At 39.9% G+C, this 72,089-nt stretch overlaps 1 protein-coding gene across 1 annotated transcript; it reads right to left on the reverse strand.

Annotated features, from left to right (window-relative positions):
• Positions 1-20,434: 20,434 nt before the first annotated feature.
• On the reverse strand, positions 20,435-55,705 carry LOC133052200 (histone H2B type F-M-like). Its single transcript, XM_061136968.1, has 4 exons — positions 55,544-55,705; positions 54,688-54,827; positions 20,856-20,948; positions 20,435-20,819 (listed from the first exon to the last, which is right to left on the reverse strand). The coding sequence occupies exons 1-4, from the start codon at positions 55,703-55,705 to the stop codon at positions 20,435-20,437; spliced, it is 780 nt and encodes a 259-aa protein (XP_060992951.1).
• Between the last annotated feature and the right edge of the window lie 16,384 nt (positions 55,706-72,089).

Below are 72,089 nucleotides of genomic sequence, written 5' to 3' on the forward strand. Positions count from 1 at the left end.
ATCCACTAGACAGATTCTGTGTCTATGGACTATATCAAAAGTCTTGAGAGCTCCCACAAAAGAATACACACTAGTTCTGAGAGCTAATGAAGAAGACCCCAAATCTGCCCACCAGCTGTTCAAGCTGCAGATTCAATCCACATGATCCACTAGACAGATTCTGTGTCTATGGACTATATTAAAAGTCTTGAGAGCTCCCACAAAAGAATACACACTAGTTCTGATAGCTGTGGACATTGGAGACAAGAACACAGAGGATTCTGTGGCTAAGGAAGAAGACCCCAAATCTGCCCACCAGCTGTTCAAGCTGCAGATTCAATCCACATGATCCACTAGACTGATTCTGTGTCTATGGACTATATCAAAAGTCTTGAGAGCTCCCACAAAAGAATACACACTAGTTCTGATAGCTGTGGACATTGGAGGCAAGAACACAGAGGATTAGGACCAGATTAGAATCTTAGCTGCCTCCACAGCAGGTCCAGAGATCAGCACAGTGTGTTAGAGGGGTTTCTAGGGAGGTGAGGTGAACTGTGACTCCCAGCAAGGGAAAGGACTCTGACAGCAGTGACTCAAGTAAAACATTTATTATTCCTATGTTTTGACTTGTTCTGTAGATTCTTTTGGATTTTTTCCTTTTTTCACCTTTTCCCTCCCTCTGTTGTAGTTGTCAGTTTTATTGCCACCATGAAGTTTAATTAGGTTTTTGAACTTTTTTCTTTTTTTTCCCTCAGTCACACTTTTTATTGTTTCTTTTAAAGCATACTATTATAAGAGATTTTAAAAAATATAAACTACTCAGGAATAAAACTAACAAAAAGTATGCAAGACCTTTATGCAAGAAACAAAACCTTAATCAAAGACATCTAAAAAATAATTATACCATGTTAATAAGTTAGAAAATTCTACATTGTAAAAATGCTGATTCTTACCAAATTATCTATATAAGAGCAACGGACTCTCAATAAAAAGACCACAGAATTTTTGTGGCACTTGGAAAGTTCTAAGATGCATATGGAAGTACAAAAGTCCCAAGAATAGCCTATATTAAGAACTTATGTTCACTGAGACATAGAAAGAGGAAAAACATATGATAAAACTAGAGGAGGAGAAGAAAGAACTGTCATATACCATCATATATAAAGAGTATCTATGAAGCAATAAGCAAAAAGACAATGCTTCCACAATACTCTGACCATATCTCAACTGCTGCATTTACTACACTACATGTAGATTATCTGTGTACATGTGTATCTCATCTAATAAACTATAACCCATTCAATTCTGTATCCTGACCCATGAGAGTCTCAATAAGCATTTGTAAAATTAATCAAAAAATAGTTGAGAAGAAATTTAAGACTGCTTGTACTTAAACCAACTGCCAGTGCATGTGTCTGTCTTGAAAGCCCAAAACCCATCTCTTTACCACCTTTTTGTCTTGAAATACAAGAAAATTTTGTTCACTAAAAGCTAAGACTGTGTGGTGGTGATTTAGTCACGAAGTTGTATCCACCTCTTGTGACCCCATGGACTGCAGACTGCCAGGCTCCTCTGTCCATGGGATTCTCCAGGCAAGAATACTGGAGTGGGTTGCCATTTCCTTCACCTTTATTGTTGTTATAACCTCCGTCTCTAGGTTGGGCTTTTACAGTTCTAGGGAGATTTCCATTTTTTTTTCCTTTTCTCTTTTTTAAAATTTTTAAACCTATTATTATTTTTCTACATGTATTAATTTGTTTGTTTTTCCTACTGTTCTTTTCCCCTTGCAGTTAATCTTTTATATATATATATAATACATATATATATGTAAATCTTCTTTATCTACCTCTATTTAACTTTGCATATCTATCTTTCTTTTCTTTCTTTCCTTTCCTCTCAACATATTTGTTAGTTTTATTTTCAATGCTTTATTCCCCAATTGACACCTTGCTTTAGTTTTGTTGCCCAGTTTGTGCTTTAGTAAGTTTTGTTCTGGTAGACATAGTTTTTGGTTCCCGTTGTTCGCCAGTTCTACCTGTAGTACTTTATTTTTGTTGGACTATTTTGATTTTGCTTATGGGTATATATGTATATTCAGTAACACCTTTTACTGTTGTTTTTAAACCTCTGCCTCTCCTTTGGGCTTTTGCAGTTCTGAGGATATTTCCTTTTTTTCCTTTTTCCTTTCTTCTTCCAATTTTTTACTTTTCTCTTTTTTATAATTTTAATTTTTAATTTTTTAAACCTATCATATTTTTTACATTTATTCCTTTGTTTGTTTTTCCTACTGCTCTTTTCCCCTTGCAGTTACTCTTTAATGTATATAAATCTTCTCCATCTACCTCTTTAACTTTGCATATCTATTCTTTCTTTCTTTTCTTTCTTTCCTTTCCTCTCAACATATTTGCTAGTTTTGTTTTCATTGTTTTATTCCCAACTTGGCATCTTGTTTGTTTTTTCCCAGTTTGTGCTTTTGTTAATTTTGTTCTTAACTGGTAAATATAATTTTTTTATTTCCTTTGTTTGCCAGGTCAATCTATTGTACTTTATTTTTGTTGGACTGCTTTGACTTTGCTCATGGGTATATATGTATATGTGTATATTGCATTATTTTTATTATCATTTGCCTGATTTTGTAACTGCCATTTGTCTGGGGTTCATTTTTAGTTTCTATTTTTTTTTTTTGCATTTGTTTTAATCTCACTTAAAGCCATAACAAACCACTTGTGGAATCTTCGTTCTTGACCAGAGATCAAGCGCCAAGCCTTTGGAGTGGGAGCACTGATTCCAAGACCCTAGACTACCAGAGAACTAACCATTTGGAGTATCAAATTGTGAGAACTCACACGAAGGAAACCACTGGAATACAAGACCTGGCATCACCCAACCACCAGTAGCACCCTGTGCAGGACACCTCATCTAAACAACAAATAAAACAAAAATACCAACCCAAACATCAGCAGACAGGATTACCACCTCACTCAGCCTTGCCCATCAGAGGAAAAACAAACAAACAAAAACTCAGCACAAATCTCACCCTCTATGAAGCTTACACAAACCACTGGACCAACCTTAGGAGGGCAGAAACCACAAAAAAGAAAGAATTCAACCATGAAGCCTGGGAAAAGGAAACCCCAAACACAATAAGTTAAAGAAAATGAAAAGGCAGAGAAATACTAGACAAATGAAGGAACAAACTAGAAACACATAAGTCCAAACAAATGAAGAGGAAATAGGTAAACTACCTGAAAAACAATTCAGAATAATGATAGCAAAGATGGTCAAAAACCTTGAAAACAAAATGGAGAAAATGCAAGAATCAGTTAACAAAGATCTAGAAGAATTAAAGAATATACATACAGAGACAAATAACACAATTACCGAAATTAAAAATTCTCTGGAAGGAATCAATAGCAGAATATCAGAAGCAGAAGAACAACTCAGTGAGCTGGAAGATAAAATGGTGGAGATAACTTCTGAAGAGCAGAATAAAGTAAAAAGAATAAAAAGAACTGAGGATAGTCTCAGAGACATCTGTGACCATATCAAATGCATCGACATTCAAATTATAGGGGCCCCAGAAGAAGAAGAGAAAAAGAAAGGGTATGAGAAAATTTTTGAAGAGATTATAGTTGAAAATTTCCCAACATAGAAAAGGAAATAGCCAATCAAGTTCGAGAGGCACAAAGAGTCCCATACAGGATAAATCCAAGGAGAAACACGCCAAGACACACACTCATCAAACTAACAAGACTAAACACAAAGAAAGAATATTAAAAGCAGCAAGGGAGAAGCAACAAGTAACATACAAGGGAAACCCCAAAAGCTTAATAGCTGATCTTTTAGCAGAACTCCACAGGCCAGAAGGGAATGGCAGGATATATTTAAAGTGCTGAATGGGACAAATCTACAACCAAGATTACTGTACCCAGCAAGGATCACATTCAAAATTGATGGAGAAATAAAAAACTTTTCAGACAAGCAAGAGTTAAGAGAATGCAGTACCACCAAACAAGCTTTACAACAAATGTTAAAGGGACTTATATAGTCAAGAAATACAAGGGAAGAAAAAAGATCTAAAAAATCAACCCCAAACAATTAAGAAAATGGCAATAGGAACATATATATCAATAATTAATTTAAATGTAAATGGATTAAATGGTCCAGCCAAAAGACACAGACTGGCTGAAAGGATACAAAAATAAGACCCACATATATGCTGTCTATGAGAAACCCACTTCAGACCTCAAGACACATATAGACTGAAAGTGAGAGGATGGAGAAAAATATTCTATGCAAATAGGAAGCAAAAGAAAGCTGGAATAGCAATCCTCATATCAGAAAAAGATAGATCTTAAAGAAGACTACAAGAAGATAAGGAAAGGCACTGCATAATGATCATGGGATCAATCCAAGAGGAAGACATAACAACTGTAAATATCTATGCACCCTACATAGGAGTACCTCAATACATAAGACAAACAGTAACAGACATAAAAGGAGAAACTGACAGTAACACAATAATAGTAGGAGACTTTAACACCCCACTCACACCAATGGACAGATCATCAAAGGAGAAAATTAATAAGGAAACACAAGTCTTATATGATACATTAGAGGAGATGGATCTTATTGATATCTTCAGGACATTCCATCCAAATGCAGAAGAATACGTCATTCTTCTCAAGTGCACATGGACCATTCTCCAGGAGAGACCGCATCTTGGAACACAAATCAAAACTCAGTAAATTTAAGAAAATTGAAATATTATCAAGTATCTTCTCTGACCACAACACTATGAGACTAGATATCAATTGCAAGAAAAAAACTGTAAGAAACACAAACACATGGAGATTAAACAATGTGTTTCTAAATAATCAACAGGTTACTGAAGAAATCAAAAGGGAAATAGACACATACACACAGATAAACTCAAAATGGATTTAAAGACCTAAATATAAGACCAGAAACTATAAAACTCTTAGAGGAAACATAGGCAGGACACTCAATGACGTAAATCAAAGCAAGATCCTCTATGACCCACCTCCTAGCGTAATGGAAATAAGAACAAATGGGACCTGATCAAACTTAAAAGCTTTTGCATAGCAAAGGAAACAATAAGCAAGGTGGAAAAACAACCCCCAGAATGGGAGAAAATAATAGCAAATGAAACAACTGACAAAGGATTAATTTCCAAAATATACAAGCAGCACATACAACTCAATGCCAGAAAAACAAATAACCCAATCAAAAAGTGGGGAAAAGACCTAAACAGACATTTTTCCAAAGAAGACATACAGATGGCTAACAAACACATCAAAAGATACTCAAGATCATTCATTATCAGAGAAATGCAAATCAAAACCAAAGTGAGATATCATCTCACACCAGTCAGAATGGCCATCATTAAAAAGTCTACAAACAATAAATGCTGGAGAGGGTGTGGAGAAAATGGAATGCTCTTGCATTGTTGGTGGGAATGTAAATTGATACAGCTACAATGGAAGACGGTATGGAGATTCCTTAAAACACTAGGAATAAACTACCATATGACCCAGCAATCCCACTTCTAGTATACACCCTGAGGAAACCAAAATTGAAAAAGACACGTGCATTCCATTGTTCATTGCAGCACTACTTACAATAGCTAGAACATGGAAGCAACCTAGACGTCCATAGACAGATGAATGGATAAAGAAGTGGTACATATACACCACGGAATATTACTCAGCCATAAAAAGGAACGCCTTTGAGTCAGTTCTGGTGAGGTGGATGAACCTAGAATCTATTATATAGAGTGAAGTGAGTCAGAAAGAGAAAGATAAATATCATATTCTAACTCTCATATAGGGAATCTAGAAAAATGGTACTGAAGAATTTATTTACAGGGCAGCAATGGAGAAACAGTCTATTCTAGAGAATAGACTTATGGACATGGGGAGAGGGGAGGAGAGGGTGAGATGTATGGAAAGAGTAACATAGAGACTTATACTGCCATATGTAAAATACATAGGCAATGGGAATTTGCTGTATGGCTCAGGAAACTCAAACAGGGGCTCTGTATCAACCTAGAGGGGTGAGATGGGGAAGGAAGTGGGACAGGGGTTCAAAAGGGAGGGGATATATGTATACCTATGGCTGATTCATGTTGAGGTTTGACAGGAAACAACAAAATTCTGTAAAGCAATTATCCTTCAATAAAATAATTAAAAGAAAAAAATTTATACAGATGTATCTAATCAGTTATTTTTTAACAGAGAATCTTTTTATCTTTAAAACAATAACTTTCATGACCTGCAACTTTATGTCCATTAGAGAGTGTCCAGGGAAGGCATTTCAAACATCTATCTCCACTGGTACAGCCAGTGGGGGACTGGCAGCCATGAGCCACAGCTGTTGACTCAAAGTGTGGTTGAGTGACCAGAGCTCAAGAGATAATAGCCTTTCTATGAAAATCAGGCTGGAGGTTAAAGGAGAAGGAACTGTGGTATTTGGCCAGTTCTTTTTTGGTTCTTTATTAATATTTAATCATGGAGATTTAAGGACATGAATCCAGAGCAGATCATGTCTTCAGGCCCTTACCAAAATTTAGAGGAGAATTATCAGCAATATAAAACCTACAGTATCTCCTTTTACCTCAAGATGTTTGAATGGCCAGGTTCGTGTTAAAGTTCACGGCTTTTCTTGTCCATTCCTTTTTCTTTGTGGTCCAGAAAGATTTTTATTTAAATTTCATTTGTGTAAATTTCCTATATATGGAGTGATGAATTTTAAAGGTGTTGCTAATTTTCTATTAGTTTCCTTGATAAACAAGTTTCTAGCTTATGACATCTGTTGAGAGAGAACAGTCTGTGGGATTTCAATCCTTTACAATTTATTATGATTTTCTTTGAAGCTCACTATTACATCCTATTGTGAAATATTTCATTTGAATATTTAAAATAAGCTGTAAATAACCTTTTTGACTAGGGTGATGAAACGTGTGGAGGATATCTGTTATGCAAACAATGAGATAAAAGCGATATAAACTACAAAATTCAAAAATTTCAGTGCTCATTCTTCACAGCCAGTGTTCTTACCTGGAGAATCCGAGGGACAGGAGAGCCTGGTGGGCTGCCGTGTATGGGGTCGCACAGAGTTGGACATGACTGAAGTGACTTAGCAGCAGCAGCATTCTTCACAGAGATCAAAGACTGATTATTATACCTCAGACAGAGCACCACCTCCTGAAGAGTAAGATGGGGGCAAGATTTGATTCCAGAGAGAGTTAATAGATATTGCAAGTATGAATGGGGCCAGTATCACCTTCAGACCTCTCTTTGAGATCAATAGTAAAATAATTTAGGCAATAAGCCCCCTCAAGAAGTTCACTTATTATTATTATTCTGTAATGTTGAAAATTAAAACTAAGGATTTTGAAGGGGAAAAAAAGAGCTTACTATGCAAGCTACATTAAAATCAACCATGAAATCCAGTGCATACCTTACTGTTGCCACAATTAGAAATTGGTATATCCACTGGGAAAAAAAAATTCAGAAGTGGAAACTCTGTGCAGGTCCAGGTGCCTTCTCTGAGAAACAAGTGTGAACCATTTGAAAAGAGTGGCTTCAGAAAATGCCTTATTGTCTATGTTGCTAATAGTTGCTGCTTCAAAACGTCAGTTTTTCTTCCTATGAGTCAGAAATACAAAGGTATTGCCAAGCTGGATTTAGAAAAGGAAGAGAAACAAGAGGTCAAATTGCCAACATCTGCTGGATCATCAAAAAAGCAAGAGAGGTCCAGAAAAACATCTACTTTTGCTTTATTGACTATGCCAAAGCCTTTGACTGTGTGGATCACAGCAGACTGGAGAATTCTTCAAGAGATGGGAATAACAGAACCCCTTGCCTGCCTCCTGAGAAATCTGTATGCAGGTGAAGAAGCAATAGATAGAAATGGACATGGAACAACAGACTGGTTTCAAATAGGGAAAGGAATACATCAAGGCTGTGCATTGTCACCCTGTTTATTTAACTTATATGCAGAGTACATCATGTGCAATGCTGGACTAGATGAAGCACAAGCAGGAATTAAGACTTCCAGGAGAAATATCAATAACCTCAGATATGCAGATGACACCACCCTTATGGCAGAAAGGGAAGAGGAACTAAAGAGCCTCTTGATGAAAGAGAAAGAGGAGAGTGAAAAGGTTGGCTTGAAACTCAACATTCAGAAAATGAAGATCATGGCATCTGGTCCCATCACTTCATGGCAAATAGATGGGGAAACAGTGGAAACAGTGGAAGACTTTATTTTGGGAGGGTTCCAAAATCACTGCAGATTGTGACTGCAGCCATGAGATTAAAAGATGCTTACTCCTTGGAAGGAAAGTTATGACCAACCTAGACAGTATAATAAAAAGCAGAGACATTGTTTTGCCAACAAAGCTCTGTCTAGTCCAGGCTATGGTTTTTCCAGTAGTCATGTATGGATGTGAGAGTCACACTTTAAAGAAAGCTGAGTGCCGAAAATTGATGCTTTTGAACTGTGGTGTTGGAGAAGACTCTTGAGAGTCCCTTCCACAGGGAGGAGATCCAGCGAGTCCATCCTAATGGAAATCAGTCCTGAACATTCATTGGAAGAAGAGATGCTGAAGCTGAAATTCCAATACTTTTGCCACCTGTTGCGAAGAACTGACTCATCTGAAAAAGACCCTGATACTGGGGAATATTGAAGGTGGGAGGAGAAGGGGACAAAAGAGGATGAGATGGTTGGATGGCTTCACCGACTCAATGGCCATGAGTTTGAGTAAGCTCCGGGAGTTGGTGATGGACAGGAAGGCCTGGTGTGCTGCAGTCCTTGGGGTTGCTCAGCCTTCTTTATAGTCCAAATCTCACATCCATATATGACTACTGGAAAAACCATAGCTTTGACTAGACAGACCTTTGTTGGTAAAGTAACGTCTCTGCTTTTTAATACTCTGTCCAGCTCAGTCATAGCTTTTCTTCCAAGGAACAAGCATCTTTTAATTTCATGGTTGCAGTCACCGTCTGCAGTGATTTTGGAGCCCCCCCCCACCAAGAAAACGCTCTCACTGTTCCCATTGTTTCCCCATCTATTTGCTGTGAAGTGATGGGACTGGATGCCATGATCATCATTTTCTGAATTTTGAGTTTTAAACCAACTTTTTCACTCTCCTCTTTCACTTTCATCAAGAGACTCTTTAGTTCCTCTTCACTTTCTACCATAAGGGTGGTATCATCTGCATATCTGAGGTCATCGATATTTCTCCCAGCAATCCTGATTCCAGCTTGTGCTTCATCCACACCAGCGTTTATCATGATGTACTCTGCATGCAAGTTATATAAGCATGGTGACAACATACATCCTTGACATACTCCTTTCCCTATTTGAAACCAGTCTGTTGTTCCATGTCCAGTTCTAACTGTTGTTTCTTGACCTGCATACATATCTCTCAAGGGGAAGGTCAGGTGGTCTGGTATTCCCATCTCTTTCAGAATTTTCTACAGTTTATTGTGATCCACAGTGGAAGGCTTTGGCATGGTCCATAAAGCAGAAATAGATGTTTTTTCTGGAACTCTCTTGCTTTTTTGATGACCCAACAGATGTTGGTCATTTGATCTTTGGTTCCTCTGCCTTTTCTAAATCCAACTTGAGCATCTGGAAGTTCACGGTCCATGTACTGCTGAAGCTTGGATTGGAGAATTTTGAGCATTACTTTACAAGCGTGAAATGAGTGCAATTGTGTGGTAGTTTGAGCATTCTTTGACATTGCTTTTCTTTGGGATTGGAATGAAAATTGACCTTTTCCAGTCCTGTGGCCACTGGTGAGTTTTCCAAATTTATTGCCATATTGAGTGCAGCACTTTCACAGCATCATCTTTAAGGATTTGAAATAGCTCAATTGGAACTCCATCATCTCCATTAGTTTTGTTCATAGTGATGTTTCCCAAGGCCCACTTGAGTTCACATTCCAGGATGTCTGGCTCTAGGTGAGTGATCATGACATCGTGATTACCTAGGTCATGAAGATCCTTTTTGTATAGTTCTTCTGTGTATTCTTGCCTCCTCTTCTTAATATCTTCTGCTTCTGTTAGGTTTATACCATTTTTGCCCTTTACTGTGTCCATCTTTGCATGAAATGTTCCCTTGGTATCTCTAATTTTCTTGAAGAGATCGCTAGTCTTTCCCACTCTATTGCTTTCCTCTGTTTCTTTGGACTGATCACTAAGGAAGGCTTTCTTAACTCACCTTGATATTCCTTGGAACTCTACATTCAAATGGGTATATCTTTCCTTGTCTGCTTTGCCTTTCACTTCTCCTCTTTTCAAAGCTATTTGTAAGGCCTCCTCAGACAGCCATTTTGCTTTTTTACATTTCTTTTTCTTGGGGGTGGTCTTTTTTTAAAATTTTTTTTTTATTTTATTAGTTGGAGGCTAATTACTTCACAACATTTCAGTGGCTTTTGTCATACATTGATATGAATCAGCCATAGAGTTACACGCATACCCCATCCCGATCCCCCCTCCCACCTCCCTCTCCACCCGATTCCTCTGGGTTTTCCCAGTGCACCAGGCCTGAGCACTTGTCTCATGCATCCCACCTGGGCTGGTGATCTCTTTCACCATAGATAATATACATGCTGTTCTTTTGAAACATCCCACCCTCATCTTCTCCCACAGAGTTCAAAAGTTCTAAATTCCATATATATGTGTTAGTATGCTATAATGTTCTTTATCTTTATGGCTTACTTCACTCTGTATAATGGGCTCCAGTTTCATCCATCTCATTAGAACTGATTCAAATGAATTCTTTTTAACTGCTGAGTAATATTCCATTATGTATATGTACCACAGCTTCCTTATCCATTCATTTGCTGATGGGCATCTAGGTTGCTTCCATGTCCTGGCTATTATAAACAGTGCTGTGATGAACATTGGGGTGCACGTGTCTCTTTCAGATCTGGTTTCCTCAGTGTGTATGCCCAGAAGTGGGATTGCTGGGTCATAAGGCAGTTCTATTTCCAGTTTTTTAAGAAATCTCCACACTGTTTTCCATAGCAGCTGTACTAGTTTGCATTCCCACCAACAGTGTAAGAGGGTTCCCTTTTCTCCACACCCTCTCCAGCATTTATTGCTTGCAGACTTTTGGATAGCAGCCATTCTGACTGGCGTGTAATCGTACCACATGGTGGTTTTGATTTGGATTTCTCTGATAATGAGTGATGTTGAGCATCTTTTCATGTGTTTGTCAGCCATCTGTATGTCTTCTTTGGAGAAATGTCTTCTTTGGAGAAATGTCTGCTTAGTTCTTTGGCCCATTTTTTGATTGGGTCATTTATTTTTCTGGAATTGAGCTGCAGGAGTTGCTTGTATATTTTTGAGATTAATCCTTTGTCTGTTGCTTCATTTGCTATTATTTTCTCCCAATCTGAGGGCTGTCTTTTCACCTTACTTATAGTTTCCTTTGTAGTGCAAAAGCTTTTAAGTTTCATTAGGTCCCATTAGGAGGTGGGTCATAGAGGATCTTGCTGTGATTTATGTCGGAGAGTGTTTTGCCTATGTTCTCCTCTAGGAGTTTTATAGTTTCTGGTCTTACATTTAGATCTTTAATCCATTTTGAGTTTATTTTTGTGTATGGTGTTAGAAAGTGTTCTAGTTTCATTCTTTTACAAGTGGTTGACCAATTTTCCCAGCACCACTTGTTAAAGAGGTTGTCTTTTTTCCATTGTATATCCTTGCCTCCTTTGTCAAAGATAAGGTGTCCATAGGTTCGTGGATTTATCTCTGGGCTTTCTATTCTGTTCCATTGATCTATATTTCTGTCTTTGTGCCAGTACCATACTGTCCTGATGACTGTGGCTTTGTAGTAGAGCCTGAAGTCAGGCAGGTTGATTCCTCCAGCTCCATTCTTCTTTCTCAAGATTGCTTTGGCTATTCCAGGTTTTTTGTATTTCCATACACATTGTGAAATTATTTGTTCTAGTTCTGTGAAAAATACCATTGGTAGCTTGATAGGGATTTCATTGAATCTATAGATTGCTTTGCATAGAATAACCATTTTGACAATATTGATTCTTCCAATCCATGAACACAGTATATTTCTCCATCTGTTTGTGCCCTCTTTGATTTCTTTCATCAGTGTTTTATAGTTTTCTATGTATAGGACTTTTGTTTCTTTAGGTAGATATACTCCTAAGTATTTTATTCTTTTTGTTGCAATGGTGAATGGTATTGTTTCCTTAATTTCTCTTCCTGTTTTTTCATTGTTAGTGTATAGGAATGCAAGGGATTTCTGTGTGTTAATTTTATATCCTGCAACTTTATTATATTCATTGATTAGCTCTAGAAATTTTCTGGAAGAGTCTTTAGGGTTTTCTATGCAGAGGATCATGTCATCTGCAAACAGCGAGAGTTTCACTTCTTCTTTTCCTATCTGGATTCCATTTATTTCTTTTTCTGCTCTGATTGCTGTGGCCAAAATTTCCAACACTATGTTGAATAGTAGTGGTGAGAGTGGGCACCCTTTTCTTGTCCCTGATTTCAGGGGAAATGCTTCCAATTTTTCACCATTGAGGGTGATGCTTGCTGTGGGTTTGTCATATATAGCTTTTATTATGTTGAGGTATGTTCCTTCTATAACTGCTTTCTGGAGAGTTTTAATCATAAATGAGTGTTGAATTTTGTCAAAGGCTTTCTCTGCATCTATTGAGATAATCATATGGTTTTTATCTTTCAATTTGTTAATGTGGTGTATTACATTGATTGATTTGCAGATATTAAAGAATCCTTGCATTCCTGGGATAAAGCCCACTTGGTCATGGTGTATGATTTTTTTAATATGTTGTTGGATTCTGTTTGCTAGAATTTTGTTAAGGATTTTTGCATCTATGTTCATCAGTGATATTGGCCTGTAGTTTTCTTTTCTGTGTTATCTTTGTCTGGTTTTGGAATTAGGGTGATGGTGGCCTCATTGAATGAGTTTGGAAGTTTACCTTCATCTGCAATTTTCTGGAAGAGTTTGAGTAAGATAGGTGTTAGCTCTTCTCTAAATTTTTGGTAGAATTCAGCTGTGAAGCCATCTGGTCCTGGGCTTTTGTTTGCTGGAAGATTTCTGATTACAGTGTCGATTTCCTTGCTTGTGATGGGTCTGTTAAGATCTTCTATTTCTTCCTGGTTCAGTTTTGGAAAGTTGTACTTTTCTAAGAATTTGTCCATTTCATGCAAGTTGTCCATTTTATTGGCATAGAGCTGCTGGTAGTAGTCTCTTATGATCCTTTGTATTTCAGTGTTGTCTGTTGTGATCTCTCCATTTTCATTTCTAATTTTGTTAATTTGGTTCTTCTCTCTTTGTTTCTTAATGAGTCTTGCTAATGGTTTGTCATTTTTGTTTATTTTTTCAAAAAACCAGCTTTTAGCTTTGTTGATTTTTGCTATGGTCTCTTTAGTTTCTTTTGCATTTATTTCTGCCCTAATTTTTAAGATTTCTTTCCTTCTGCTAACCCTGAGGTTCTTCATTTCTTCCTTCTCTAATTGCTTTAGGTGTAGAGTTAGGTTATTTATTTGGCTTTTTTCTTGTTTCTTGATGTAAGCCTGTATTGCTATGAACCTTCCCCTTAGCACTGCTTTTACAGTGTCTCATAGGTTTTGGGTTGTTGTGTTTTCATTTTCATGCATTTCTATACATATTTTGATTTATTTTTTTTATTTCTTCTATGATTTTTTGGTTATTCAGAAGCGTGTTATTTAGCCTCCATATGTTTGAATTTTTAACAATTTTTTCCCTGTAACTGAGATCTAATATTACTGCACTGTGGTCAGAAAAGATGACTGGAATGATTTCAATTTTTTTGAATTTTCCAAGACCAGATTTATGGCCCAGGACGTGATCTATTCTGGAGAAAGTTCCGTGTGCACTTGAGAAAAAGGTGAAGTTGATTGTTTTGGGGTGAAATGTCCTATAGATATCAATTAGGTCTAGCTGGTCCATTGCGTCATTTGGGGATGGTCTTGATCCCTGTCTCCTGTACAGTGTCACAAACCCCTGTCCATAGTTCTTCAGGCACTTTGTCTATCAGATCTAATCCCTTGAATCTATTTGTCATTCCACCGTATAATTGTAAGAGATTTTATTTAGGTCATACCTGAATAATCTGATGGTTTTCCCTACTTTGTTCAATTTAAGTCTTAATTTGGCAATAAAGAGTTCATGATCTGAGCCACAGTCAGCTCCCAATCTTGTTTTTGCAGACTGTATAGCGCTTCTCCATCTTCGGCTGCAAAGAATATAATTAATCTGATTTTGGTGTTGACCATCTGGTGATTTCCATGTGTAGAGTCTTCTCTTGTGTTGTTGGAAGACGGGGTTTGCTATAACCAGTGCAGTCCCTTGCCTTTGCCCTGCTTCATGCTGTACTTCAAGGACAAATTTACCTGTTACTCCAGGTATCTCTTGACTTCCTACTATTGCTTTTCAGTACCCTATAATGAAAAGGACAACTTTTTGGGGTATTAGTTCTAGAAGGTCTTGTAGGTCTTCATAGAACCATTCAACTTCAGCTTCTTCAGCATTACTGGTCAGGACATAGACTTGGATTACTCTGATATTTAATGGTTGCCTTGGAAACAAACAGAGGTCATTCTGCATCCAAGTACTGCATTTCAGACTCTTTTGTTGACTATGATGGCTGCTCCATTTCTTCTAGTGGATTCTTGCCCACAGTAGTAGATATAATGGTCATCTGAGTTAAATTCAACCATTCCAGACCACTTTAGTTCGCTGATTCCTAAAATGTTGACATTCACACTTGCCATCTCATGTTTGACCACTTCCAATTTGCCTTGTTTCATGGACCTAACATTCCAGGTTCCTGTGCCATATTGCTCTTTACAACATCGGACTTTCCTTCCATCACCAGTCACATCCACAACTGGGTGTTGTTTTTGCTTTGGCTCCATCTCTTCATTCTTTCTGGAGTTATTTCTCCACTGATCTCCAGTAGCATATTGGGCACCTATGCAACTGAGAAGTTCATCTTTCAGTGCCCTATGTTTTTGCCTTTTCATAGTGTTCATGGGGTTCTCAAGGCAAGAATACTGAAGTGGTTTTCCATTCCGTTCTCCAGTGGGCCACATTTTGTCTGAACACACTGTCATGACCTGTCCGTCTTAGGTGGCCTTACACGGCATGGCTCATAGCTTCACTGAGTTGGACAAGGCTGTGGTCCATGTGATCAGGTCGGTTAGTTTTCTGTGATTGTGGTTTCAGCCTGTCTGCCTTCTGATGGAGAAGGATAAGAGGCTTTTGGAAGCTTTCTGATGGGAGAGACTGACTGAGGGGGAAACTGGGTCTTGTTCTGATGGGTTGGGCCATGCTCAGTAAATCTTTAATCCAGTTTTCTGTTGATGGGTGAAGCTGTGTTCCCTCCCTCTTATTTACCTGGGTCCAAACTATGGTGGAGGTAATGACGATAATGGCGACCTCCTTCAAAAGGCCCCATGCATGTACTGCTACACTCATTGCCCCCAACCCTGCAGTAAGCCACCACCGACATACATCTCCACTGAAGACTCCTGGACATTCCCAGGCAAGTCTGGATCAGTCTCTTATGGGGTCACTGCTCCTTCTCCTGAGTCCTGGTGCACACAAGGTTCTGTTTGTGCCCTTCCCGAGTCTATTTCCCAGTCCTGTGTAAGTTCTGGCTGCTCTATGGTGGGGTTAATGGCAACCTCCTCCAAGAGGGCTTATGCCATACCCAAGTCCGCTGCACCCAGGGCGCCTGCCCCTGCGGCAGTCCATTGCTGACCCGTACCTACACGGGAGACACTCAAACCCAGTTCTGTCTCAGTCTATGTGGGGTCTCTGGGTCCTGGTGCACACAAGGTTTGTTTGAGCCCTCTGAGTGTCTCTGGCGGAGATGGGATTTGATTTTAAACGCGAATTTGCCCCTCCACCGTCTTGCTGGGGCTTCTCTGCCCTTGGACGTGAGGTATCTCCTCAAAGTCTCTCCAGTGCCTACCATCTTGCTGGGCTTCTCCGACCTTGGACGTGGGGTATCTCCTCAAGGCCACTCCAGAGCCGCACAGCCATGGAAAGCAGTATTGGCCAACATGCTCCTGTATTCTTGCCTGAAGAAATCTGCTCCCTGACAGAGAAGCCTGGCAGGCCACAGTCTCCAGGGTCACAAAGAGTAGGACACTACCAGAGCAACCCCATGTGCAGAGGCACAAGACTTTTTTTGCCTGTGGCAGCTCTGCCCCAGTGAGAGTTGACCGTGATGGTGGCACAGCTGCTTGGCTTGCAGGGACTCTGGCAGCACCAAGTGTGCAGGGACATGGACTGCCTACACTGCAGGAGTTATGGCCTTATCAGAGTCTTTTTTTGAGCCTCTTGTAGCTGACGATCAGAAGGCCTCTTTGGCCAGTCTTTCTCCGTAGCTCCACCCATTCAAGCACTTAGAGGGATTCCTTACCTGGGGACCTTCTCTGTTGTTTGGCTCATCAGGCACATATAGCAGCCACCCCACCCCCACCCCACCCCGCCTGGGGTCCTACTCTGCAGATTGGCACACCACAACTTAAATGCACACCCTGGGTGGGGTCCTACTCTAAATTTCAGTGTGTCAGGTGCTTGCTGGGCCAGCCTCTCTATTGTTCATCTGCCAATGCTGGCACTGTGAGGAGAGAGAGGCTATGGTGATGGCTCCACCCCCAAACGTGACTCAGCAGTATCACCTAGCTTCCATGACTGCCTGGCTTTCCTCCACAGGCACTTCCCACTATAGTCCCCTCCCTCACATCCCCTTGATCAGTCTCTCCACAGTCAACAGCAGCCCTCACTTTGGGATTGTTCCACAATCTCTAAACTCCAGCTACCAGCCACTGCACCTTCCAGGGGATCTGCATCCCAGTCTTGGGTATGTATGGTTGCAAGGACTGTCTGATTCTCATTCCATTTAGGCTGCCACAGATCAGCTGTTTCACTCTCAGCCTTAAATGTTTCTCCTCTGACTCAGACAATTGCCCTGATGTGGGGATTGGACCCTTGCCTCAGTTCCCCCACCTGCCGAGGGCAAGTCCAGTCCTACTAACACTCCTGTTTTTTCCCCTAGTTCCTTCATCCTACCAAGGTTTGGGTGGGTCTATATATTATTTTCCACTGGTCAATGACTTCTGTCCACTCTCAGCTCGTGTTCTGCATGTACTTCTGCATATGAAGGTGTATTCCTGATGTATCCGTGGAGAGAGATGTAATCCATGTCCACCTATTCCTCTGCCATCTGGTTCTCCTGTATGAATTTTTAAAACAATTTCAAAAACCAGGAAATTAGAAAATTGAAATGTGTGTGAAATATTTGTTTTGCCATTTCTGTACTATGTATCAGTCCCCATTTATATATTTAAATGTTTGATTAACTAGGATATGTGGAAAATATGTAAATAAACTGGGATAAGTGGGGAAAGTATAATAGAGGTAGTGGATGGGTATATCAGTTTCTTCACTTTATCTATTGCATATCACACATAAACTGCTTCTGAAGAAATCCATAGTACACTTTGGGAGAATGAGAATAAACTGGGAAATGAAATTGCTAGGGAAATAATTTAGAACTTACTGAACTCTGTCATGACTGACCTAGAGAAAACACTAGACTTGGGGTCAAGAGGTTGGAATTTTGTAGATCTTCCTAGCTTTTCTCTCATTGTTTTGCTGAAAGTCACATCCTTCACAGATTTCTACATCCAATAACAGTGGTACTGATAAATTCTTTTTAACTTTAAAAATTGTATGGATGTATTCATGAGTTGCAATATTATATTTGTTCAGGTTTACAATGTAGTGATTCAGTTGTTTTATACATTATACTCTGTTTACATTTATTATTAGATAATGGGTGAATTTCTCTGTGCTGTACAGCATATCCTTGTTGCTTAAAGTTCAAAATGAACAGTTTAAAATATAATGAAATATTAACTTCTAATGAAAACCATTGTAAATTACAAAAGACTGAAATTCAGAGTGCTTTCTCTCTCTCCAAGGATGTAGTAAGCTTGAAATCAATCTTTTAAAAAAGAAATAGGAGAATAGAATTATGGACATGGGGAAAGGGGAGGAGAGGGTGAGATGTATGGAAAGAGTAACATGGAAACTTACATTACCATATGTAAAAAGATAGCCAATGGGAATTGGCTGTATGGCTCATTGCTCTATGGCTCAAGAAACTCAAACAGGGGCTCTGTATCAGCCTAGAGGGATGGGACAGGGAGGGAGATGGGAGGGAGTTCCAAAAGGGAGGAGATATAGGTATACCCTAGGTTGATTCATGTTGAGGTTTGACAGAAAACAGAAAAATTCTGTAAAGCAATACTCCTTCAATTTAAAAATTAATTAATTAAAAAATAAAAACTATCTCAAACACAAAAAAAGGAATAGGAAAATCAGCAACTACTTTGAAATTCAGCAATATACTTGCAGAAATAAAAATGTCAATGCACCAAGAAGAAAATACAATGGACATTAAATTCAGTAAATATTATCATAAGCAATAGCAGTCAAATACTGGAGGTAGAAGAAGGAGTCATCTTATTTCTCTTAATTGCTGAATATCCTCCTCCTTCTTAATTTGATGCAAGGAGCTAGAGACATGTCCCACAACAAGAAATGGATGCATGCATGTGCGCTAAGTCTCTTCAGTTGTGTCCGACTCTTTGTGACTCTATGAACTGTGGCCCACCAGGCTCCTCTGTCCCTGGGAATTATCCAGGAAAGAATACTGGAGTGGGTTTCCATGCCCTCCTCCAGGGAACCTTCTCCATCTAGGGACAGAACCTGGGTCTCCTGTGTCTCCTGCATTGCAGGCAGGTTCTTTACTACAGCACCACCTGGGAAGACCCAAGAAATGGATGTGTGCATGCTAAGCCACTTCAGTCGTGTCTGACTCTATGGATTGTAGCCCACTAGGCTCCTCTGTCCATGGGACTTTCCAGCAAGAATACTGGAGTGGGTTGCCATGACTTTCTCCAGGGCATCTTCCCAATCCAGGGAATGAATCCATGGCTCTTACGTTCCCCACATAAGGCAGGTTCTTTACCACTAGCACCACCTGGGATGCCCAAGAAATGGATGCCTGTACTTAAATCGCCACAGTTAAAAGCAAGTGCTTGAATGGAAAAACATCAGGGAAACTATCACCCCACGTTCCCGCTCCACCTCTAGGCTGAGTGTCACAGGAAGGTTGTTATTTGTTCAGCCCTCCTCACTCCACCATATGTTTGGCCAATTGCTTTGGCTCATGGGCTACCAGTCCCTCATTGGCTGCTACTGTGGAGACTATGGCTACATTCACTGTCACTGGACTATCCCATCAACCCCGAAAGTTTGTAATTCAGTCAGGATTTTTATTTTGTTTTGTTTTGTTTTTTTTTTAAAAAAACAAAATGTTCTAGGTTGCAAACAAAATACAAGATCAGAGAAATCTGGATAAGGTAATTTCAGAAGATATGGTGCTTGATTCCAGAACTTTAGAATTTAAGAAAATAAGAATTTTACACTGTGTTTGAGTCCTATTTTACACATGGAAGTGAATTGGGATTGAAGGAATAGAATGGGTAAGTGTGATTTTTATATCTTCTACTGCTGGTGCAGTGATAAAGAATCCGACTGCCAATGCAAGAGATGAAAGAGACAGGGCTTCTATCCTTTGGTCAGAAAGAAGCCCTGGAGTAGGAAATGGCAACCCAGTTCAGTATTTTTGCTTGGAACATTTCATGGAGAGAGGAGCCTGGCGGGCTCCTGTCCATTGCGTCAGAAAGAGTCCGACATGACTGAGTGACTGAGCACACATATACACATACGCTGCTCTTTGTGTGCATGCGCGCTACCTTGCTTCAGTGGTGCCCGACTCTTTGCAGACCCTATGGACTGTAGCCCACCAGGCTCCTCTGTCCATGGGATTCTCCAGGAAAGAATACTGGAGAGGGTTGCCATGCCCTCCTCCCAGGGATCTTTTTGAGCCAGGGATAGAACCTGCCTCTCCTGTGACTCCTGCACTGCAGGCGGATTCTTTACTGCTGGGCCACCCGGGAAGACCACACTGTTTTTTATCGGTTGCTATACCCCATATAAAAATCTCTGGATGACACCTAAATCTAGATGGGAGAATGAAAATGAAAAAGGCCAATGAAACTTTTAGGGAGAGAATTTTGACCATAAAGATCCCTAAAATCGCTGAGAAACCATGAATAGGAATAACCATTTAGGAAAGTGACGAGTTGCAACACCTTAAGAAAAAAGTACATGATTTTCCATCGAACAAATGGCACAACCGACACATATTGAAGCAAAGTTAATGAGGTCTTATTATTTTCTTTAGGGGTAGAAATGCTTTGAATATGCATTATAGGGCCTAAGGGGAGAACCCTTAAGTCTGGTTTGCGACAGATAGTTCTGAGGCAGTTCATTTGTGGGTGATGTATCTGATGACCGACTTGGTGGCCGCGGACACGGCATACTTGCCCATCTCCCCAGGCAACAGAAGACGCACAGCTGTCTGGATGTCCTCACTCATGATGGTACAGCGCTTGCTGGAGCGGGTCAGGCGCCCGGCCTCTTCGGCAATCCGCTCAAACATATCCTTCACGAAGGAGTCCATGATGTTTAACGTTTCGCGGGAAACACTCAGGCCTGTGTGCACTTGCTTCAGCACCCGGGGGAAATAGGTGGCAAAGCTTACAGACTTGTTCAGACGGTAGGAGTGGCCACGGCGACGGCGACAGCAACGGCGACGGCGACGGCAACAGCGACGGCGACGGCGGCCCTTAGCTGTCTTCTTCTTTGCCTTTCTTGGCTCGTCATCACAGGGCTCTGGTTTGGAGAACTCGGAGATCTCCATTTCGGAGGTGCAGGTTTCTTTAGTGACCAGGCTTTCCTCAGAGTTCTCAGAGGATGGTTCAGCCATGGCAGAGCCACCACTCCCCACAGGTCAGAGGGAAGAACAATGAGGCGGTTGAAGGCCGTTGGCCGAGTTTATAAGCCCTGCTTGCTCTGACGTCACAGACACTGTCCCTATCTGATTGGATGAAATGCCAAGGCAGGCCTGTTACTATGGCAGCCCATGTAACTTCTCACTGGATGTCCCACCTCCCAACTCCTGCCGTGCCCCTTGCCCACGTTTAACCCCCAGTCAGCCAAACTCAGTGAAAGTCACCTAAGTTGAAAAATGAAATAATCAGTTAGAGCTTCCTGAGAGAGTATGACTGACCTCCATATCTCAAACTCTTTCAGGCACCAGAGTGACTCAGGTCACTTGGTGGACATTTTACTCCAACACAGAACCTTCTCCTGATTGAAGCAGGAGCAGAATGTCCTGGCTTCCTCAGCAGAGTGCTCCTGAAAATCATAGGAATTAATTGACCAGCTATTATCTCCAAAATTTATCAAAACTAGTGATCAGTATGAAGAGAATGACAAAATCCCACTCTCCAAATATAGAACACAAACAGAAATAGGAATACTTACACATACATACTAAAAATATTTAACATTTTGCAAATTTTAAATTGTTTTCTCAAACATTATTTAAGTCCCCCAAGTACCACACATATTGGAATTTATTAATGATTTATAGTGGTTATTTCTCAAAAAATGATCACTCTTATTGCTGAAAAGCCTCCAGGATGAGAGAAAATGAATTTAAAAAAAGAGAAATAAAACACCTAGGAATAAACATACCTAAGGTGGTGAAAGACCTGTACTTAGAAAAAATAATACCCTGATCAAAGAAAGTGAAGATAGTACAAACAGAGGGAAAGGTTTACCTTGATTATGGATTAGAAGAATTGATATTGTTAAAATAAACATGCTATCCAAGGCAATCCACATACTCAATGCAACTGCTATGAAAAGACCAGGGCATTTTCCACAAAGCTAGAACAGACAATTTTAAATTTTGTATGGAAAGATGAAAGACCCTGAATCGCCAAAACCATCTTAAGGAAGAAGATCAGAACTGGAGGAATCAGGTTCCCTGACTTTGAACTATATCAGGAAACTACATTAATCCAATCAGTATAGTATTGGCACAAAAGCAGGCATGTGGAACAGAAGAGAGAGCCCAGAAATAAACCTATGTGCTTATGGTCAATTAATCTATAATAAAAAAGACAAGAATATACAGTGGAGAGAAGACAGTCTCTTCAATAAGTGGTGCTGGGATAATTGGATAGCTACTTGTAATAAAGTAAAATTAGAACATTCCCTAACAGCATATACAAAAATAAACTCAAAATGGACTAAAGACCTAAATATAATACATATATTATGTAGGAAGTCATTTGAAGAAACAGAATCCATTAGATATATTAATGACCTGTGTTTCTTTCACATTTGTAAATTCAGAAATTAAATGAACACGTCAGTTATTTAAAAAACATTAAAAATATGAAACAATTGGGTTTTGAAGAGATAACTGGGACCTCAAAGGTCTCTGATAGACAGGAAATCTAGGATGGAGAAAGGAAAAGCAATTTGATATTGAAGATTGGAAGGGGGAGTAACACTAGTAATTATTCACTTCAGTTGATGATTGAGGAAATAAGAGCCTAGTGAGCAATCACCTTGCAATGTTGTGGTTCACTGTAAAGGCAAAAGAAGGCAAATGGCTTCACGACTGAGTTAATAATTGCAAGTCTCAACTCACGGATGATGGTGTTGATAGGATAGGCATACCCCATTCAGAAACCTTTTCAACATTAGCATTGTTTATGGATTCACTTATAAAGAGGACCCCAACACAGCATAGAAGTTAAGTGCAACAAAAAATTCAGGAAAAAAAACTCATTTCACACTGCCTAGAATCAGAAGTTTCTACCCTAATTCATTCAGATGATCTAATGTCATTCTTTTTCAGCCCTTATTCTCTTCTTTTTGAAGTGGAAAACCTTCATTATTTTCAGCTTAACATCATAGGGATGGTGAGGACATTCAGTCAGAGAAGCTAAAATGTTCACATTGACTCCATGTCAGCCAAGGAAGGACTCAAAACTGATAGCCACAGTCACTGAGCCACCCTACAGCGAGGTTATCCTGACTAAACCAATAATGGTCTTCCTGGGGTGTTCAGGTCTGGTAACAGTAGAGTAAGAATTATGATTATTTATCTACTTTATTGTTCATTTTATAAACCTAATTAAGATCATTTAAATATTATGTAAGTATTAGAAAATGGCCAAATAGTAAAGAATCCACTTGCAATGCAGGAGACTCAGGTTCAATCCCTGGGTCCGGAAGATCCCCTGGAGTAGGCAATGGAATCCCACTCCAGTGTTCTTGCCTGGAAAATTCCACGGACAGAAGAGCGAGGCAGGCTACAGTCCATGGAGTCACAAAGAGTCGGACACGACTGAGTGACTGACACTTTCAACACTTTCAAGTATTCTAGAGCTCCTGTACAAAATGCTAGTGATTGGGTCAATTAAACACATTTATTTATTGTCTCATACTTGCGGAGGCTCTAAGTCCAAATCAAGGTTTCATCTGAGTTGGATCTTACGCAAGGTGTGAATGCATAAGTGGCCTCCATTACTGGCCACTTTCCTTGGGTTGTAAATATCTGAAATTTCCCTATACCTATCCACATTTTCTCTCCTATATGTATGTATCTATGTCTTATTTTCCCTTTTTATATGGCTATAACTCATTTGGATTAAGACCTACTCTAATGAACGTATTTTAACTTGATTACTTGGTAAATACTCTATCTCCAAATATGATCACATACGAACACATATGAGTGTTTATGGCATAGATACATTAATTTTAGAGGCACAAAATCAACCCATAGGAGATATGCATTTTGAACTAATTATAGGCATATCGCCTGCCTCTTCCATCTCATTAAGAGAACACTGGTGACCACTTATGAGAAACAAGGTGGCCCCACCACAGTCATTTTCACAATTCTGTGAATGTTCAGTAATTTCATTTTAGTATTTGATTTCTTCTTCCCTCTGTGAGGGAGAAGATAGTCTGTCATTCTCAATTGTTACAAAGTATTCGCTACACCTACAGTTGTAATTATTTCCTATTGTGTAGGACATAAGAGCCTGTAAAGTACGCCACTCTCAGCCAAACACTGAGATAAAATCCTGATAATTCAGGAAATCAAACTTTTCCTGAGCCCTTCAGGAAATGGACAGGGCTCTACAGGACAGAAAAGAAACAAAACAAAACAGAAGACTTTCTTTAAACTGGCAGAACCTCATGAGATAAATAAAAAGAATTAAGGTCCTGGGGCAAGATACTAGAGAGAGCCTCCCTTAGTAGTACAGGTATGAAGTGGACAGTACCTATTTCATAACGGGCAATGAAGGTCTGTACTTTTTGGTCCAATATGGAAGAATTCTGATAAGCTATTATACCTCCAGGGCTCTCTTTGGTCAATGCAGTAAATATTTAGGATAAATGAGACTCATTGCCAAAAATATTATTTAGTATTTTGTGGAAAATTAGAGAAATCTTATGAGAGAATTTTTTTAAAAGAATATGATTCCCAAGGAGGCCAGGAAAATCTTCCACCAAAGCAATGTTAAGAAAATATCTCTAGGTGGGACCTTGAGATGATCGTAGACAGCCTGAATATAACTTTGGAAATGAAAAGCTAATTTCAGAGCCATTGCATTTTTGAAAAGCGAACTCTAGACCCATAGGAAAGAGACAGTATTTCACAGAATTATTTCATTTCTATTGTGCTCATTGTTGTTGCTTTCAATATCCCCATATTTACCAATGTGACATACGAATATTTTTCCAAGCAATTTTTGTCCATTGCTATTATGTGTGAATTCCTGTTAAGAAACCTAACCCACTAGCATATTTTTATTGGGCTAGGTGTGTTTTACATATAGTGAATCCAATAATCAAATGCAGGCATTAGGAAACCAGTTTTACAACTGCACCATGCAGGCCTTGAAGACAGAAGTGCATGAGTGACTAACACTTGACACCTAGGAAGGAGGGAGGGACAATGGGGTTCAATGTTGAAGACCAAGAGGGGAAATGAGCATATATAATTGTTCACTTCAGAGGGTGATTGAAGAAAACAGCCACCTAATGAATAATCATGATCTAATGGTGTTGGCTATTGCACATACAAGTTAGGACAAGGGTTTTCTGCTTAAATAGCAAACTATAAGTTTAAACCCTAGGGAAACAGTTCAAATTTTTTTCAACATAATCTGTATGATAGTAAGCCAGAAAGATAAAGATCATTACAGCATACTAACACATATATATGGAATTTAGAAAGATGGTAATGATAACCCTATATGCAAAACAGAAAAGAGATACAGAAGTACAGAACAGACTTTTGAACTCTGTGGGAGAAGGCGAGGGTGGGATGTTTCGAAAGAACAGCATGTATATTATCTATGGTGAAACAGATCACCAGCCCAGGTGGGATGCATGAGACAAGTGCTCGGGCCTGGTGCACTGGGAAGACCCAGAGGAATCGGGTGGAGAGGGAGGTGGGAGGGGGGATCGGGATGGGGAATGCGTGTAACTCTGTGGCTGATTCATATCAATGTATGACAAAAGCCACTGAAATGTTGTGAAGTAATTTGCCTCCAACTATTAAAAAAAAAATTTGTATGATAGAATTTATTGTAAAGTATAAACGAGAGCTGAAACTCGTTCTGTTCAAACTATTGCAGATATAACTGCAGTATTCCTCTGTATAGAGGCATTGTGAAATTCATCAATCTTTGAGAAGTGAAGATAAGCAGAAATCATATAGTATGGTGGGCCTGATGCTTGAGCAGGTACTTTGTCATGCACCTGAGGGAAATTTGTTTTAAGTAGGAGTAATAAATAAGGTTACTGTGCTTGTGGAAGTAAATAGCCTGGCTTGTGTAATATATCCATCTTAAAAATCAGAGTCCTTTACCATATTCTGGTAGGTGAAGGGCATTACCCAGAGCCACATAGCTACTGAATTAGAACTGACACCAGGGTCCAGGTGATTCCCTGAATCTCACTTCAGTGTCTGATCCATTAGGCATGGTTTTGCCTTTGAGTGATTCTATCAGAGGATAACAAAAACCATGCTTCTTTTGATGAACCTGTTTGATAGGAAACACCTCAATATAAAAGAATAACCTTCAATGATCTCAAATCTCCATTTGGAAATTAATTCAAGTAAAGAATGTTTAATGAAGTGTTTCCCTTAACCATTCTCCAATATCATGCAAGGACAGCTTCTTATGTATTTTCTTCTCCCTTAATGTTTTCCTTAAAGCTACCCCATTTATGACTCTGTGGAAATGCACTTTTCACAATTGAGAAGGATGGATTCCAACTAAAATGTCAGGTGTTGGAAGACCCAAAAAGAAGAGAACCTTGAGGAATATGAGAAAACTCTGTGTCCCTAGGTCAGAAAAATTAGATATTCAGACCAGGTGTGTCTGAGTTCCTTTCACCAAGAAATCTGTACTTACATTCTCCTTGCTGTCTACCTGTGTGTTTCTTTGTCTGTATACATGGCCCTACAAGTGGAAGAGGATGTCTATAATCATTAGAAATTTCAGTCCACTTTAGTGTGAAAGCTGTGGTATGCAACATAGGATTCCACTAAATAGTAGGTGTTCTCTCCTAGTAGTAAGTAAAGAGTAAACCAATCCAAAGACAATCATCATAGTGTAGTGAACAAAACACTTATTTCTATGGCCATACCCTGTGTATGTCACCCAGAAACATCTCAAGAAGCTTGTCTTTGATTTCAGTGGCTATTGGATTCAGGAATATTGCTCATCCCTCAGTACTCCTTCCAATGAGAGGTCCTATCTGTTTCCCCCTCCTCTTGAGTGGATGAAGCCTGTGATTATTTTGAGCAATGAATAAAATGTGGTGGAAATTATATTATGCCAATTACAGGACTATGCTTTCAGAAGAAATGTCCTTCTGCCTTGCTGTTTGAAGCCATAGGGATAAAATGGAAAAGGTCATTTTATCCTGCTGGACCTCTCCACAAGAAAAGAGGCCCCTTTCAGCACCAGGTATGTGTGTGAAGGTTGCCTGGAACTTTGCAGTGTAGCTTAGATATCAGGTGGTTATCACTGAGTGATCTTAGGATGGCTTATATTTTTAAAGGATATTTACATTTAACATTTGGAAATTGTTTGTGTAAAAAAATTGAAAATCCTCCCATTATAAATTGTAATATACAAAGTTATATTAAACAATATTTTAAATACTCAGATGTGCTTGCAACATGGCTCAAATCAGTAGACGGCTGAGACACACACATATTTCTAAATGATTGATTATATCCATAGGGAAAAACTGGACTTTCTTTCTCATAAGAAAGCAAGGACCAAGGAAAATTCTAATTTTTGTCCTTAGCTATGGGTGAGGAATAAAATGTTGCCTAAAGAATTTGTAACCAAAATAGTGCCCTGGTATAGCTTTGGTGTTCTAATTAATACTATCAGCATGGCCCAAGTAATTTCTGTTTGCAAACTCATATTTTTGGCAAATGCAAATCTAATTGCATCTAGAGGAGCTTAACCCTATTGAGGATTCTACAAGTATTCCTACAGTTAAAGCCCCCCTAAACAAATACAACTTCCCCCTCCAAAATGGTAGCATCAGCATAAACAATAAACGAAGTTGGAAACCTGTAAAAACTTATAATCAGATACAAAGTACAAAAAATGTACTTAACACATTCAAATAGATGATAAGATACATAAAACATGAGTAATAAATAGCTAATTATCAAAAGGCAAATAAGCTTTCTAGTACTGAACATCATAACCACTGGAATAGAAGAGTAAAGGAATTTTAAACAGCTGAGACACAAATGGAGAGAGAATATATGACCTATAAGATAGATGAAAGAAATACTACAAAATACTTCATAAAGAGTATAAAAGGATTAAATGGAGTTCAAGAAACATAAGAAATGGACTAGGAAAATACATCTCCTTGGCATGTCAGAAGTGACAAACATTTCTTGGAAGTTCCTTTACCATAGTTGTTTTGTCCTTAGTTTTCACTTTCATCTCAGGTTCAAAGGATTTGTTAACAAAATAAGCCACTTGTTATGTAAAAATAAATAATACAAGTATTTATTAGAGAATAATCTAACTTACTTGAAATATACTAACATTTAAAAGAGAGAGAAATAGGACAGAGAATACCAAATTGGATTTTGACTAACATCCAGACTTAAGCAGAGTTGGGAAGTCTCGTGACACAGCACATCTGGAGCTCCAATTGGGAAAAGGTCCCAGGTAGCACTTCCACTCCAGGGGTGAGACTTCAAAGATGGCAGTGCCAGTTTCCCCTCTGATAATTCCAGGCTGCAAACTGATTATCATCATCAATATGTGAACAAAACTATAGCTCTGGTATTTTGCAAATATTTTCCAGTACTGTTTGCTTTGTTCTACCAATCTTGGAAATGTTACTAAATCCAGAGAGTGGTTGGCCAGACCTCCTCCAGGGACTTAAATTCCAAGATCCTCTTCCTATCTATATATTACACAATAGATAACAGATTCTCTTCCACAGTCACAGCAGATGTGGCTGACTCCCACAGCAGTAGTCAGGGCAGTGTCCTGGTAGGTCAGAAGCAAGGTCAGAGGCCTGTTCTGCTTTGTCTCTGAAGCCTAAACAAGACTTAATATAATTTCCCTAACAGTAGTGTCTATTGTTGTAAATATCATAATTTTTCATGTTGTCTCCAATGTCTTTTTTTCCAAATTAAGTTCTAAGAATGATATGGTCTTTCGTGTGCAGGACATTTATGCACTCTCATTGCCCGAGAAAGGGATGGGAAGAAGACAGGTGTGGGCAGAGGAAGAAGTGCATATCTAATGCTGACTCTCCAAAATTATTTTCTGATCCCATACTGAATTCTGAAGGTAAGATGAGCCATTAGTCACTTTACACTGGCCCAACAGAGTCAGAAATTTATACCACCTCCTTGATCAGTCCTTATAAGTGGGCAGACTCGAGAAGTTCAATGCAGCTCTGTGCGGTTGAGGTACACCTGAAGTGGCTTATGACTAAGGAATAGCAGTAAGTCTGTCCTTGTTGTGGTGTTCTGAGTGGTCCATCTTTGAGTCTGTCAAAGCCTTATCATGATACTTAGGCTAGGAATGCAACACTATGTGTGTTGTTGCTTACTCTCACTACTTGTTTTCTGCTTCCATTTGTTTATGAAAGGAGATTTACTGTCATTGTCTTTGGCATTGCTCTGTAGACAATGTGTCTTTTTGTTTGCTAGTATGATCTATATGCTAACTTTGTCTGTAGCTTTACTATGATGTGTCCAGGTGTGCTTCCTGAATCTATGGAAACATAGCCTTCCTAAATTCTGGAAAAGTATCAGCTGTTTCTCTGTGAATATTATTATTCTAAAATTTAGCTAGGTTACCACTTCTGGCATGCCTATAAGATGTACTTAATACCTCCTTAGTATTAAGTCCATTTCTTAAGTCTCTTGCCATCTCCTTAATCTTTTACTTCATTTATCTTTCTATGAGGTAGTCTATATAATTTCTTTCATCTACATTCTAAATCAACAATTCTCCATCCAGCTGTGTATCTTCTGCTGTTTAAAATTTCTTGGAAGAAATTTATAAGAATACAATAATGTTAGGGAATTTTAACACCACACATACAGCAATAGACAGATAATTTAGATAGAAAATCAATAAAGAGACAGCAGTGGCCTTCAATGACATGTTAGTCCAGTTGGATGAAATAAATATTTATAGAATATTCCATCCAAAAGCAGCAGAATATACATTCTTTTCAAGTGCACATGGAACATTGTCCAGGATAGACCACATGCTATGCCACAAAAAATGCAAGTCTCAACAAACTTAAGAAAACAGAAATTGTACCAAGCATTTTCTGTAACCACACTGTATGAAAGTAGAAAATAATTACATAAAGTAAATGCAAAAACCACAGACACAGGGATACAAAAGAATATTATAGGAAAAAAACCAATGGATCAGTGAAGAAATCAAAGAGGAAGTTAGAAAATACCTGGAGACAAGTGAAAATAAACACACATCTTTCCAAAACCTATTGGAAGCAGCAAAAGCATTTCTAAGAGGAAAGCTTATAGCCGTACAGGTCTACCTCAAAAACCAATGAAGATCTCCAATAAAGAACATAACCTACCATCTAAAGGAATTAGAAAGAGAACAAGCCAAGCCCAAGGTCAGCAGAAGGAAGGAAATAATAAAGATCAAAGAGGAAATCAATAAAATAGAGACAGGAGAGAAGCAGTAATTTGAAAGGGGCCTAGGTCAGACCCACCTACTGATCTTGAAATGTCTCTTGGAAGGGAGGAGAAATCTGGAGCTCACTCTGGGGGGTGGAAGCAATTTTGGAAAGATTTTTCTGCCACATGGACACTGGTGCTGTATCATTTTGACATCTTCCCCATGGCTTATAAGTCTCACAACCAAGCCTTGCTCCTGACCACAAGCCTATGGGCACCAGGATTGGATGTCTCAGGTCAAGTAACTGGCCAGGCAGAGACACAGGCCCATCCACCAGTATCCAGTTTGCCTCATGATGCCCTGAGCCCACAGGTGCCACTGGACACAACATTGTCCACCAGAGTGCCTAGGATCTGTCCCACACATGAGAGCACAGGCACTAGACGTGGGACACCCAGGGTACTGCAGCCAGAGCCTCAGTATCCAGCTTTGCCCATCATGGAGCTGTTAGTAGCCCTAGGACAGCCTGGGCCTCAGTCGCACCCACCAGCAGGTCAGCACCAGCTCTGAGATACCTTGGACTCCTCAGCCAGCTGTGCCAGGACACAGCCCCACTCACCAGTGAACCAGTGTTAGTTTTTGGATACACTAGAGCTTGCAGCCAGCTCTATCTGAAAAGGGGTCCATCCAACAGAAGGTCGAAACTAGATCTAGGCTGCTCTTGAATCCTGTCCAGCAGCTGCTTGAACACCTTTGTCTGTGAGACAGCCCTAAGGACTTGTCACTGAACAGATGTTGATATGCCAAGGACGAGATGCACAGCCAGTGTTACTGTCCAATCTGGGTTACTAAAACTGTTACCAAGCCAAACTTGGATCTACTAGCCAGCACAGAGTAAAACCAATCTACTGACACCAGGTTGTGGCAAAGGAAAGTACACTGTTTATGGGAAGCATCAAGCAAGGAGCACGGGCAGCTAATACTCAAAAGATCTGAACTCTCTAGTGGCCTTCAGGGAAGGGTTTTTAAAAACAGAGTGAGGGGGGAGGGTAACAGGGTGTGTGACCAGCTCACAGACATTCTTCTGATTGGTTGGTGATGAAGTATAATGGGAGTGAGCATCATCAACCTACTAGTTCCAACTAGTTTGGAGTCTATGATCCCAATGCTTGTGGTCAGCATAGAGTTAACTTCTTTCACCCGGTGGGGATTTCAGTATCTGCAAACAGCTCAAAGTATATGGCTCAGAATATTATCTATAGCCCTTCAGGAGAAACTGAAGGTCCTTGATTTCGTGTAATGGCCAAACTATTATTATTTTGTCTCGCATGACAGTTTTCCTTTGTCTCTGTATTTTCTTGCTTCTCTGATTAAGTTTTACTCTTTGGAATTCAGAGAAGATACAGCATGCTAAATTTTTCTGCAAACAAGAGGCAGGTGGAAGACATATGGGGAGGGAGTCGCTCCTCAAATTCTACATAGTGTCCTGCTCAGTTACAGTAATGTGTAATGATACTAATAATGGGCTCATTGACCCTCAGTCCTGGCTCTTGTTTTCCCAAGGTAAAGCACTTGAGGTGTGATGAGCTACCAGACTGATTCCAAACTGGGCTCGAAATGCCAGAACTTTCTGCTCCCTCCTTGCTCAGGCATTGTCCCCTTTATTCCTGCACTATTCAGTAAAGCTCCCTCTAGTGTCGTGTCCTGGCTCATTCTTTCTCTAGCTCACAGGCCTCCGTTGAAGGTGAAATCCTGTATGTATTTGGTCTCTACAAAAGGGTTTTATACTTTCTGGATGGCCTCAAGAAAAGTTATATTTTTTGTATATTATTCAGTGTTTGTCTCATTGTTTGGCTGAGAGTGATTCCTTACAAGTTTCTACATCCTAATCCAAAGGAGAATTTTCAAACAACTTAAAAATACAAATAGAAAACTTTACACAGTTAACCAAAAATTGAGTTCTAATAATGAATTTAATAATATATAATATATATATATATAAATTTCATAATAAATTCCCAAGGTTGAAATGACAGAGCATGTTATTTCTCCATAGAAATGGGAGGTTATAAATCTATTAAAAGTAATGAGAAAATCACCAACTGCCTCTGAGTTAAATAATAACAGAAACACAGAACGCCAATAGGCTAAGAGGAAAACACAATGGATATTAGATTATATTAACAATACCATTAATATTAATATTGAAACACTGAAAAGACAAGGTCATCTTAGTTTTGTTTTTTCTTTATTTACTGCTCACCATCTTTCTCTTAACTTAATGCAAAGGTCAAGAAAGATGTCCCTCTTCCAGCTGCGGATTCATATCATCAAATAACCATGTTTGAAAAGAAACTTCAAGGAAGCACACCCAGGTTTATCCCAGGTCACCTCCCCACACATTTTTGGACAATGCCTGTGGCTCACAGGCTGTAGGAACTTCACTGGCTGTTCCACTAGACACTGGTGCTTGAGCTACTCTCGTTGGGTACCCTGTCATCCTATGATACATAATTGTGGGTCACAAAACTTTTCCTTTAAATGTGGTAAGAAATAGCAGGTAAAAAATTAGAATTGGGTAAGTCTGAACATACCAATAATGGAATATGGAATAATAACTTCATAATTCAAGGGTCAGGAGAAGTAAACTGATATTTTTATACTATTTTTGGTTTCTCATTTATGTATCTTAAATAATTCTGAATATGGGGTATGTTGAAACAACTTTAATTGTGGTAACTTTGACTGTTCTTATCAGTTTTTTCACTTTACTTTTTTGTCATTTCCCACATAAAATCTTCTGGATTACTGTACCCTATCTCTTAGACATTTAAGAATAAAAGAGGTAAATAAAATGTTTACAAAACTGATAACGACCCTAGAGATCACCAGAAAGGCTGAAACAGGAATTATTTCTTGAATTTTTAAATTCAGCTATTTCTGCAACATATTTCAGTTTATTCTTATGTTTTACAATGAATTCTGTAATACAGGAAATGTTGAAAAAAGTTTCAATGGAATATGCTTGTCAATGGAGAAGGCAATGGCACCCCACTCCAGTATTCTTGCCTGGAAAATCCCATTGACAGGGGAGCCTGGTAGGCTGCAGTCCATGGGGTCGCGAAGAGTCAGACATGACTGAGCGACTTCACTTTCACTTTTCACTTTTATGCATTGAAGAAGGAAATGGCAACCCACTCCAGTGTTCTTGCTTGGAGAATCCCAGGGATGGGGTCGCATGGAGTTGGACATGACTGAAGTGACTTAGCAGTTAGCATGCTTGTCGAATTAATACTATTTTCCTAGGGTGGGAATTTATAGTTTGTTATTTAAGCTGTAAAGTCCTTGCTCTAATTTGTATTTTCAGTAGCTAACACTATTAGATCATGATTACACTTTATGTGTCTGTTTTCCTCAATCACCCTCTAAAAGTGAAAAATTACATATTCTCATTTCCCCTGAAGGTCTTTAACATCAAACCCCATTTTCCCTCCCTCCTTCCTAGATGTCATGTGTGTCACTTACCCTTGCATTTCTGCTTCATGGCCCATATGGTGCAGTTGTAACACTTGTTTATTAATGCCTGTATTTGATTATAGGATTCACTAAATGTAAAACACACCTAACACAATAAAAAACATCCTAGTTCATTCACAGGAATTCATACATAATATATCTTTCTGACCAGCATGCCAGAAAAGTTCTGAAAAACATGTGTATATCATATTTCCAGACATTGAGATACTGAAGCAGCAACAATGAACACAACAGAAATTTTGTCATTTTGTAAAACACTATTTTTTTTAATTAATTTATTTTTTATTGAAGAATAAACACTATTTTTCTTATGGGTCCACAGTCCTGTTTTGAACCCGTGATGGCTCTGCAGTGAGCTTTTCACTTCCAAAACTGTATCCTAGTTGTATAAGACCATGTCAAGGTCCCATCCAGGGAAATTTAATTGCAGTTGATTTGGTGGAAATTTTTCCTGATAATCCCTGGGAACCATATCACTTTTTCTAATTCTTTCTTAAGATTTTTCTAGAGGATTTCCCTGGTTGTCCAGTGGCTGAGACTCTGCACTCTCAAGGAGGGGGTCCTGATTTTGATCCTGGATTGGGGAACTAGATTGTGCATGCCACAACGAAGAACTGCTGCAGCCAGATAAATGAATAAAAAAATGATTTTCTAATATTCCACAAACATAATGAATAATAACCCTGATAAGGGGACACATTTATTATAAATCTGTACTCCAATGACCCCAAGGAGATCTGAAGTGTGTAGCTGTAGGCCTAGAAACACTAGATGCAGTATTCACTTCCTGGTGGGAGGAGCCATGGCCTAGGAGTGTCCTGAAGCTGGTGTCAACCCATAGGTAGGTCGGGCCAAATTCTAGGGCCAATGACTGAGCAGCCCAAAGTATCCCTGGGGTCCTGGGGATGGCACAAGTCATGAACTGAGAATTTCCATGTGTACCACCTGGATTTAGAAAAGGCAGAGGAACCAGAGATCAAATTGCCAACATCCATTGGATAATAGAAAAAGTGAAAGGGTTAGTCGTTCAGTCATGTCCAACTCTTTGTGCCCCCATAGACTGTAGCCACCAGGCTCCTCTATCCACAGGAGTTTCCAGCCAAGAATACTGGAGTAGGTCGCCATTTCCTTCTCCAGGGGATCTTCCCAACTGAGGGATCAAACCCGAATCTCCCACATTGCAGACAAATTCTTTACCATCTGAGCCATCAAGAAGATAGAAAAAAACAAGGGAATTAAAAAAAAGAAAAGCTTCTATTTCTGCATCATTGACTACACTAAAGTCTTTGAATGTGTGGATCACAAAAAAGTGTAGAAAATTCTTTAAAGTGATGGGAATACCAGATCACCTTAACTGCCTCCTGAGAAATCTGCATGCAGGTTCAAGAAGCAACAGTTAGAACTGGACATGGAACAGTGAACTGGTTCAAAGTTGGGAAAAGAGTACATCAAGGCTGTATAGTGTCACCTTTATTTTCTAACTTCTATGCAGAATACATCATGTGAAATACCAGGCTGGATGAATCACAAACTGGAATCATGATTGCCAGGGGAAAAAAAAAAAAAAACCACAATAAAATCAGATATGCATATGACACTACTCTAATGGCAGAAAGTGATGAAGAAGTAAAAAGCCTCTTGATGAAGGTGAAAGAAGAGACTGGAAAAGCTGGCTTAAAATTCAACATTCAAAAATCTAAGATCATGGCATCTCGTCCCATCACTGTGGCAAATAGATGGGAAAACAATGGAAACCGTGAGTGGCTATTTTCTTGGGCTCAAAAATCACTGTGAACAGTGACTGCAGCCATGAAATTAAAAGATGCTCGCTCCGTGGAAGAAAAGTTTTCACAAACCTATACTGCATACTAAAAAGCAGAGACGTCACTTTGTCAACAAAGGTCAGTCTTGTCAAAACTATGCTTTTTCCAGTAGTCACATTCAGATGTTAGATTTGGACCATAAAGAAGGCTAAGTGCCAAAGAATTGACGCTTTTGAACTGTGCTGCTGGAGAAAACTCTTGAGAGTCTTTCGGACTCTAAGATTAAGCCAGTCATTCCTAAAGGGAATCAACACTGAATGCTCATTGGAAGGACTGGTGCTGAAGCTGAAGAGCCAATACTTTGGCCACCTGATCCAAAGAGCCAACTCATTGGTAAAGACCCGGAGCTGGGAAAGATTGAAAGCAAAAGGAGAAAGAGGTGGCAAAGGATGAAGATGGTTAGACAGCATCATCGACTCAGTGGACATGAATTTGAGCAAAACCTAGGAGATAGTAGAGGACAGATGAGCCTGCCATGCTATAGACCATGGGGTCAAAAAGAATCAGATCTGACTTAGCAACTGAACAACAACTCTAAGCCCTGTGATTGTGTCACCTCATTGATATTTAATCAGAAGTGATCCCCCAACCACCCGTTATGTGTAGGAATGTTTATGCTATTGAGAGACCATAGTTTTCACTTCCTGTAAGCCCAGTGATTATTTCAGGATGTCATCTCTTAGAAGAGAGTGATAAGGTAATACTCAAGATTGCAAAAAACAACAGCATAAGTATGACCTAAATCAAAGCCCTTATGACTATACAGTGGAAGTGAGAAATAGATTAAAGATCTGATAGGGTCAGGAGCCAAGATGGTGGAGGAATAGGACGGGGAGACCACTTTCTCCCCTACAAATTCATCAAAAGAACAACTGAATGCTGAACAAATTTCACAAAACAACTTCTGATCGCTAGCAGAGGACATCAGGCGCCCAGAAAAGCAGCCCATTGTCTTCGAAAGGAGGTAGGACAAAATATAAAAGATAAAAAGAGGGACAAAAGAGCTAGGGATGGAGACCTGTCCCAGGAAGGGAGTCTTAATAGAGGAAGTTTCCAAACTCCAGGAAACCCTCGCACTGGCGGGCCTGGGGGAAGTTTTCAAATCTCGGAGGGCAACTTAACTGGGAGGAAAAATTAAATAAAACCCTCAGACTACCTGCCTAAAAGCAACTCCCAGCAGAAAAGTACCCCAGACGCCCGCATCCGCACCAGCAAGTGGGCGCGGAACGGAGAGGAGCGGGTGGCATTGCTTAGGGTAAGGACCGGGCCGAAGGCCCTGAGAGCAATCGGAGGGAGTTTTTTTAAACTGTGCCATAGCAAGAGAGAGAGAGAAAATTAACCGGCCCGAACACACTGCCAGCCGCTCGCAAAACAAAGGGACTGAGAAACTCCAGAGAAGAGCTAGCCTGCGGCGGACCGGCCCATCCCTGCCAGAGGTAGGAGGCGGGGTGAGGGGAAAGGGGCAAACTCAGCACCAGAGACGGCATCCCCTCCCACACTGCAAACAGGTCTCCAGTTTCTATCTAAAGACTTCCTGAGATTCTGGATGGTCAACATCTGTTGGGAGGGTCGCGGCTAAACACAGGGCACACGCACGGGACCGGCGGGCGCAGAAACTGAGGCTGGGGCTGCGGAGGGGACAGGGCGCGCCGCACCCAGGGAGAGTGCACCTGTCAAGCTCCTGGCTGCCTGAACTGCTCGGACCAGGGAAGGCACAAAACGCAGGTGCTACCGAGTCTGTGCTTTGTGGGGTGCCCGAAGACTAGAACCGCACGCAATGCAGGGCACACTCCCTATAGAGCAGCCGGGAGCCTGAGCAGTGTAGATGGGGAAAGCACAGACACCCGTGAGCGGGGGCAAACCCAGTGTGGCCAGAACACGGTGAGTACTCCCCACACACAGCGATATCTGTCTGCAGCGCCCCGCCCTCCCCGTAGCAGGACTGAACTAGCGAACCGAAATAAGAGATCACGTCCGCTCGCCTGTGTCAGGGCGGAAATTAGACACTGAAGAGCCGGCAAACAAAAGCCAAATAAACAAAGAGAACCACTTCAGAAGGGACCGGTGCAACAGATTAAAATCCCTGTAGGTAACACCGACTACACCAGAAGGGGCCTATAGATATCGAGAAGTGTAAGCTGGAACGAGGAGCTACCTGAAATGGAACTGAACCCACACTGACCGCAAAAACTCCAGAGAAATTCCTAGGTATATTTTTACTTTGTTTTTTAATTAAAAAAAATTTTTTTTCTTTCCTTTTCTTATTTTTTTCTTTTATTTTCTTTTAAAATCCCCTATTACGCCCCCATTACTCCTTAACATTCATTTTCATATATTTTTATGATTTTTTTCTAATTATGGAAAAAAAGTTTTTGTTTGTTTTTTTGTTTGTTAATTTTCTTTTTCTTGTTTTTCTCTCTTATTTCCTTTTAAAGTCCTCTATTACTTCTCTATTATTCCTTAATTTTCATTTTCATTTCACTATAACCTTGCAAAAAAAAAAAGAGAAGCCCTATTTTTAAACCAAACTCCATATATATTTCTAAATTTTTTTGTGTGTTTTTGTTTTTGTTTTTAAATATTGTATTTTAAAGAGTCTAACCTCTATGCTAGATTTTTAATCTTTGTTTTTCAGTATGTGATATAAATTTTGGACATTTAAGAATCCAATATTCAGTTCCCATTTTTATTCAGCAGTGTGTTGATTACTCTCTCCCACTTTTAACTCTCTGTTTTCTACCTCAGAACACCTCTATTTCCTCCTTTCCCCTTCTATTCCCAATCCAATTCTGTGAATTTTTGTGGGGGTCTGGGCTATGGAGAACACTTTGGGAACAGATAACTGCAGAGATCTGTCTCTCTCCTCTTGAGTCCCCCTTTTACTCCCCCTGCTCATCTCTATCTCCCTCCTCCCTCTCCTCTTTTTCATGTAACCCTGTGAACCTCTCTGGTTGTCCCTCATGGAGGAGAATATTTTCACCATTAACCTAGAGGTTTTATTATCAGTGCTGTATAGTTGAAGAAGTCTTGAGACTACTGGAAGAATAAAACTGAAATCCAAAGGCAGGAGACTTAAGCCCAAATCCTGAGAAAACCAGAAAAATCCTGACTAAACGGAACATTAAGTAATAAGAGACCATCCAAAAGCCTCCATACCTACAGTGAAACCAACCACGACCCAAGAGCCAATAAGCTCCAGAACAAGACATACCACGCAAATTCCTTAGCAACACAGGAACATAGACCTGGGTGTCAACATACAGGCTGCCCAAAGTCACAGCTAACACATAGACCCATCTCAAAACTAATTACTGGACACTCCATTGCACTCCAGAGAGAAGAAATCCAGTTCCATGCACCAGAACACTGACTCAAGCTTCCCTAACCAGGAAACCCTGGCAAACCAACCGTCCAACCCCACCCACTGGGTGAAACCTCCACAATAAAAAGGAACCACAGACCACCAGAATACAGAAAGCCCACTCCAGACACAGCAATCTAAACAAGATGAAAAGGCAGAGAAATACCCAACAGGTAAAGGAACATGAAAAATGTCCACCAAGTCAAAATAAAGAGGAGGAGATAGGGAATATACCTGAAAAAGAATTTAGAATAATGATAATAAAAATGATCCAAAATCTTGAAAGCAAAATGGAGTTACACATAAATAGCCTGGAGACAAAGATTGAGAAGACGCAAGAAATGTTTAACAAGGACCTAGAAGAAACAAAAAATAGTCAATTAAAAATGAATAATGCAATAAATGAGATCAAAAACACTCTGGAGGGAACCAACAGTAGAATAATGGAGACAGAAGATAGGATAAGTGAGGTAGAAGATAAAATGGTGAAAATAAATGAAGCAGAGAGGAAAAAAGAAAAAAGAATCAAAAGAAATGAGGACAACCTCAGGGACCACTGGGACAATGTGAAACGCCCCAACATTCGAATCATAGGAGTCCCAGAAGAAGAAGACAAAAAGAAAGGGCATGAGAAAATACTAGAGGAGATAATAGCTGAAAACTTCCATAAAATGGGGAAGGAAATAGCCACCCAAGTCCAAGAAACCCAGAGAGTCCCAAACAGGATAAACCCAAGGCGAAACACCCCAAGACACATACTAATCAAATTAACAAAGATCAAACACAAAGAACAAATATTAAAAGCAGCAATGGAGAAACAACAAATAACACACAAAGGGATTCCCATAAGGATAACAGCTGATCTATCAATAGAAACCCTTTAGGGCCAGAAGGGAATGGCAGGACATACTTAGAGTAATGAAAGAGAATAACCTACAACTCAGATTACTGTATCCAGCAAGGATCTCATTCAGATATGAAGGAGAATTCAAAAGCTTTACAGACAAGCAAAAGCTGAGAGAATTCAGCACCACCAAACCAGCTCTTCAACAAATGCTAAAGGATCTTCTCTAGACAGGAAACACAGAAAGGTTGTATGAACGGGAACCCAAAACAACAAAGCAAATGGCAATGGGACCATACCTATCAATAATTACCTTAAATGTAAATGGTTTGAAAGCCCCAACCAAAAGACAAAGACTGGCTGAATGGATACAAAAACAAGACCCCTATATATGCTGTCTACAAGAGACTCACCTGAAAACAAGGGACACATACAGACTAAAAGTGAAGGGCTGGAAAAAAATATTTCACACAAACGGAGACCAAAAGAGAGCAGGAGTTGCAATACTCATATCAGATAAAATAGACTTTCAAATAAAGGCTGTGAAAAGAGACAAAGAAGGACACTACACAATGATCAAAGGAACACTCCAAGAAGAAGATAAAACAATTATAAATATATATGCACCCAACATAGGAGCATCACAATATGTATGGCAAACACTAACGAGTATGAAAGAGGAAATTATCAGTAACACAATAATAGTTGGAGACTTTAACACCCCACTCACAACTATGGATAGATCAACTAAACTGAAAATCAACAAGGAAACACAAACTTTAAATGACACAATGGTCCAGCTAGACCTAATTGATATCTATAGGACATTTCACCCCAAAACAATCAACTTCACCTTTTTCTCAAGTGCACACGGAACTTTCTCCAGAATAGATCACATCCTGGGCCATAAATCTAGCCTTGGAAAATTCAAAAAAATTGAAATCATTGCAGTCATCTTTTCTGACCACAGTGCAGTAAGATTAGATCTCAATTACAGGAAAAAAAACTATTAAAAATTCAAACACATGGAAGCCAAATAACACACTTCTGAATAACCAACAGATCATAGAAGAAATCAAAAAAGAAATCAAAATATGCATAGAAATGAATGAAAATGAAAACACAACAACCCAAAACCTATGGGACACTGTAAAAGCAGTGCTAAGGGGAAGGATCATAGCATTACAGGCCTACATCAAGAAACAAGAAAAAAGCCAAATAAATAACCTAACTCTACACCTAAAGCAACAAGAGAAGGAAGAAATGAAGAACCCCAGGGTTAATAGAAAGAAAGAAATTTTAAAATTAGGGCAGAAATAAATGCAAAAGAAACTAAAGAGACCATAGCAAAAATCAAGAAAGCTAAAAGCTGGTTTTTTGGAAAAATAAACAAAATTGACAAACCATTAGCAAGACTCATTAAGAAACAAAGGGAGAAGAACCAAATTAACAAAATTAGAAACGAAAATGGAGAGATCACAACAGACAACACTGAAATACAAAGGATCATAAGAGACTACTACCAGCAGCTCTATGCCAATAAAATGGACAACTTGCATGAAATGGACAAATTCTTAGAAAAGTATAACTTTCCAAAACTGAACCAGGAAGGAATAGAAGATCTTAACAGACCCATCACAAGCAAGGAAATCGAAACTGTAATCAGAAATCTTCCAGCAAACAAAAGCCCAGGACCTGATGGCTTCACAGCTGAATTCTACCAAAAATTTAGAGAAGAGCTAACACCTATCTTACTCAAACTCTTCCAGAGAATTCCAGAAGAAGACAAACTTCCAAACTCATTCTATGAGGCCACCATCACCCTAATACCAAAACCAGACAAAGATGTCACAAAAAAAGAAAACTTCAGGCCAATATCACTGATGAACATAGATGCAAAAATCCTTAACAAAATTCAGGCAAGCAGAATCCAACAACATATTAAAAAAATCGTACACCATGACCAAGTGGGCTTTATCCCAGGAATGCAAGGATTCTTTAATATCTGCAAGCCAATCAATGTAATACACCACATTAACAAATTGAAAGATAAAAACCATATGATTATCTGAATAGACGCAGAAAAAGCCTTTGACAAAATTCAACATCCATTTATGATTAAAACTCTTCAGAAAGCAGGAATAGAAGGAACATACCTCAACATAATAAAAGCTATATATGACAAACCCACAGCAAACATTATCCTCAATGGTGAAAAATTGAAAGGATTTCCCCTAAAATCAGGAACAAGACAAGGGTGCTCATTCTCACGACTACTATTCAACATAGTGTTGGAACTTTTGGCCACAGAAATCAGAGCAGAAAAAGAAGTAAAAGGAATCCAGATAGGAAAAGAAGAAGTGAAACTCTCTCTGTTTGCAGAAGACATGATCCTCTACATAGAAAACCCTAAAGACTCTACCAGAAAATTAGTAGAGCTAATCAACGAATATAGTAAAGTTGCAGGATATAAAATTAACACAGATAAATCCCTTGCATTCCTATACACTAACAATGAGAAAACAGAAAGAGAAGTTAAGGAAACAATACCATTCACCATTGCAAGAAAAAGAGTAAAATACTTAGGAGTATATCTTCCTAAAGAAACAAAAGACCTATACATAGAAAACTATAAAACACTGATGAAAGAAACCAAAGAGGACACAAACAGATGGAGAAATATACCGTGTTCATGAACTTGAAGAATCAATATTGTCAAAATGGCTATTCTACCCAAAGCAATCTACAGATTCAATGCAATCCCTATCAAGCTACCAATGGTATTTTTCACAGAACTAGAACAAATAATTTCACAATTTGTATGGAAATACAAAAAACCTCGAATAGCCAAAGTAATCTTGAGAAAGAAGAATGGAACTGGAGGAATCAACCTGCCTGACTTCAGACTCTACTACAAAGCCACAGTCATCAAGACAGTATGGTACTGGCACAAAGACAGAAATATAGATCAATGGAACAGAATAGAAAGCCCAGAGATAAATCCACGAACCTATGGACACCTTATCTTCGACAAAGGAGGCAAGGATATACAATGGAAAAAAGACAACCTCTTTAACAAGTGGTGCTGGGAAAACTGGTCAACCACCTGTAAAAGAATGAAACTGGAACACCTTCTAACACCATACACAAAAATAAACTCAAAATGGATTAAAGATCTAAATGTAAGACCGGAAACCACAAAACTCCTAGAGCAGAACATAGGCAAAACACTCTCCAACATAAATCACAGCAGGATCCTCTATGACTCACCGCCCAGAATATTAGAAACAAAAGCAAAAATAAAGAATTGGGACCTAATTAAACTTAAAAGCTTTTACACCACAAAGGAAACTATAAGCAAGGTGAAAAGACAGCCCTCAGATTGGGAGAAAATAATAGCAAACGAAGCAACAGACAAAGGATTAATCTCAAAAATATACAAGCAACTCCTGAAGCTCAATCCCAGAAAAATAAATGACCCAATCAAAAAATGGGCCAAGGAACTAAACAGACATTTCTCCAAAGAAGACATACACATGGCTGACAAACACATGAAAAGATGCTCAACATCACTCATTATCAGAGAAATGCAAATCAAAACCACAATGAGGTACCATTACACGCCAGTCAGGATGGCTGCTATCCAAAAGTGTACAAGGAATAAAGGCTGAAGTGGGTGTGGAGAAAAGGGAACCCTCTTACACTGTTGGTGGTATGCAAACTACTACAGCCGCTATGGAAAACAGTGTGGAGATTCCTTTAAAAAACTGGAAATAGAACTGCGATATGACCCGGCAATCCCACTTATGGGCATACACACCGAGGAAACCAGATCTGAAAGAGATACGTGCACCCCAATGTTCATTGCAGCACTGTTTATAATAGCCATGCCATGGAAGCAATCTAGATGCCCATCAACAGATAAGGAAGCTCTGGTATATATACACCATGGAATATTACTCAGCCATTAAAAAGAATTCATTTGAATCAGTTCTAATGAGATGGATGAAACTGGAGCCCATTATACAGAGTGAAGTAAGCCAGAAAGATAAAGACCATTACAGTATACTAACACATATATATGGAATTTAGAAAGATGGTAATGATAACCTTATATGCAAAACAGAAAAAGAGACACAGATGTACAGAACAGACTTTTGGACTCTGTGGGAGAAGGCAAGGGTGGGATGTTTCAAGAGAACAGCATCCAAACATGTATATTATCTAGGGTGAAACAGATCACCAGCCCAGTTTGGATGCATGAGACAAGTGGTTGGGCCTGGTGCACTGGGAAGACCCAGAGGGAGCGGGTAGAGTTGGAGGTGGGAGGGGGGATCGGGATGGAGAATACATGTAAATCCATGGCTAATTCAAGTCAATGTATGACAAAAACCACTACAATACTGTAAAGTCATTAGCCTCCAACTAATAAAAATAAATGAAAAAACAAAACTGTTTTCAAAAAGTAAAACACAGACTTGGCCCTAAAAAAGAAAAAAGAAAAGAAAAAAATCTGATAGACAGAGAGCCTGATGAACTATGGACAGAGGTTCGTGACATTGTACAGGAGACAGGGATCAAGACCATCCCCACGGAAAAGAAATGCAAAGAGGCAAAATGGTTGTCTGAGGAGGCCTTACAAATAGCTGTGAAAAGAAGAGGAGCGAAAAGGAAAGGAGAAAAGGAAAGATATTTCCATTTGAATGCAAAGTTCCAAAGAATGGCCAGAAGAGACAAGAAAGACTTCCTCAGCGATCAATGCAAAGAAATAGAGGAAAACAACAGAATGGGAAAGACTAGAGATCTCTTCAATAAAAGTAGAGATACCAAGGGAACATTTCAGGCAAAGATGGGTTTGATAAATGACAGAAATGGTATGGACCTAACAGAAGCAGAAGATATTAAGAAGAGGTGGCAAGAATACACAGAAGAACTGTACAAAAAAGATGTTTATGAGCTAGATAATCACAATGGTGTGATCACTCACCTAGAGCCAGACATCCTGGAATGTGAAGTCAAGTGGGCCTTAGAAAGCATCACTACGAACAAAGCTAGTGGATGTGATGGAATTCCAGTTGAGCTATTTCAAATCCTGAAAGATGATGCTGTGAAAGTGCTGCACTCAATATGCCAGCAAATTTGGAAAACTCAGCAGTGGCCACAGGACTGGAAAAGGTCCGTTTTCATTCCAATCCCTAAGAACAGCAATGCCAGAGAATGCTCAAACTACCGGACAATTGCACTCATCTCACATGCTAGTAAAGTAATGCTCAAAATTCTCCAAGCCAGGCTTCAGCAATACGTGAACCGAGAACTTCCAGACGTTCAAGCTGGTTTTAGAAAAGGCAGAGGAACCAGAGATCAAATTGCCAATATCCACGGGATCATTGAAAAAGCAAGAGAGTTCCAGAAAAACATCTATTTCTGCTTTATTGACTACGCCAAAACCTTTGACTGTGTGGATCACAATAAACTGTGGAAAATTCTGAAAGAGATGGGTATACCAGACCACCTGACCTGCCTCTTGAGAAACCTGTATGCAGGTCAGGAAGCAACAGTTAGAACTGGACATGGAACAACAGACTGGTTCCAAATAGGAAAAGGAGTACATCAAGGCTGTATATTGTCATCCTGCTTATTAAACTTATACACAGAATACATCATGGGAAATGCTGGTCTGGAAGCAGCACAAGCTGGAATCAAGATTGCCAGGAGAAATACCAATAACACCAGATATGCAGGTGACACCACCCCTATGGCAGAAAGTGAAGAACTAAAGAGCCTCTTGATGAAAGTGAAAGAGGAGAGTAAAAATTTGGCTTAAAGTTCAACATTCAGAAAACTAAGATCATGGCATCTGGTCCCATCACTTCATGGCAAATACATGGGGAAACAGTGGAAACAGTGGCTGACTTTATTTTTGGAGGCTCCAAAATCACTGCAGATGGTGATTGCAGCCATGAAATTAAAAGACACTTACTCCTTGGAAGGAAAGTTATGACCAACCTAGATAGCATATTAAAAAGCAGAGACATTACTTTGCCAACTAAGGTCCATCTGGTCAAGGCTATTGTTTTTCCAGTGGTCATGTATGGATGTGAGAGTTGAACTGTGAAGAAAGCTGAGCACCGAAAAATTGATGCTTTTGAACTGTGGTGTTGGAGAAGACTCTTGAGAGTCCCTTGCACTGCAAGGGGATCCAACCAGTCCATCCTAAAAGAGATCAGTCCTGGGTGTTCATTGGAAGGACTGATGCTGAAGCTGAAACTCCAGTACTTTGGCCACCTCATGCGAAGAGTTGACTCATTGGAAAAGACCCTGATTCTGGGAGGGATTGGGGGCAGGAGGAGAAGGGGACGACAGAGGATGAGATGGCTGGATGGCATCACCAACTCGTTGGGCATGAGTTTGAGTAAACTCCGGGAGTTGGTGATGGACAGGGAGGCCTGGCGTGCAGCGATTCATGGCGTCGCCAAGAGTCGGACACGACTGAGCGACTGAACTGAACTGATTGAATCCCCTTTAGTCAGAAAATATATGAATAGTAATAGACCACAGTGCAGATGCTTAGGCACTTAAATGCTAACATGTCTAATTGGTAGGATTATAGGTGATTGGTTCTTATAAATTTCAAGTGATAAATGCATCATTTTAGGGCAGCCATCTGGACTCATCTATTTATTTGTTTTCTTGATTATATTAGTCAGCTAGGCTTGCCATAACAAAATACTGTAGACTAGGTGGCACAAATAACAGAAGTTCATTTTTCTCACAGTTATGGGGGATGGAAATCCGAGAATCAAGATCTAGCAGTGTCAGTTTTTGGTTATAGCTCTCTTTCTGTCTTGCTAGTGGTCATCTTCTTGTTGGGTCCTCACATGTAGGAGAATGATCTGATATCTCTTCCTCTTCCATATCTCCACAGTCTTATCCAATTATGCCCCTCTGTCCATCTCAATTAGTTATATAAATACCCTATGTCCAGATCCAGTCACACTTGGGGTTAGGGCTTCAACATATTAACTTTTTGGAGGGGAGCCAATTAGGTTCATAGCACCTGTGCTCACCACAAACACCAAAAACACTTGGTTCATAAAACAGTGAATTCTGTTCAGGACGAGAACCAGGCCAAAATTTCTGTGCTGCAGCTCATTATCAGGTATTACATATCTGAGCTGATGTCCAATGAAAGAAGTGATGTGCTTAGCAAAGTGGGTGATAGCAAGAGCCTTTTGCCTCTCCCCATCCAACCCCAGGCTTTCATGTCCCCTGACTTTAGTTGAAAAGCACTTTCCAAAAAGCAAGAAGAGTCCACCTAAAATTCTAGCCCTTATACACCTTAGAAAATCAAATCAGACCCCTTGTTTTCATTTCTTCATTTCTGAGACAAAGGGGCTAGTGCACAAGACCTCTTCTCCCAAGGCTCTCTATCTCTATGATTCCAACTTCCAGGAAAAGCACTTAGTATCCATGTTGGGAGGCACACATATTGAATAATATCCTGCAAACTGAGAAGGAACTTTGACACCAAAGAGACAGAGGGAGCAATGCCATAAAGTGCAATTATGAAGTTCACTGTGGGTAACTTACATAAAGGAACAAAGGATAGAGTGGACAGATAATCCAGAGAGATTCACAGCTGCGCTGCACACTGACCTCCAAAAAGGGTACAAGAGAATTCAAAGGGGCCAAAGCTAAACGTAGAATCTGACTACCAAGACAAAAGCACAGGTGCAGCAACTGGAATCGGGGTTCCTCCCCTCAGGGGTTTCATGACCATTAACCATCTACATCAGCAAAAACCATTCTTGCAGGTTTCATATCAGATGAAGGCAAGGGCAAAAGTTGATAGGGTACTCATCTGGCTTGGACTCACTTCTTGTAAATTAGGCTAAAGCTCAGTCATGTGAAAAGAGGGGAGGTTAGGGCTGTGCGAATTAAGATGGAACTGACAAAATGGAATTGGTGTGGTTCATCCACACAATCCCCAAGTCAGGAACCACTTGATCTGGACAGAAGGGGCCTTTCCCATGTGCCAAATCTGCTAAAATAGCTTTTCTGCACTCATTTTATTTGGCTGAAAAGTACCCTTGTGCACTTTCATTCCTTAGAAGACAACCAGAAATTAACCACAGGAGCCCATGATAAACCTATTGGTCTATAATAATAATAAATAAACATATTTATTATTTTATTGCTTCATTAGAAATGAAAAAAAAAATGGTGAGATGATGCAAAACCGTGGAACCTAAGGATTATGAAGCAATAGGGGGAATCATTGTAGAAAGCTAAAAGCAGCTTATCCTATGGGAGTTCAAAGACTGCACATAAAGATAATCAATTGTGAGATTACTGACAGCATCTGCCTGCTGGAATTTATGCACCAGTGGAATTGTTAAGACTCAGGGACATTGGCTCCCACTGACCTCTTAGCCAGGGTTTATGGGTGAAAAGACATCAGAAGATACCTAAAATCTCTACAAAAATTTGCCAAAAGCAAAATTCAAGCAATGTTGAAATTTGCTCTTGCGAGGAGGTCCCCATTTTACATTTCAGCACACTATTTTTCCTGCTGGATAGCTGGGGGAAAAACAAACACACACACACAAATATTATGAGGGTATTTTCCTAAGATTAAGTTCAATTTCTTCCAAAAGAGCTCATTGCCAAATCATTGGAGGCTGCCGTAAAAAAACAAAGTGTTAGTCTCTCAGCCGTGTTCAACTCTTCAATCCCATGACCTGTAGCTCTCCAGGCTCTTCTGTCCATGGGATTTCCCAGGCAAGAATACTGGAGTGGATTGCCATTCCCTTCTTCAGGGGAATCTTCCCAAACCAGGGGTCAAACCTGAGTCTTCCCATTGCAGGTGAATTCTTTACTGTCTGAGTCACCAGGGAGGCTGCCATAGCTTCTTTAAATTTACAATGCCAAGGCACTAACCACACATCCTCAGTGAAGTATGTGTGTGTGCAATGTAATGAACAAAACGTTTGTTAGACTCAGCTGTAGATTTCTTTTTCCCCATTTGAGAGGTAGATATATGCTGTTTTCATTTTTTCCACAGTTTGCTCTGAGACTGCAGGGCAAGTGAAGCATTTTCTTCAGAATTATCTATCACTATACAATTAGAAAGGTAAGCCTTTTCAGACAATCTTGACTAACTTTGAAACTTTCAGATAAAATTACATGACAAAACGTTTCCCTTGGCTTGGAGTTTCTCCAGCAGGCTGTAAGTGAGGAGGACCAAATTGATCCCTTGATCCCTGGGAAACTTGAGTATACCCAATAGTTAAACTGATTATCTCACCTCATCCTGTCATGAGGTAGAAAAGGCCAAAACCATAGTTTGCATGATTCATTATGGATGAGATAAAAGACCCAAAACACTAATGCAGAAAAATGACAAATAGCCAAAATTGGACAAAACTCTTACAGTTCTAATGTTATGTCCAATATTTTAAGATTGGTTATAATGTGATTCTTTGTAATGTTCCAACAAAAAATCAGTTTTTTATTCCCTCAATACTACTAAGGCCTATATTTTAAAATTAGTTAATTTATTTTAATTGGAGGCTAATTACTTTATAATATTGTAGTGGTTTTTGCCATATACTGACATGAATCAGCCATGGGTGTACATGTGTTCCCCATCCTGAAACCCCCCTCCCACCTCTCTCCCCATCTCATCCCGATAGCAGCCATTCTAACTGGCATGAGATGGTACCTCACTGTGGTTTTGATCTGTATTTCTCTGATAATGAGTGATGTTGAGCATCTTTTCATGTGTTTGTTAGCCATCTATATGTATTCTTTGGAGAAATGTCTGTTTAGTTCTTTGGCCCATTTTTTCATTGGGTCATTAATTTTTCTGGTATTGAGATGCATGAGCTGCTTGTACATTTTTAAGATTAATTCTTTGTCAGTTGCTTAATTTGCTATTATTTTCTCCCTTTCTGAAGGCTGTCTTTTCACCTTGCTTATAGTTTCCTTTGTTGTGCAAAATCTTTTAAGTTTAATTAGGTCCCATTTGTTTATTTTTGCTTTTATTTCCAATATTCTGTGAGGTGGGTCATAGAGGATCCTGCTGTGGTTTATGTCGGAGAGTGTTTTGCCTGTTTTCCTCTAGGAGTTTTATAGTTTCTGGTCTTACATTTAGATCTTTAATCCATTTTGAGTTTATTTTTTGTATGGTGTTAGAAAGTGTTTCAGTTTCATTCTTTTACAGGTGGTTGACCAGTTTTCCCAGCACAACTTGTTAAAGAGATTATCTTTTCTCCATTGTATATTCCTGCCTCCTTTGTCAAAGATAACGTGTCCATAGGTGCGTGGATTTATCTCTGGGCTTTCAATTTTGTTCCATTGATCTATATTTCTGTCTTTGTCCCAGTACCATACTGTCTTGATGACTGTGGCTTTGTAGTATAGCCTGAAGTTAGGCAGGTTGATTCCTCCAGGTCCATTCTTCTTTCTCAAGATTACTTTGGCTATTTGAGGTTTTTTGTATTTCCATACAAATTGTGAAATTATTTGTTCTAGTTCTCTGAAAAAAATACCATTGGTAACTTGATAGGGGTTGCACTTAATCTATAGATTGTTTTGGATAGTATACTCATTTTCACTATATTGATTCTTCTGATACATAAACATGGTATATTTCTGCATCTATTTGTGTCATCTTTGATTTCTTTCATCAGTGTGTTATAGTTTTCTATATACAGATCTTTCATTTCTTTAAGTAGATTTATTCCTAAGTATTTTATTCTTTTCATTGCAATGAATAATTGAATTGTTTCTCTAATTTCTCTTCGTTTTCTCATTGTTAGTGTATAGGAATGCTGGCCTATTTTGCAAGGACTACTTATATAATCTAAGTAAAAAGGCAACTATGTGCTATTTTCTAATGTTACATTGGGCTTCCCTGGTGGATCAGAAGGTATAGAATCCGTCTGCAGTGCAGGAGGCATGGGTTCAATCCCTGGTTCAAGAAGATTCCCGGGAAGAGAAATGGCAATTCACTCTAGTATTCTTGCCTGGAGAAGTAAATGGGCAGAAAAGCCTTGGGAGCTACAGTTCATGGGGTTACAAAGGGTCAGTCATGACTGAACAACAAACAAAATGTTACATTAAATAATTGGTCCCCTATTGTTTACTTTGCAGCAAAAATTACTAGAAGCATGTATTTACCAAACCTATTAATTTTCAACATTGTTCATCTCAAATAGAAACTCCCCATGACTTACTTACCTTTGAGGGAAGAGGGCTGTTTCTTTAGTATTAGTTTTCATCAGTTTGGACCTGTCAGACTTCTCTACTTCAGACAAGTCTGACTTATCACTCATGTTGACAAAAAAAATAGAAAAGAAACATTTAAAAAACTGCCCTGGTAGAACTATTATCATACTAAGGAGTAAGAGCCAAAATTCTCATATTTAATGTCAATATGTATTTTACCTGCTGATTTTCAAAAGGCCATTGCATCAAGTGCACTAGAAAGCAAGATGTTCTAAAAGCCAGGAGCCAATATGTCTGACTCCTTTAAAATCACAGCAAAGGTAAAATGGAGGTAATAGAAACACATGAGAAGAGAGGGATAGAATAAAAAATAAGAACTGGGTTTGACCAACTAATGAATTTGTAACAGGAGATAGCACTATTTGAGCACCTTCTTTTTGTATTCAATTATTAGAGAGGGGAACATTTTTCTTGGGGGTTTAAGGAGCAGCATACAACTGTAGCATTAATTGGACTAGTTTATTTCTATTTCATCTGCCTGAAGACAGGAGACTAAGGGGCTACAATAAAGTTCAGTTCAGTTCAGTCACTCAGTCGTGTCCGATGCTATGCGACGCCATGAATCGCAGCAAGCCAGGCCTCCCTGTCCATCACCAAATCCCGGAGTTTACTCAAACTCATGCCCATCGAGTCGGTGATGCCATCCAGCCATCTCATCCTCTGTCATCCCCTTCTCCTCCTGCCCCCAATCCCTCCCAGCATCAGGGTTTTTTTCAATGAGTCAACTCTTCGCATGAGGTTGATTTTGGAGCCTAAAAAAATAAAATCTGACACGGACATCTATTTCCCTTGAGGTGATGGGACCAAATGCCATGATCTTAGTTTTCTGAGTGTTAAGCTTTAAGCCAACTTTTTCACTCTCCTCTTTCACTTTCATCAAGAGGCTCTTTAGTTCCTCTTCACTTTCTCCCATAAGGGTGGTGTCATCTGCATATCTGAGGTTATTGATATTTCTCCCGGCAATCTTGATTCCAGCTTGTGCTGCTTCCAGACCAGCATTTCTCATGATGTATTCTGTGTATAAGTTTAATAAGCAGGATGACAATATACAGCCTTGATGTACTCCTTTTCCTATTTGGAACCAGTCTGTTGTTCCATGTCCAGTTCTAACTGTTGCTTCCTGACCTGCATACAGGTTTCTCAAGAGGCAGGTCAGGTGGTCTGGTATACCCATCTCTTTCAGAATTTTCCACAGTTTATTGTGATCCACACAGTCAAAGGTTTTGGCGTAGTCAATAAAGCAGAAATAGATGTTTTTCTGGAACTCTCTTGCTTTTTCAATGATCCCGTGGATATTGGCAATTTGATCTCTGGTTCCTCTGCCTTTTCTAAAACCAGCTTGAACATCTGGAAGTTCTCGGTTCACGTATTGCTGAAGCCTGGCTTGGAGAATTTTGAGCATTACTTTACTAGCATGTGAGATGAGTGCAATTGTCCGGTAGTTTGAGCATTCTCTGGCATTGCCGTTCTTAGGGATTGGAATGAAAACGGACCTTTTCCAGTCCTGTGGCCACTGCTGAGTTTTCCAAATTTGCTGGCATATTGAGTGCAGCACTTTCACAGCATCATCTTTCAGGATTTGAAATAGCTCAACTGGAATTCCATCACATCCACTAGCTTTGTTCGTAGTGATGCTTTCTAAGGCCCACTTGACTTCACATTCCAGGATGTCTGGCTCTAGGTGAGTGATCACACCATTGTGATTATCTAGCTCATAAACATCTTTTTTGTACAGTTCTTCTGTGTATTCTTGCCACCTCTTCTTAATATCTTCTGCTTCTGTTAGGTCCATACCATTTCTGTCATTTATCAAACCCATCTTTGCCTGAAATGTTCCCTTGGTATCTCTACTTTTATTGAAGAGATCTCTAGTCTTTCCCATTCTGTTGTTTTCCTCTATTTCTTTGCATTGATCGCTGAGGAAGTCTTTCTTGTCTCTTCTGGCTATTCTTTGGAACTCTGCATTCAAATGGAAATATCTTTCCTTTTCTCCTTTCCTTTTCGCTCCTCTTCTTTTCACAGCTATTTGTAAGGCCTCCTCAGACAACCATTTTGCCTCTTTGCATTTCTTTTCCGTGGGGAGGGTCTTGATCCCTGTCTCCTGTACAATGTCACGAACCTCCGTCCATAGTTCATCAGACTCTCTATCTATCAGATCTAGTCCCTTAAATCTATTTCTCACTTCCACTGTATAATTGTAAGGGATTTGATTTAGGTCACACCTGAATTGTCTAGTGGTTTCCCCTACTTTCTTCAATTTAAGTCTGAATTTGGCAATAAGGAGTTCATGATCTGAGCCACAGTCAGCTCCCGGTCTTGATTTTGCTGACTGTATAGAGCTTCTCCATCTTTGGCTGCAAAGAAGATAATCAATCTGATTTCGTTGTTGACCATCTGGTGATGTCCATGTGTAGAGTCTTCTCTTGTGTTGTTGGAAGAGGGTGTTTGCTATGACCAGTGCATTCTCTTGGCAAAACTGTATTAGCCTTTGTCCTGCTTCATTCTGTACTCCAAGGCCAAATTTGCCTGTTACTCCAGGTGTTTCTTGACTTCCTACTTTTGCATTCCAGTCCCCAATAATGAAAAGGACATCTTTTTTGAGTGTTAGTTCTAAAAGGTCTTGTAGGTCTTCATAGAACTGTTCAATTTCAGCTTCTTCAGTGTTACTGGTTGGGGCATAGGCTTGGATTACCATGATATTGAATAGTTTGCCTTGGAAACGAACAGAGATCATTCTGTTGTTTTTGAGATTGCATCCAAGTGCTGCATTTCAGACTCTTTTGTTGACTATGATGGCTACTCCATTTCTTCTAAGGGATTCCTGCCCACAGTAGTAGATATAATGGTCATCTGAGTTAAATTCACCCATTCCAGTCCATTTTAGTTCACTGATTCCTAGAATGTCGACATTCACTCTGGCCATCTCCTGTTTGACCACTTCCAATTTGCCTCGATTCATGGACCTAACATTCCAGGTTCCTATGCAATATTGCTCTTTACAGCATCAGACCTTGTTTCTATCACCAGTCACATCCACATCTGGGTATTGTTTTTGCTTGGCTCCATCCCTTCATTCTTTCTGGAGTTATTTCTCCACTGATCTCCCGTAGCATATTGGGCACCTGGGGAGTTCCTCTTTCAGTATCCTATCATTTTGCCTTCTCATCCTGTTCATGGGGTTCTCAAGGCAAGAATACTGAAGTGGTTTGCCATTCCCTTCTCCAGTGGGCCACATTCTGTCAGACCTCTCCATCATGACCTGACTGTCTTGGGTGGCCCCACATGGCATGGCTTAGTTTCATTGAGTTAGACACGACTGTGGTCCTGTGATCAGATTGGCTAGTTTTCTGTGATTATGGTTTTAATGTGTCTGCCTCTGATGCCCTCTTGCAACACCTACCATCTTACTTGGGTTTCTCTTACCTCGGACATGGGTTATCTCTTCACGTCTGCTCTAGCAAAGCGCAGCCACTGCTCCTTACCTTGGAGGAAGTGTATCTTCTCATAGCCGCCCCTCCTGACCTTAAACGTGGAGTAGCTCCTCTCAGCCCTCCTGTGCCAGACAGCAGTCGCTCCTTGGAGGTGGGGTAGATCCTCTAGGCCGCAGCCCCTGACCTCGGATGTGGGGAAGCTCCTCTCGGCCGCCGCTCCTGTGCTGTGGCAGCCTGGCGCTCTCGGTCGCTACCCCTGACCTTGGGCGAGGGGCAGCTCCTCACAGCCATGCTTCTGCAGGGTCCGTCGCAGCCAGTGCACTTCTGTGATAAAAGGAGGGATTAAATCCAATCAAAACTAATTACATGTCTCACAATACCTCCTGGTGGGACTGGTTTGTAAATGCTGTAAGATGGCATATCTAGTTATGATCAAACCAAGAACTTTAGCAGAATGAGATAAACCAAACAGAGTCGATTTTTATTTTACCATGTTTTCTCCTCAAGAAGAGAGAGGAGGAGGTGAAGCTAGGAGGTTAGGTGCCCAGTGATCATTCTGGGTTTGTCCAGAGGTGACAATAGGAGACCTCTGAACCCAGAAAGCAGAGCTCTCCTGCCCATGTCTGGTCTCACCCTGGTGGAGTAAGACATTTCTAGTGCCCAGACAAGAATGGAGAGGCCCCCAAGCAACCAGACATCCCAAATATGCCTCCCCTCCGTCGTGGTCACCCTAGGACCCTCCTGGACAAGCGATCAGCTGCCAGTCTCCAGAGGTGGGGAAACAAGGACTTTAAATAAAAAATAACAGGGCCGGGCCCATAAGCCATGTTGTTAGCAGCAATTTGCTTACATTTTAAAGTAACTATCATCATTTTTGGTAGCCCAGTCCAACCTAGCAGTCACAGGAGGGGAGGGAGCGATGGGCCAGTCCCAGAGGGCCCATTCTGAGTTCCAAACTCTTTGCCCCCTCAGCATCGGACCTACAGCCACAGTGGATGGCCGCTCCTGGAGCTCCCGCCTCGGACCTGCCAGGGACCAACCCAAAAGGGATCAGAATCCTGCTCAGAAGACAGCGCTGTGAAGGCGAAGGTGTGGACTAGACAGGAGGTGCCGCTGCAAATAGCCTGTGCTAATCTCTGCCCCTCCAATTCCTGCAGGCCCGATTCGTCCGCCCCGCAGCCGCCACGCCTTCCTATCCCCATAGTCCTCTGACTCGGTGGAGACTCACGTCCTCACTCGAAAGCTGGAAGATCAGACAAAGGTAGAGGGCTGCACTGACACCGCTTAGCACTCTAGACGAGGTTAGCCTTCCTGCGCGGAACCCCTCAGGAATATGGTGCATGACAGGCCCCGCCCCAGTCCTCTTTGATTGGCCAAGGAATCCCAGACCCACCTCCTCGCCCCTCCCACCACTTTAGCCTTGCTGGCCTGAGTCCACTATCTCTCCTCTACCCAGGACTTCACCCCTGCAACTGGGTGTTAGTAACTTCATACCAGATTCGCCTCCCCAGACTCCATCCAAACACACTCTGATTCCTCCAGGGATTGATGGCTGGCCTACCTCCCCTGCTTCTCCCACTACTTTCGTCCTGAGGGTCCACTTCCCTTCCTCCCAAGTATACTCACTCCTCCACAATAACAGGGGCCTCTACAACAAGCAGACACATCTTACCCAGTTAGTTTTGAACACCTGAAACTCTGAGATTCAAGATGAAGGAGCCGTATTCAGATACTCTCGGCATTTTATACCCAAAGGAGCCAAAGCTTGTGGTGATGACCAGTGATGCATACTGTTGTCTGTTGTAATCCCTGACCAGCTGGTGGAGGAGGGGTGCTCATGGAAAGGGTGGGTCGTTCAGGGTCTTTCACTCCCACAACTGGGCATTCCTGTGACAGTGGTGCTCTCCCATGTAAAAGTCACATTTTCTAATTTCTTAGCCACTGAACATGGTAGCAGTGTAATCAGAGGAGATTCTGCTGAGGCTATGCATTTTTATATCTCTAATCCCAAGCACTTTGCTTGGTTGACAGTAGCGTGCAAGCATGCTTAGTCACTTCAGATGTGTCTGACTCTTTGGGTTCTTATGGACTGTAGCTCTACAGGCTCCTCTGTCCATTGGATTCTTCAGGGAAGAATACTGGAGTGGGTTGCCATGTCATCCTCCAGGAGATCTTCCCCACCCAGGGATCAAATTCGCATATCTTATGTCTCCTGCATTGGCAGGCAGTTTCTTTACTGCTAGTGCCATCTGGGAAGCCTGGCCTACAGTAGTTGCTTAGATGAATACCCTTCTGTAGACTGAAGTCATAACTCCAGGATAGAGCAGAATTTTTGGACAGCAGCATCACCCAGTGTCTCTGTTGGGGAGAAGAGTGAGGATCTGGTAGTTACTTGGAAAAACTCAGTCTTCCAAGGTCATTTTCTGGATACTCACCCAGAACCATAGAGTATTAAAGTAAAATGGAGATAGGACTGTCTTCAGCTTGCACTCCATATTTTCTATATGGCTCGTGTATGGTGGTAGAGCTCTACATAGATCACTCATCACTCTCTCCTCAAGCATTTCTCACATCTCCCCCACTTCTCGTCATTTATTTGTCTATGCTCTTGTAGCACAGTGTGCTAACTTGAGAGTTTTACATGTTTGTAGGAGGAACTTTTAAAACAGAAAAACGTGCTCCTTCAAAAAATAGCTTTCACTGTGTACCTACAATGTCCCAGGCATTAAATATAATGAACACCAGTGTTTCTACCACTTAGAGTTAGATATTGTTAATATTTAGGTATATTTACTTTGCCCATTTTAAGGAATATAAATATTATAGAAAAATTGAAGTTTCCTTAACTTTCATCCCATTTCCATCCCTCTCTCACTTTCCAAGGGATACTCCTACCCTGAATGTGATGTGTAGTTTCTAGCCACATTTTCCATCATCGCAGATTTATGTGATCTGTCTCCAGGAGTAGCATGGAAAATTCTGCTGTCCAGTGTACCAGAAGTAAGACTGAACTTCCATATCTCTTGGGGTTGAAGGAAGCCCCATACAGGCACCTCACCACTCTTGTCCCAAACTTCAAAGTCTATCGTATATCAATCTGCCTCAAATTCATCAGAACCCACCTCATCATAATGTCCATCCCCATTTGTGCCAGTCACCACAAGAATCCCCAAATCCCCATGATACTCCTCACCATCTACATCTTAAATTCCGTAAGGCTGTGACCACATTCTCTCTTCACTTCTCACACCTCTTTCCTACTCTTTTTTTTTCTTTTTTTTTTTTATTATTATTATTATTTTTTTTTCCAGTGGGTTTTGTCATACATTGATATGAATCAGCCATGGATTTACATGTATTCCCAATCCCGATCCCCCCTCCCACCTCCCTCTCCACCCAATTCCTCTGGGTCTTCCCAGTGCACCAGGCCGGAGCACTTGTCTCGTGCATCCGACCTGGGCTGGTGATCTGTTTCACCATAGATAGTATACATGCTGTTCTTTTGAAATATCCCACCCTCACATTCTCCCACAAAGTTCAAAAGTCTGTTCTGTATTTCTGTGTCTCTTTTTCTGTTCTGCATATAGGGTTATCGTTATCACCTTTCTAAATTCCATATACATGTGTCAGTATGCTGTAATGTTCTTTATCTTTCTGGCTTACTTCACTCTGTATAAGGGGCTCCAGCTTCATCCATCTCATTAGGACTGGTTCAAATGAATTCTTTTTAATGGCTGAGTAATATTCCATGGTGTATATGTACCACAGCTTCCTTATCCATTCATCTGCTGATGGGCATCTAGGTTGCTTCCATGTCCTGGCTATTATAAACAGTGCTGCGATGAACATTGGGGTGCATGTGTCTCTTTCAGATCTGGTTTCCTCAGTGTGTATGCCCAGAAGTGGGATTGCTGGGTCATATGGCAGTTCTATTTCCAGTTTTTTAAGACATCTCCACACTGTTTTCCATAGCGGCTGTACTAGTTTGCATTCCCACCAACAGTGTAAGAGGGTTCCCTTTTCTCCACACCCTCTCCAGCATTTATTGCTTGTAGACTTTTGGATAGCAGCCATCCTGACTGGCGTGTAATGGTACCTCACTGTGGTTTTGATTTGCATTTCTCTAATAATGAGTGATGTTGAGCATCTTTTCATGTGTTTGTTAGTCATCTGTATGTCTTCTTTGGAGAAATGTCTGTTTAGTTCTTTGGCCCATTTTTTGATTGGGTCATTTATTTTTCTGGAATTGAGCTGCAGGAGTTGCTTGTATATTTTTGAGATTAATCCTTTGTCTGTTTCTTCATTTGCTATTATTTTCTCCCAATCTGAGGGCTGTCTTTTCACCTTACTTATAGTTTCCTTTGTAGTGCAAAAGCTTTTAAGTTTCATTAGGTCCCATTTGTTTAGTTTTGCTTTTATTTCCAATATTCTGGGAGGTGGGTCATAGAGGATCTTGCTGTGATTTATGTCGGAGAGTGTTTTGCCTATGTTCTCCTCTAGGAGTTTTATAGTTTCTGGTCTTACATTTAGATCTTTAATCCATTTTGAGTTTATTTTTGTGTATGGTGTTAGAAAGTGTTCTAGTTTCATTCTTTTACAAGTGGTTGACCAGTTTTCCCAGCACCACTTGTTAAAGAGGTTGTCTTTTTTCCATTGTATATCCTTGCCTCCTTTGTCAAAGATAAGGTGTCCATAGGTTCGTGGATTTATCTCTGGGCTTTCTATTCTGTTCCATTGATCTATATTTCTGTCTTTGTGCCAGTACCATACTGTCTTGATGACTGTGGCTTTGTAGTAGAGTCTGAAGTCAGGCAGGTTGATTCCTCCAGCTCCATTCTTCTTTCTCAAGATTACTTTGGCTATTCGAGGATTTTTGTATTTCCATACAAATTGTGAAATTCTTTGGTCTAGTTCTGTGAAAAATACCGTTGGTAGCTTGATAGGGATTGCATTGAATCTATAGACTGCTTTGGGTAGAATAGCCATTTTGACAATATTAATTCTTCCAATCCATGAACGCGGTATGTTTCTCCATCTGTTTGTGTCCTCTTTGATTTCTTTCATCTGCTGGGAAAACTGGTCAACCACTTGTAAAAGAATGAAACTAGAACACTTTCTAACACCATACACAAAAATAAACTCAAAATGGATTAAAGATCTAAATGTAAGACCAGAAACTATCTTTCCTACTCTTAAAATGCAATGCAACTTCAATAATTCCTTCATATCATCACCCTGTCCTCTGAATGTGCCCTTCATTTTCTTGCCCTAACAGAAACCAGGCTCTTCCTTGAGGACTCTGTGTCCCCTGAAGTCCACTCAAGAGAAGCAGATGATTTTTTTCTCCCATGGCCATTGTTCCACAGAGCCTGAAGCTCTGGTAAATGTCTTCCGTGTTTCTCATTGCCTCCTTTAGAACATTCCTCTCCCACATCCTCCAAAACCTCCAGCTTTGACAGCTTGTGTCACCAACTAGCCTGCATTGTGATCATCAACCAAACTTCAGGACTCCTCTCCTTTATTTCTCAAAGATTTTAGCTCCTACAGTAGGTCACTCCCAACAGCAGTCTTGTCTTAATTCCTGGTGAACTCAAGAATGATCATTCTGATACACCTCCTCTTTTTCTAATTCATTCCCTTTGTTAACCAGACCCCAATACCCTTTAACCTCACCAGAATCTCTAGTCCATTCGTATTACCAGATTTCACCATCTCTCTCTCCCTTACGGTTTTCTCTCCCCTCCTTCCCTAGCTCAGATGTCATGCTCAGTCGTGATCACTCACTGACGTATACCCTCCACTCTCCTGCCCCTCTCTCACTTTGTATTGCTTCCCTGGCAAAATCACATCTCTAGCTAAGTCAAGATATGCCTCAATGAGCCTGTATGCACACAGCTAAACCTGTCCAGAGGAAAAATACACAACCACAAGCTTTTGAATTTTGATGTTTCCCTTGGCCAACAATATGTGCTAGGATACTCTCTCATAATGCTGGGCAGCGTCAGAGATCTACAGCTCCCAGTCAGCTGAGTGATCACAACTGATTCTGATATGCTTCCACTCATTCTGTACCCATTCAACCATCCTGTTTTTCACTTTCAGTACAGTATTCAGTAAATTACATGAGATACTGAACATTTTATTATAAAAGAGGATTTGTGTTAAATGACTGCCCAGATGTAAGCTAATAAATGTAAGTGTTTTAGCACCTTTAGGGCAGGTTAATCTAAGCAGTTATGTTGGGTAGATTTTGAGTATTTAATGCATTTTCCTTTTTAAAATTTATTTTAATTGGAGGAAAATTTCTTTACGATATTATGTTGGTCTGCCATGCCTCATCATGAATCAGCCATAGGTATACATATGGCCCCTCCCTCTTGAACTTCCCTCCCACCTCCCACCCCATCCCATCCTCTATGTTATCACAGAGCACTGGTTAAGCTCCCTGAGTCATACAGCAAATTCCCAGTAGCTATCTATTTTACATATAGTACTGTATGTTTTCATGCTACTCTCTCAATTCATCCTACCGTCTACTTCCCCCACTATGTCCACAAATCTGTTCTCTATGTCTGTGTTTCCCCTGCGGTCCTGCAAATAGGTTTATCAGTATCATCTGTCTGGTTTTCAGTTGTCAGGTCGTGTCTGACTCTTTGCAACCCCGTGGACTGCAGCACACCAGGCCTCCTTGTCCATCACCATCTCCCAGAGTTTTCCCAAGTTCATGTCCATTGAATTGGTGATGTCATCCAACCATCTCATCCTCTATTGCCCTATTCTCCTTCTGCCTTCAATCTTTCACAGCATCAGACTCTTTTCTAGTGATTTGGCTCTTCGTATCATATGGCCAAGTTATTGGAGCTTCAGCTTCAGCATCAGCCTTTCCAATGAGTATTCAGGGTTTATTTCCTTTGGGATTGACTGGTTTGATAATCTGTATAGATTCTATATATATGCATTAGTATACAATATTTGTTTTTCTCTTTCTAACTTCACTCTGTATAATAAGCTCTAGGTTCATCTGCCTCATTAAATCAACTCAAATGTGTTCCTTTTTATGGCTGAGTATTATTGCATTGTATTAATATATATGTACCATAGCTTCTTTATCCATTCATCTGTTAATGGACATCTAGGTTGCTTCCATGTCTTAATTATTGTAAAGTGTTAGTTACCCAGTTGTGTCCAATTCTTTGCAACCCCATGGATTGTAGCCTGCCAGGCTCCTCTGTCTATGGAATTATCCAGGTAAGAATACTGGAATGGGTAGATATTTCATTCTTCAAGGGATCTTGCCAACCCAGGGATTGAACCTGGGTCTCCTGCACTGCACGTGGATGCTTTACTGTCTGAGCTACCAGGGAAGCTATTGCAAATAGTGCTGCAATGAACATTGGGGTACATTTGACTTTTTCAATTATGGGTTCAGGGTATATGCCCAGTAGTGGGTCGGTTGGGTCATTTGTAGTTTTAGTCCTAGTTTTTTAAGGATAACTGTTCTCCATAGTGGCTGTATTAATATACATTTCCATGGATAATGCAAAAGTATTCCCTTTTTTTCCACATCCTCTCTGGAATTTATTGTTTGTAGATTTTTTGATGATGGCTATTATCACCATTCTGAGGTGATACCTCATTGTAGTTTTGATTTGCATTTCTTTGAGAGTCAGCAGTGTTGAGCATCTTTTCATGTATTTATTAACCATGTATATGTCTTCTTTTGAAAAATGTCTTTTTAGGTCTTCTGCCCACTTTCTCATTGGGTTGTTTGTTTCCTGGCATTGAGCTTCATGAGCTGCTTGTATATTTTGGAGATTAATCCTTTGTCCATGTTATCCAATTATTTACACTCTTTCACCTTCTTTAAGGCTCAAATCCCACCATTTCAATGAAGTCTATCTGAACTAGCTTATTTAATACTGCAACCTGCACAGCCCTATTCTATCTGCCTTACTCTATTCTGCTTTCATCATTCTCTAACACAATATTCAACTTATTTACTTAATATGCTTGTTGCTTTATTTCAGTATTCCTCCATTGAGATGTAAAGTCCTTGAGGGCAGAGATCTCTGTTTCACTGAATCTAGGTACCTAGAATTGCACAAGATATGGGTTTTTTTAAATGAATTTTATCATAAATTTTGTATTACAATGTTATATCACACCACATGTAATTGCCCACAACTTGATTTTTTTCACCCAACATTATAATTTTTTAGATTTATCCATGTTCATACTATAACATATGTACATCCATTTTAACTGGTATATAATATTCCATTTTTTGAATAGTTTCCTTATGCCTTTCATTCTTGTGGACATTTTTGAGTAGCTACTCTTTTTTACAAAGAATGCTGCAATGAATGCTCTTGTTATAGCCTCTTATTACTCTATAAATATGTTTCCTGGAACTGGAATTGCTAAATTACAGAGTATGTGCATCTTGAACTTCACTGTGTGTGCATGCTCAGTTGCTTCAGTTGTGTCTGACTCTTTGTGACCCCATGGACTGTAGCCTTTCAGGCTCCTCTGTCCATGGGATTCTCCAAGCAAGAATACTGGAGTGGGTTGCCATGCACTCCTCCAGGTAATCTTCCCAACCCAGGGATTGAACCTCCATCTCTTATGCCTCTTGCATCAGCAAGCAGGTTCTTTACCACTAGTGCCACCTGGAAAGCCCATTCAATCGCACTCAGTTGAGTTCAGTTGCTCAGCCGTGTCCGACTTTTTGTGACCCCATGGACTGCAGCATGCCAGGCCTCCCTGTCCATCACCAACTCCCAGAGTTTACCCAAACTCATGTCCATTGAATCAGAGATGCCATCCAACCATCCCATCCTCTGTCATCCCCGTCTCCTCCCGCCTTCAATCTTTCCCAGCATCGGGGTCTTTTCAAATGAGTCAGTTCTTTGCATCAGGTGGCCAAAGTATTGGAGTTTCAGCTTCAACATCAGTCCTTCTAATGAACACTCAGGACTGATCTCCTTTAGGATGGACTGGCTGGATCTCCTTGCAGTCCAAGGGACTCTCAAGAGTCTTCTCCAACACCACATTTCAAAAGCATCAATTCTTCAGCACTCAGCTTTCTTTACAGTCCGACTCTAACAACCATACATGACTACTGGAAAAGCCATAGCCTTGACTAGACAGACCTTTGTTGGCAAAGCAATGTCTCTGCTTTTTAAAATGCTGTCTAGTTTGGTCATAACGTTTTTTCCAAGGAGTAAGCATCTTTTAATTTCATGGCTGCAGTCACCATCTGCAGTGAGTTTGGAGCCCAAAAAAATAAAGTCTGCCACCATTTCCCCATCTATTTGCCATGAAGTTTTGGGACCGGATGCCATGATCTTAGTTTTCTGAATGTTGAACTTTAAACCAACTTTTTCACTCTCCTCTTTCACTTTCATCAAGAGGCTCCTTAGTTCTTCTTCACTTTCTGCCGTAAGAGTGGTGTCATTTGCACATCTGAGTTTATTGATATTTCTCCCTGCAATCTTGATTCCAGCTTGTGCTTCATCGAGCTCAGCGTTTCTCATGATGTACTCTGCATATAAGTTAAATAAGCAGGGTGACAATATACAGCCTTGACATATACCTTTCCCGATTTGGAACCAGTCTGTTGTTCCATGTCCAGTTTTAACTGTTGCTTCCTCACCTGTATACAATTTTCTCAAGAGGCACTCAGGTGGTCTGGTATTCCTATGTCTTTAAGAATTTTCCACAGTGTGTGGTGATCCACACAGTCAAAGGGTTTGGCATAGTCAATAAAGCAGAAATAGATGCTTTTCTGGAACTCTCTTGCTTTTTCAATGATCCAGCAATTTGTTGGATGTTGGCAATTTGATCTCTGGTTCCTCTGCCTTTTCTAAATCCAGCTTGAACATCTGGAAGTTCACAGTTCACATATTGTTGAAGCATGACTTGGAGAATTTTCAGAGTTACTTTACTAGCATGTGAGATGAGTACAATTGTGCAGTAGTTTGAGCATTCTTTGGCATTGGAATGAAAACTGACCTTTTCCAGTCCTGTGGCCACTGTTGAGTTTTCCAAATTGGCTGACATATTGAGTGCAGCACTTTCAACTTCACTAAACATTGCCAAATGCTAATTACATCAATTTACACACACATCAGCTGTAGAAGTGTACCCATTTCCCCCACATTCTTGCAGATAAGTATCTTTAAATTTCTTTTTTTAACCAATCTAAGAAGTGAAAATGAGCATCTTCCTAATGTTGAACCTGTCTTTCCCATATTATTTTTTTGGGTGAGTATCTCTTTGTAGCTTTTTCTGAACAAACATCCTTCCTCTTCTTTGAATTATCTTTTGATGTCCTTTACCCATTTTTCTTTTGTCTTCTTTTTAAAAATAATTTTATTTATTTATTTTTGTATTATTTGGAGGGCTGCACTGGGTTTAGTTGTTGCACACAGGTTTTTCTCTCATTTTGGCAAGCAGGGCCAACTCTCTAGTTGCAGTGCATGGGCTTCTCAGTGCAGTGGGTTCTCATGTGGAGAGCACAGGCGCTAGAGCCCATGGGCTTCAGGAATTTCAGTTTCCTGGCTTTAGAGCACAGGCTCAATAGTTGTGGCACATGGGCTTAGTTGCTCCACAGCATGTAAGGATCTTCCTGGACCAAGCATTGAATAGGTGTCTCCTGCATTTTAGGCAGATTCTTTACCACTGAGCCACCAGGGAAACCCCTGTTTGTCTTCTTAATATTGCTTCTTATGGGTACTTTACATATTTTATATTCTAATTATTGGTCTGTAACATATTTTGAAAAATTTCTTTGTATTCCAGGAAATTTTTTTCTGCATTGCTATTTTGTTGGTTTTGTTTATAAACCATCCTTATTTGGTTTACAATAAGTGTAGCTTAAACAAACTTGTTTGAGTTTCTTTACTCAAACATGCAACTCTACTGGTGAGAATGTATACTATTAAGCAGGTTTTCGGAGAGACGGCATCCCCTACCAAACTGCAAAAAGGCTTCCAGTCTCTAACCAAAGACTTCCTGAGATTCTGGATGGTTGACATCCACCGGGCGGGTCAGACCAGAAATCAGCACCTCAAAAGAGACACAAAGTGCACCTGACTGGCACACCCGGAAACTAAGTCTGGGACCGGGGAGGGGATAAGGTGCACTGTACCCGGGGAGAGTGCACTCGTCAAGCTCCTGGTTGTCTGAACTGCTCAGGCCCGGGAAGGCACAAAACCCAGGTCCAACCAAGCCTGTGCCTTAGCCGAGAACCTGAACCTGAGCGACATAGGCCTGGGAAGTGCACGCAACTCAGGGCCCACTCCCTGGAGATACTCCCTGGAGTATCCAGATAGCTCCCTGGAGAACAACCTGGAGCCTGAGCAGTGTGGACAGGGAAAGCACACAAATCGTGAGCGGGGGGCAAACCCAGTGTGGCTGGAACACTGCAAGTACTCCCCACAAATGCCAGTGACATTTGTTTGCAGCATTCCTCCTTCCCCACAGCACAACTGAACAAGCGAACCTAAATAAGAGATCACCTCTGCCCAGTTGTGTCAGGGCGGAAATTAGACACTGAAGAGACCTGCAAACAGAAGTCAAATAAACAAAGGGAACCGCTTCAGAAGTGACAGGTGCAACAGATTAAAATCCCTGTAGTTAACACCGACTACACTGGAAGGGGCCTATAGATAGTGAGAAGTGTAAGCTGGAACAAGGAGCTATCTGAAACTGAACCAAACCCACACTGCCTACAACAGCTCCAGAGAAATTCCTAGATATATTTTTACTATTATTATTTTTTTAATTAAAATTTGTTTCTCTTTCTTTTTTTTTTAAAGTCCTCTATTACTCCTCTATTACTCCTTAATTTTCATTTTTATAACCGACTATAACCTGGAAAAAAAAAAAAGGATCCTATTTTGAAAGCAAACTTCATATATATTTCGTAAATTTTTTGAGTTTTTTTTAATATTTTATTTTTAAGACTCTAATCTCTACTCTAGATTTTTAATCTTTATTTTTCAGTGTTTGATATCAATTTTGGACATTTAAGAATCCAACCTTCAGTACCCATTTTTACTCAGGAGTGTGATGACTGATTTGATCACTCTCTCCCCCTTTTGACTCTCCTTTTTCTCCCCCAGATCACCTTTATTTCCTCCCTCACCCTCTCTTCTCAATCCAAATCTGTGAAGCTCTGTGGATGTTCTGGGCTGCGGAGAACACTTAGGGAACAGAGTACTGCCTAGATCTGTCTCTCTTCTCTTGAATCCCCCGTCTTCTCTTCTTGCTCACGTCTATCACCTTCCTCTCTCTCCTGTTCTTCATGGAACTCTGTGAACCTCTCTGGGTGTCCCTCACTGTGGAGAATACTTTCACCATTAACATAGAAGTTTTATTATCAGTGCTGTATGGATGGAGAAGTCTTGAGGCTACTGGAAGAATAAGACTGAAATCCAGAGGCAAGAGGCTTAAGCCCAAAATCTGAGAACACCAAAGAACTCTTGACTACAGGGATCATTAATTAATAAGAGATCATCCAAAAGCCTCCATACCTACACTGAAAGAAACCACCACCCAAGAGCCAATAAGTTCCAGAGCAAGAAATACCACACAAATTCTCCAGCAACGCAGGAACATAGCCATGAGTGTCAATATACAGGCTGCCCAAAGTCACATCAAATACATAGACCCATCTCAAAACTCACTACTGGACACTCCATTGCACTCCAGAGAGAAGAAATCCAGCTCCACCCACCAGAACACCGAAACAACCTTCCCTAACCAGCAAACCTCGACAAGCCAATCATCCAACCCCACCCACTGGGAGAAACATCCACAATAAAAAGGAACCACAGACTACCAGAATACAGAAAGGCCACCCCAAACAGAGCAATCTAAATAAGATGAAAAGGCAGAGAAATACCCAGCAGGTAAAGGAATATGAAAAATGCCCACCAAGCCAAACAAAAGAGGAGGAGATAGGGAATATACCTGAAAAAGAATTTAGAATAATGATAATAAAAATGATCCAAAATCTTGAAAACAAAAAAGAGTTACAGATAAATAGCCTGCAGACAAGGATTGAGAAGATGCAAGAAATGTTTAACAAGGACCTTGAAGAAATAAAAAAGAGCCAATTAAAAATCAATAATGCAATAAATGAGATCAAAAACACTCTGGAGGGAACCAAAAGAAGAATAATGAAGGCAGAATATAGGATAAGTGAGGTAGAAGATAAAATGGTGGAAATAAATGAAGCAGAGAGGAAAAAAGAAAAAAGAATCAAAAGGAATGAGGACAAACTCAGGGACCTCTGGGACGATGTGTAATACCCCGACATTCGAACCATAGGAGTCCCAGAAGAAGAAGACAAAAAGAAAGGCCATGAGAAAATACTCAAGGAGATAATAGCTGAAAATTTCCCCCAAATGGGGAAGGAAATAGTCACAAAACCCAAGAAACCCAGAGAGTCCCAAACAGGATAAACCCAAGGCAAAACACCCCAAGACACATATTAATCAGATTAACAAAGATCAAACACAAAGAACAAATATTAAAAGCAGCAAGGGAGAAACAACAAATAATACACAAAGGGATTCCCATAAGGATAACAGCTGATCTATCAATAGAAACCCTTCAGGCCAGAAGGGAATGACAGGATATACTTAAAGTTATGAAAGAGAGTAACCAACAACCTATATTACTGTACCATGCAAGGATCTAGTTTACATATGAAGGAGAATTCAAAAGCTTTATAGACAAGCAAAAGTTGAGAGAATTCAGCACCACCAAACCAGCTGTTCAACAAATGCTAAAGGATCTTCTCTAGACAGGAAACACAGAAAGGTTGTGTGAACGGGAACCCAAAACAACAAAGCAAATGGAAACGGGACCATTCTTATCAATACTTACCTTAAATGTAAATGGGTTGAATGCCCCAACCAAAAGACAAAGAATGGCTGAATGGATAAAAAAGCAAGACCCCTATATATGCTGTTTACAAGAGACCCACCTCAAGCAAGGGACACATACAGACTGAAAGTGAAAGGCTGGAAAAAAATATTTCACACAAATGGAGACCAAAAGAAAGCAGGAGTCACAATATTCATATCAGATAAAATAGAGTTTAAAATAAAGGCTGTGAAAAGAGACAAAGAAGGACACTACATAATGATCAAAGGACCAATCCAGGAAGAAGATATAACAATTATAAATATATATGCACCCAATGTAGGAGCACTGCAATATGTAAGGCAAATGCTAACGAGTATGAAAGGGGAAATTAACAATAACACAATAACAGTGGGAGACTTTAATACCCCACTCACACCTATGGATAGATCAACTAAACAGAAAATTAACAAGGAAACACAAACTTTAAATGACACAATAGTCCATCTAGACCTAATTGATATCTATAGGACATTTCACTCCAAAGCAATAAATTTCACCTTTTTCTCAAGTGCACACGGAACCTTCTCCAGAATAGATCATATCCTGGGCCATAAATCTAGCCTTGGTAAATTCAAAAAAATTGATATCATCCCAGCTATCTTTTCTGACCACAACGCAGTAAGATTAAATCTCAATTACAGGGGAAAAAAAGAACTATTAAAAATTCCAACATATGGAGGTTAAATAACACACTTCTGAATAACCAACAAATCATAGAAGAAATTAAAAAAAAAAGAAATCAAAATATGCATAGAAACGAATGAAAATAACACAACAACCCAAAACCTATGGGACACTGTAAAAGCAGTGCTAAGGGGAAGGTTCATAGCAATACAGGCTTACCTCAAGAAACAAGAAAAAATTCAAATAAATAACCTAACTCTACACCTAAAGCAACAGGAGAAGGAAGAAATGAAGAACCCCAGGGTTAGTAGAAGGAAAGAAATCTTAAAAATTAGGGCAGAAATAAATGCAAAAGAAACAAAAGAGACCATAGCAAAAATCAACAAAGCTAAAAGCTGGTTTTCTGAAAAGGTAAATAAAATTGACAAACCTTTAGCCAGACTCATCAAGAAACAAAGGGAGAAGAACCAAATCAACAAAATTAGAAATGAAAATGGAGAGATCACAACAGACAACACTGAAATACAAAGGATCATAAGAGACTACTACCAGCAGCTCTATGCCAATAAAGTGGACAACTTGGAAGAAATGGAGAAATTCTTAGAAAAGTATAACTTTCCAAAACTGAACCAGGAAAAATAGAAGATCTTAACAGACCCATCATCAGTATGGAAATTGAAACTGTAGTCAGAAATCTTCCAACAAACAAAAGCCCAGGACCAGATGGCTTCACAGCTGAATTCTACCAAAAATTTAGAGAAGAGCTAACACCTATTTTACTCAGACTCTTCCCGAAAATTGCAGAAGAAGGCAAACTTCCAAACTCATTCTATGAGGCCACCATCACCCTAATACCAAAACCAGACAAAGATGCCACAAAAAAAAAAATAGAAAGAAAACTACAGGCCAATATCACTGATGAACATAGAAGCAAAAATCCTTAACAAACAGAATCCAACAACATATTAAAAAGATCATACATCATGACCAAGTGGGCTTTATCCCAGGAATGCAAGGATTCTTTAATATCTGCAAATCAATCAATGTCATACACCACATTAACAAGTTGAAAGATAAAAACCATATGATTATCTCAATAGACGCAGAAAAAACCTTTGACAAAATTCAACTTCCATTTATGATAAAAACTCTTCAGAAAGCAAGAATAGAAGGAACATACCTCAACATAATAAAAGCTATATATGACAAACCCACTGCAAACATTATCCTCAATGGTGAAAAATTGAAAGTATTTCCCTTAAAGTCAGGAACAAGACAAGGGTGCCCACTCTCACCACTACCATTCAACATACTTTTGGAAGTGTTGGCCACAGCAATCAGAGCAGAAAAAGAAATAAAAGGAATCCAGACAGGAAAAGAAGAAGTGAAACACTTGCTGTTTGCAGATGACATGATCATCTACATAGAAAACCCTAAAGACTCTACCAGAAAATTACTAGAGCTAATCAATGAATATAGTAAAGTTGCAGGATATAAAATTAACACACAGAAATCCCTTGCATTCCTATACACTAACAATGAGAAAACAGAAAGAGAAATTAAGGAAACAATACCATTTACCATTGCAACAAAAAGAATAAAATACTTAGGAGTATATCTACCTGAAGAAACAAAAGACCTATACATAGATAACTATAAAACACTGATGAAAGAAACCAAAGAGGACACAAACAGATGGAGAAATATACCGTGTTCATGGATTAGAAGAATCAATATTGTCAAAATGGCTATTCTACCCAAAGCAATCTATAGATTCAATGCAATCCCTATCAAGCTACCAACGGTATTTTTCACAGAACTAGAGCAAATAATTTCACAATTTGTAAGGAAATACAAAAACCCTCGAATAGCCAAAGAAATCTTCAGAAAGAAGAATGGAACTGGAGGAATCAACCTGCCTGACCTCAGACTCTACTACAAAGCCACAGTCATCAAGACAGTATGGTACTGGCACAAAGACAGAAATATAGATCAATGGAACAGAATAGAAAGCCCAGAGATAAATCCACGAACCTATGGACACCTTATCTTCGACAAAGGAGGCAAGGATATACAATGGAAAAAAGACAACCTCTTTAACAAGTGGTGCTGGGAAAACTGGTCAACCACTTGTAAAAGAATGAAACTAGAACACTTTCTAACACCATACACAAAAATAAACTCAAAATGGATTAAAGATCTAAATGTAAGACCAGAAACTATAAAATTCCTAGAGGAGAACATAGGGAAAATACTCTCTGATGTAAATCACAGCAGGGTCCTCTATGACCCACCTCCCAGAATATTGGAAATAAAAGCAAAAATAAACAAATGGGACCTAATGAAACTTAAAAGCTTTTGCACAACAAAAGAAACTATATAATAAGGTGAAAGACAGCCCTCAGATAGGGAGAAAATAATAGCAAATGAAGCAACAGACAAAGGATTAATCTCAAAAATATACAAGCAAGTCCTGCAGCTCAATTCCAGAAAAATAAATGACCCAGTCAAAAAATGGGCCAAAGAACTAAACAGACATTTCTCCAAAGAAGACATATAGATGGCTAACAAACCCATGAAAAGATGCTCAACATCACTCATTATCAGAGAAATGCAAATCAAAACCACAATGAGGTACCATTACACGCCAGTCAGGATGGCTGCTATCCAAAAGTCTACAAGCAATAAATGCTGGAGAGGGTGTGGAGAAAAGGGAACCCTCTTACACTGTTGGTGGGAATGCAAACTAGTACAGCCGCTGTGGAGATTCCTTTGAAACCTGGAAATAGAACTGCCATATGACACAGCAATCCCACTTCTGGGCATACACACTGAGGAAACCAGATCTGAAAGAGACATGTGCACCCCAAAGTTCATTGCAGCATTGTTATAATAGCCAGGACATGGAGGCAACCCTGATGCCCATCAGGAGACGAATGGATAAGGAAGCTATGGTACATATACACAATGGAATATTACTCAGCCATTAAAAAGAATTCATTTGAATCAGTTCTAATGAGA

Source organism: Dama dama, chromosome X (genome assembly GCF_033118175.1).
Source record: "Dama dama isolate Ldn47 chromosome X, ASM3311817v1, whole genome shotgun sequence".
Lineage (NCBI taxonomy): Eukaryota > Metazoa > Chordata > Mammalia > Artiodactyla > Cervidae > Dama > Dama dama.

Excerpts from the sequence above, each read along its gene's own strand:
- LOC133052200 (XM_061136968.1), bottom strand. The coding sequence starts at position 55,705 with ATGGGGATAGGAAGGCGTGGCGGCTGCGGGGCGGACGAATCGGGCCTG. Across the intron at positions 20,949-54,687 it reads GGAGCTTCCCCACATCCGAG|TGGTGGCTCTGCCATGGCTG; the intron begins GTCAGGGGCTGC and ends ACCTGTGGGGAG. Across the intron at positions 20,820-20,855 it reads TCCGAAATGGAGATCTCCGA|AAAGGCAAAGAAGAAGACAG; the intron begins GTTCTCCAAACC and ends TGACGAGCCAAG.